Raw genomic sequence first — 72,089 nt, forward strand, 5'->3', positions numbered from 1 at the left:
AGCCCATTTTGACCCCACATACCAATTTTCATGCTTTTACCACAAAGTGCACGATTTTGGCCAAAAATGGACCTAAGCAGCTCCACTAGAAGGACAGATGTTGGATTAATCGGAATTTATTTGGTTCATGTTTGGGTACCAACCCAATGGGAGAACACTGCAAATTTGGAAAAGGGGGATCAGTAAATGGCCCTGCAATCCTGCCCAATTCAATTTCTGCTTTGAGTTTCTGTTGCAATATATAGGGGGGGTTATTGACTGCTGAGGACAAACAATCTGATTCAAGAGCTACTCTAGGACCTTCATAACACAAACTAAACCCTGAAGTAAAACCAGAGCGCAATACATTAACATCATCTGGCACAAAGTATTCAACCAACCATTTGTTTAAAACCAATGTATTAATTTGTGTTGGAAGGACGAAAAGAACTCATAGTGGTTCCCCCAAAGCTGATGAAGTTTGTTTGGAAGTAGACCGATTGGCTGCAGTGTCAGCCCTAACTGCTGCAGGTGGAGCACGCGCTGGTGCAGGGAGAGCTCGTTGCTGCCTGGCATGCATTGGTGTGTTTGTATTAGATGCATTGACCCATCGTGTTGGCCCTCCTACTCTACAGCGATAAGCCCCATGACCACTGCGCTGACATTTACTACAATTATGAGCATAGTGGCAGTCATAATAGTGACAACCATTTGGACCATTGAAGGCATAACATTGGCCTGTCCGGCTGCCAGCTGCTCTAGCACGAGGTGGAGCAAATGTGCCTCGCTGCTGTGTGTGTGTATGCCCCGTAACACCGGCTGCTGCAACAGTAAGCCACAACTCCAAATCAAGGTCTCCCCAATACCGCGCGGGATCAATTTCTTGTTTCAATCGGAATTGCTCATCATATGTCCGCAATGCGAACTCAGGGAACTGAACTGAGGCAAGCCAAATTATTTCAGCATATTTCAGCAACTCGGAGCAACGGGACGGATGTTTGCTCAAGTAAATGGACATAAACGTGTGAAACGCAGACTGCCACATATCCAGTGAATCAACTTTGCGCCGGGTTGGCCCTGGCTTGCGCACTACCAACTTTTCACCCTCCAAACTTAGAGTCAGGTTTGAGGAGACCACATCGGCTCTTGCAAGAACTGCAGAGGCCGAATCATGATACAACAAAGAAAAATCAACAAACACACCCTGCCAAATTCTCTCATTAATTGCCTGAGGAACATGTAAACCCAATGGAGTGCCCACATTAACACGAAAAATGGGTTGTGGACGACACTCCTCTCCTTGCCCGAACATATACTCACCACCGGCTCCAACTTGAGCTACACCAGAAATTTCTGGTGCTAATGAAGCCACCGGAGCAGATTGGCAAACTGTTAATAACTGGTTGTTGCGTAGCTTCAGAGATAGGCGAAGGGGTCGCGTTCAAGCCATCTTGATCCTCAGGGCCAGGATTAGCATGAATATCACCACCCAAGGTAATCCTCCATAATAACTGGCATGGTATAGTGCAATGGTCGACGTGTAAGGTACTTGTTGAATTTGAGTATCGACTTACTGGGCGGCCATGAAAACGGCGATTCGCATGGTTGGCGTAGTGCTCAATCCATCCAGGTAATACAGCTGAAAGTAGAGGGGTGATATCCGAGTCCTCATCACACATATCCCGAGAATAAGTGGGAAAAGATGGATGGACACCGTAATGAATTTCATAGGTGGCTTACTATCAGATCCAAATCCATTGACATCCAGGCAAAGACCGCAGATAAAACTTCCAAATGAAGTACAAACGATGTGGAAAAACTACAGAGCCCAAAACCTTGAAAATAATTGGGAAAAACTTGTTAGACTTGTTCGTCACACCAATTATTTATGCAAGTAGTACAGCAGTCCACAGAATGGTGGTCCTGTTACTTGTCACACACCAATGAGTTATGCAAGTAGTACAGCAATCCACAGAAAGATGGTCCTGTTACTTGTCACACACCAATGAGTTATGCATGTAGTACAGCAGTCCACAGAATGATGGTCCTGTTACTTGTCACACACCAGTGAGTTAAGCATGTAGTACAGCAGTCCAAAGAATGATGGTCCTGTTACTTGTCACACACCTTAAATCATGGCAAGTAGTACAGCAGTCCACAGAATGATGGTCATGTTTCTTGTCACACACCAATGAGTTATGCAAGTAGTACAGCAGTCCACAGAAAGATGGTCCTGTTACTTGTCACACACCAATGAGTTATGCATGTAGTACAGCAGTCCACAGAATGATGGTCCTGTTACTTGTCACACACCTTAAATTATGGCAAGTAGTACAGTAGTCCACAGAATAATGGTCCTGTGACTTGTCACACACCAATGAGTTATGCAAGTAGTACAGCAGTCCACAGAATGATGGTCCTGTTACTTGTCACACACCAATGAGTTATGCAAGTAGTACAGCAGTCCACAGAATGATGGTCCTGTTACTTGTCACACACCAATGAGTTATGCAAGTAGTACAGCAGTCCACAGAATGATAGTCCTGCTACTTGTCACACACCAATGAGTAATGCAAGTAGTACATCAGTCCACAGAATTGGTCATGTTACTTGTCACACACCAATGAGTTATGCAAGTAGTACAGCAGTCCACAGAATGATGGTTCTGTTACTTGTCACACACCAGTGAGTTAAGCATGTAGTACAGCAGTCCACAGAATGATGGTCCTGTTACTTGTCACACTCCTTTAATTATGGCAAGTAGTACAGTAGTCCACAGAATGATGGTCCTGTGACTTGTCACACACCAATGAGTTATGCAAGTAGTACAGCAGTCCACAGAATGATGGTCCTGTTACTTGTCACACACCAATGAGTTATGCAAGTAGTACAGCAGTCCACAGTAGCTTCAGAGATAGGCGAAGGGGTCGCGTTCAAGCCATCTTGATCCTCAGGGCCAGGATTAGCATGAATATCACCACCCAAGGTAATCCTCCATAATAACTGGCATGGTATAGTGCAATGGTCGACGTGTAAGGTATTTGTTGAATTTGAGTATCGACTTACTGGGCGGCCATGAAAACGGCGATTCGCATGGTTGGCGTAGTGCTCAATCCATCCAGGTAATACAGCTGAAAGTAGAGGGGTGATATCCGAGTCCTCATCACACATATCCCGAGAATAAGTGGGAAAAGATGGATGGACACCGTAATGAATTTCATAGGTGGCTTACTATCAGATCCAAATCCATTGACATCCAGGCAAAGACCGCAGATAAAACTTCCAAAATGAAGTACAAACGATGTGGAAAAACTACAGAGCCCAAAACCTTGAAAATAATTGGGAAAAACTTGTTAGACTTGTTCGTCACACCAATTATTTATGCTGGTAGTACAGCAGTCCACAGAATGGTGGTCCTGTTACTTGTCACACACCAATGATTTATGCATGTAGTACAGCAGTCCACAGAATGATGGTCCTGTGACTTGTCACACACCAATGAGTTATGCAAGTAGTACAGCAGTCCATAGAATGATGGTCCTGTTACGGGTCACACACCAATTATTTATGCAAGTAGTACAGCAGTCCACAGAATGATGGTCCTGTTACTTGTCACACACCAATGAGTTATGCAAGTAGTACAGCAGTCCATAGAATGATGGACCTGTTACTTGTCACACACCAATGAGTTATGCAAGTAGTACAGCAGTCCACAGAATGATAGTCCTGTTACTTGTTACACACCAATGAGTTATGCAAGTAGTACAGCAGTCCACAGAATGATGGTCCTGTTACTTGTCACACACCATTGTGTTATGCAAGTAGTACAGCAGTCCACAGAATGATGGTCCTGTTACTTGTCACACACCAGTGAGTAAAGCATGTAGTACAGCAGTCCACAGAATGATGGTCCTGTGACTTGTCACACACCTTAAATCATGGCAAGTAGAACAGCAGTCCACAGAAAGATGGTCCTGTTACTTGTCACACACCAATGAGTTATGCAAGTAGTACAGCAATCCACAGAAAGATGGTCCTGTTACTTGTCACACACCAATGAGTTATGCATGTAGTACAGCAGTCCACAGAATGATGGTCCTGTTACTTGTCACACACCAGTGAGTTAAGCATGTAGTACAGCAGTCCACAGAATGATGGTCCTGTTACTTGTCACACACCTTAAATCATGGCAAGTAGTACAGCAGTCCACAGAATGATGGTCCTGTTACTTGTCACAATCCAATGAGTTATGCAAGTAGTACAGCAGTCCACAGAATGATGGTCCTGTTACTTGTCACACACCTTAAATTATGGCAAGTAGTACAGTAGTCCACAGAATAATGGTCCTGTGACTTGTCACACACCAATGAGTTATGCAAGTAGTACAGCAGTCCACAGAATGATGGTCCTGTTACTTGTCACAATCCAATGAGTTATGCAAGTAGTACAGCAGTCCACAGAATGATGGTCCTGTTACTTGTCACACACCTTAAATTATTGCAAGTAGTACAGTAGTCCACAGAATAATGGTCCTGTGACTTGTCACACACCAATGAGTTATGCAAGTAGTACAGCAGTCCACAGAATGATGGTCCTGTTACTTGTCACACACCAGTGAGTAAAGCATGTAGTACAGCAGTCCACAGAATGATGGTCCTGTTACTTGTCACACACCTTAAATCATGGCAAGTAGTACAGCAGTCCACAGAATGATGGTCCTGTTACTTGTCACAATCCAATGAGTTATGCAAGTAGTACAGCAGTCCACAGAATGATGGTCCTGTTACTTGTCACACACCAGTGAGTTAAGCATGTAGTACAGCAGTCCACAGAATGATGGTCCTGTTACTTGTCACACACCAATGAGTTATGCATGTAGTACAGCAGTCCACAGAATGATGGTCCTGTTACTTGTCACACACCAATGAGTTATGCAAGTAGTACAGCAGTCCACAGAATGATAGTCCTGCTACTTGTCACACACCAATGAGTAATGCAAGTAGTACATCAGTCCACAGAATTGGTCATGTTACTTGTCACACACCAATGAGTTATGCAAGTAGTACAGCAGTCCACAGAATGATGGTTCTGTTACTTGTCACACACCAGTGAGTTAAGCATGTAGTACAGCAGTCCACAGAATGATGGTCCTGTTACTTGTCACACTCCTTAAATTATGGCAAGTAGTACAGTAGTCCACAGAATGATGGTCCTGTGACTTGTCACACACCAATGAGTTATGCAAGTAGTACAGCAGTCCACAGAATGATGGTCCTGTTACTTGTCACACACCAATGAGTTATGCAAGTAGTACAGCAGTCCACAGTAGCTTCAGAGATAGGCGAAGGGGTCGCGTTCAAGCCATCTTGATCCTCAGGGCCAGGATTAGCATGAATATCACCACCCAAGGTAATCCTCCATAATAACTGGCATGGTATAGTGCAATGGTCGACGTGTAAGGTATTTGTTGAATTTGAGTATCGACTTACTGGGCGGCCATGAAAACGGCGATTCGCATGGTTGGCGTAGTGCTCAATCCATCCAGGTAATACAGCTGAAAGTAGAGGGGTGATATCCGAGTCCTCATCACACATATCCCACGAATAAGTGGGAAAAGATGGATGGACACCGTAATGAATTTCATAGGTGGCTTACTATCAGATCCAAATCCATTGACATCCAGGCAAAGACCGCAGATAAAACTTCCAAAATGAAGTACAAACGATGTGGAAAAACTACAGAGCCCAAAACCTTGAAAATAATTGGGAAAAACTTGTTAGACTTGTTCGTCACACCAATTATTTATGCTGGTAGTACAGCAGTCCACAGAATGGTGGTCCTGTTACTTGTCACACACCAATGATTTATGCATGTAGTACAGCAGTCCACAGAATGATGGTCCTGTGACTTGTCACACACCAATGAGTTATGCAAGTAGTACAGCAGTCCATAGAATGATGGTCCTGTTACGGGTCACACACCAATTATTTATGCAAGTAGTACAGCAGTCCACAGAATGATGGTCCTGTTACTTGTCACACACCAATGAGTTATGCAAGTAGTACAGCAGTCCATAGAATGATGGACCTGTTACTTGTCACACACCAATGAGTTATGCAAGTAGTACAGCAGTCCACAGAATGATAGTCCTGTTACTTGTTACACACCAATGAGTTATGCAAGTAGTACAGCAGTCCACAGAATGATGGTCCTGTTACTTGTCACACACCATTGTGTTATGCAAGTAGTACAGCAGTCCACAGAATGATGGTCCTGTTACTTGTCACACACCAGTGAGTAAAGCATGTAGTACAGCAGTCCACAGAATGATGGTCCTGTGACTTGTCACACACCTTAAATCATGGCAAGTAGAACAGCAGTCCACAGAATGATGGTCCTGTTACTTGTCACACACCAATGAGTTATGCAAGTAGTACAGCAATCCACAGAAAGATGGTCCTGTTACTTGTCACACACCAATGAGTTATGCATGTAGTACAGCAGTCCACAGAATGATGGTCCTGTTACTTGTCACACACCAGTGAGTTAAGCATGTAGTACAGCAGTCCACAGAATGATGGTCCTGTTACTTGTCACACACCTTAAATCATGGCAAGTAGTACAGCAGTCCACAGAATGATGGTCATGTTTCTTGTCACACACCAATGAGTTATGCAAGTAGTACAGCAGTCCACAGAAAGATGGTCCTGTTACTTGTCACACACCAATGAGTTATGCATGTAGTACTGCAGTCCACAGAATGATGGTCCTGTTACTTGTCACAATCCAATGAGTTATGCAAGTAGTACAGCAGTCCACAGAATGATGGTCCTGTTACTTGTCACACACCTTAAATTATGGCAAGTAGTACAGTAGTCCACAGAATGATGGTCCTGTTACTTGTCACACACCTTAAATTATGGCAAGTAGTACAGCAGTCCACAGAATGATGGTCCTGTTACTTGTCACACACCAATGAGTTATGCAAGTAGTACAGCAGTCCACAGAATGATAGTCCTGCTACTTGTCACACACCAATGAGTAATGCAAGTAGTACATCAGTCCACAGAATTGGTCATGTTACTTGTCACACACCAATGAGTTATGCAAGTAGTACAGCAGTCCACAGAATGATGGTTCTGTTACTTGTCACACACCAGTGAGTTAAGCATGTAGTACAGCAGTCCACAGAATGATGGTCCTGTTACTTGTCACACTCCTTAAATTATGGCAAGTAGTACAGTAGTCCACAGAATGATGGTCCTGTGACTTGTCACACACCAATGAGTTATGCAAGTAGTACAGCAGTCCATAGAATGATGGACCTGTTACTTGTCACACACCAATGAGTTATGCAAGTAGTACAGCAGTCCACAGAATGATAGTCCTGTTACTTGTCACACACCAATGAGTTATGCAAGTAGTACAGCAATCCACAGAAAGATGGTCCTGTTACTTGTCACACACCAATGAGTTATGCATGTAGTACAGCAGTCCACAGAATGATGGTCCTGTTACTTGTCACACACCAGTGAGTTAAGCATGTAGTACAGCAGTCCACATAATGATGGTCCTGTTACTTGTCACACACCTTAAATCATGGCAAGTAGTACAGCAGTCCACAGAATGATGGTCCTGTTACTTGTCACAATCCAATGAGTTATGCAAGTAGTACAGCAGTCCACAGAATGATGGTCCTGTTACTTGTCACACACCTTAAATTATGGCAAGTAGTACAGTAGTCCACAGAATAATGGTCCTGTGACTTGTCACACACCAATGAGTTATGCAAGTAGTACAGCAGTCCACAGAATGATGGTCCTGTTACTTGTCACAATCCAATGAGTTATGCAAGTAGTACAGCAGTCCACAGAATGATGGTCCTGTTACTTGTCACACACCTTAAATTATGGCAAGTAGTACAGTTGTCCACAGAATAATGGTCCTGTGACTTGTCACACACCAATGAGTTATGCAAGTAGTACAGCAGTCCACAGAATGATGGTCCTGTTACTTGTCACAATCCAATGAGTTATGCAAGTAGTACAGCAGTCCACAGAATGATGGTCCTGTTACTTGTCACACACCTTAAATCATGGCAAGTAGTACAGCAGTCCACAGAATGATGGTCCTGTTACTTGTCACAATCCAATGAGTTATGCAAGTAGTACAGCAGTCCACAGAATGATGGTCCTGTTACTTGTCACACACCTTAAATTATGGCAAGTAGTACAGTAGTCCACAGAATAATGGTCCTGTGACTTGTCACACACCAATGAGTTATGCAAGTAGTACAGCAGTCCATAGAATGATGGACCTGTTACTTGTCACACACCAATGAGTTATGCAAGTAGTACAGCAGTCCACAGAATGATAGTCCTGTTACTTGTTACACACCAATGAGTTATGCAAGTAGTACAGCAGTCCACAGAATGATGGTCCTGTTACTTGTCACACACCTTAAATCATGGCAAGTAGTACAGCAGTCCACAGAATGATGGTCCTGTTACTTGTCACAATCCAATGAGTTATGCAAGTAGTACAGCAGTCCACAGAATGATGGTCCTGTTACTTGTCACACACCTTAAATTATGGCAAGTAGTACAGTAGTCCACAGAATAATGGTCCTGTGACTTGTCACACACCAATGAGTTATGCAAGTAGTACAGCAGTCCATAGAATGATGGACCTGTTACTTGTCACACACCAATGAGTTATGCAAGTAGTACAGCAGTCCACAGAATGATAGTCCTGTTACTTGTTACACACCAATGAGTTATGCAAGTAGTACAGCAGTCCACAGAATGATGGTCCTGTTACTTGTCACACACCATTGTGTTATGCAAGTAGTACAGCAGTCCACAGAATGATGGTCCTGTTACTTGTCACACACCAGTGAGTAAAGCATGTAGTACAGCAGTCCACAGAATGATTGTCCTGTTACTTGTCACACACCAGTGAGTTAAGCATGTAGTACAGCAGTCCACAGAATGATGGTCCTGTTACTTGTCACACACCTTAAATTATGGCAAGTAGTACAGCAGTCCACAGAATGATGGTCCTGTTACTTGTCACAATCCAATGAGTTATGCAAGTAGTACAGCAGTCCACAGAATGATGGTCCTGTTACTTGTCACACACCTTAAATTATGGCAAGTAGTACAGTAGTCCACAGAATAATGGTCCTGTGACTTGTCACACACCAATGAGTTATGCAAGTAGTACAGCAGTCCACAGAATGATGGTCCTGTTACTTGTCACACACCAATGAGTTATGCAAGTAGTACAGCAGTCCACAGAATGATGGTCCTGTTACTTGTCACACACCAATGAGTTATGCAAGTAGTACAGCAGTCCACAGAATGATAGTCCTGTTACTTGTCACAATCCAATGAGTTATGCAAGTAGTACAGCAGTCCACAGAATGATGGTCCTGTTACTTGTCACACACCTTAAATTATGGCAAGTAGTACAGTAGTCCACAGAATAATGGTCCTGTGACTTGTCACACACCAATGAGTTATGCAAGTAGTACAGCAGTCCACAGAATGATGGTCCTGTTACTTGTCACACACCAATGAGTTATGCAAGTAGTACAGCAGTCCACAGAATGATGGTCCTGTTACTTGTCACACACCAATGAGTTATGCAAGTAGTACAGCAGTCCACAGAATGATAGTCCTGTTACTTGTCACAATCCAATGAGTTATGCAAGTAGTACAGCAGTCCACAGAATGATGGTCCTGTTACTTGTCACACACCTTAAATTATGGCAAGTAGTACAGTAGTCCACAGAATAATGGTCCTGTTACTTGTCACACTCCTTAAATTATGGCAAGTAGTACAGTAGTCCACAGAATGATGGTCCTGTGACTTGTCACACACCAATGAGTTATGCAAGTAATACAGCAGTCCACAGAATGATGGTCCTGTTACTTGTCACACACCAATGAGTTATGCAAGTAGTACAGCAGTCCACAGAATGATAGTCCTGCTACTTGTCACACACCAATGAGTAATGCAAGTAGTACATCAGTCCACAGAATTGGTCATGTTACTTGTCACACACCAATGAGTTATGCAAGTAGTACAGCAGTCCACAGAATGATGGTTCTGTTACTTGTCACACACCAGTGAGTTAAGCATGTAGTACAGCAGTCCACAGAATGATGGTCCTGTTACTTGTCACACTCCTTTAATTATGGCAAGTAGTACAGTAGTCCACAGAATGATGGTCCTGTGACTTGTCACACACCAATGAGTTATGCAAGTAGTACAGCAGTCCACAGAATGATGGTCCTGTTACTTGTCACACACCAATGAGTTATGCAAGTAGTACAGCAGTCCACAGTAGCTTCAGAGATAGGCGAAGGGGTCGCGTTCAAGCCATCTTGATCCTCAGGGCCAGGATTAGCATGAATATCACCACCCAAGGTAATCCTCCATAATAACTGGCATGGTATAGTGCAATGGTCGACGTGTAAGGTATTTGTTGAATTTGAGTATCGACTTACTGGGCGGCCATGAAAACGGCGATTCGCATGGTTGGCGTAGTGCTCAATCCATCCAGGTAATACAGCTGAAAGTAGAGGGGTGATATCCGAGTCCTCATCACACATATCCCACGAATAAGTGGGAAAAGATGGATGGACACCGTAATGAATTTCATAGGTGGCTTACTATCAGATCCAAATCCATTGACATCCAGGCAAAGACCGCAGATAAAACTTCCAAAATGAAGTACAAACGATGTGGAAAAACTACAGAGCCCAAAACCTTGAAAATAATTGGGAAAAACTTGTTAGACTTGTTCGTCACACCAATTATTTATGCTGGTAGTACAGCAGTCCACAGAATGGTGGTCCTGTTACTTGTCACACACCAATGATTTATGCATGTAGTACAGCAGTCCACAGAATGATGGTCCTGTGACTTGTCACACACCAATGAGTTATGCAAGTAGTACAGCAGTCCATAGAATGATGGTCCTGTTACGGGTCACACACCAATTATTTATGCAAGTAGTACAGCAGTCCAGAGAATGATGGTCCTGTTACTTGTCACACACCAATGAGTTATGCAAGTAGTACAGCAGTCCATAGAATGATGGACCTGTTACTTGTCACACACCAATGAGTTATGCAAGTAGTACAGCAGTCCACAGAATGATAGTCCTGTTACTTGTTACACACCAATGAGTTATGCAAGTAGTACAGCAGTCCACAGAATGATGGTCCTGTTACTTGTCACACACCATTGTGTTATGCAAGTAGTACAGCAGTCCACAGAATGATGGTCCTGTTACTTGTCACACACCAGTGAGTAAAGCATGTAGTACAGCAGTCCACAGAATGATGGTCCTGTGACTTGTCACACACCTTAAATCATGGCAAGTAGAACAGCAGTCCACAGAATGATGGTCCTGTTACTTGTCACACACCAATGAGTTATGCAAGTAGTACAGCAATCCACAGAAAGATGGTCCTGTTACTTGTCACACACCAATGAGTTATGCATGTAGTACAGCAGTCCACAGAATGATGGTCCTGTTACTTGTCACACACCAGTGAGTTAAGCATGTAGTACAGCAGTCCACAGAATGATGGTCCTGTTACTTGTCACACACCTTAAATCATGGCAAGTAGTACAGCAGTCCACAGAATGATGGTCATGTTTCTTGTCACACACCAATGAGTTATGCAAGTAGTACAGCAGTCCACAGAAAGATGGTCCTGTTACTTGTCACACACCAATGAGTTATGCATGTAGTACTGCAGTCCACAGAATGATGGTCCTGTTACTTGTCACAATCCAATGAGTTATGCAAGTAGTACAGCAGTCCACAGAATGATGGTCCTGTTACTTGTCACACACCTTAAATTATGGCAAGTAGTACAGTAGTCCACAGAATGATGGTCCTGTTACTTGTCACACACCTTAAATCATGGCAAGTAGTACAGCAGTCCACAGAATGATGGTCCTGTTACTTGTCACACACCAATGAGTTATGCAAGTAGTACAGCAGTCCACAGAATGATAGTCCTGCTACTTGTCACACACCAATGAGTAATGCAAGTAGTACATCAGTCCACAGAATTGGTCATGTTACTTGTCACACACCAATGAGTTATGCAAGTAGTACAGCAGTCCACAGAATGATGGTTCTGTTACTTGTCACACACCAGTGAGTTAAGCATGTAGTACAGCAGTCCACAGAATGATGGTCCTGTTACTTGTCACACTCCTTAAATTATGGCAATTAGTACAGTAGTCCACAGAATGATGGTCCTGTGACTTGTCACACACCAATGAGTTATGCAAGTAGTACAGCAGTCCACAGAATGATGGTCCTGTTACTTGTCACACACCAATGAGTTATGCAAGTAGTACAGCAGTCCACAGTAGCTTCAGAGATAGGCGAAGGGGTCGCGTTCAAGCCATCTTGATCCTCAGGGCCAGGATTAGCATGAATGTCACCACCCAAGGTAATCCTCCATAATAACTGGCATGGTATAGTGCAATGGTCGACGTGTAAGGTATTTGTTGAATTTGAGTATCGACTTACTGGGCGGCCATGAAAACGGCGATTCGCATGGTTGGCGTAGTGCTCAATCCATCCAGGTAATACAGCTGAAAGTAGAGGGGTGATATCCGAGTCCTCATCACACATATCCCAAGAATAAGTGGGAAAAGATGGATGGACACCGTAATGAATTTCATAGGTGGCTTACTATCAGATCCAAATCCATTGACATCCAGGCAAAGACCGCAGATAAAACTTCCAAAATGAAGTACAAACGATGTGGAAAAACTACAGAGCCCAAAACCTTGAAAATAATTGGGAAAAACTTGTTAGACTTGTTCGTCACACCAATTATTTATGCTGGTAGTACAGCAGTCCACAGAATGGTGGTCCTGTTACTTGTCACACACCAATGATTTATGCATGTAGTACAGCAGTCCACAGAATGATGGTCCTGTGACTTGTCACACACCAATGAGTTATGCAAGTAGTACAGCAGTCCATAGAATGATGGTCCTGTTACGGGTCACACACCAATTATTTATGCAAGTAGTACAGCAGTCCAGAGAATGATGGTCCTGTTACTTGTCACACACCAATGAGTTATGCAAGTAGTACAGCAGTCCATAGAATGATGGACCTGTTACTTGTCACACACCAATGAGTTATGCAAGTAGTACAGCAGTCCACAGAATGATAGTCCTGTTACTTGTTACACACCAATGAGTTATGCAAGTAGTACAGCAGTCCACAGAATGATGGTCCTGTTACTTGTCACACACCATTGTGTTATGCAAGTAGTACAGCAGTCCACAGAATGATGGTCCTGTTACTTGTCACACACCTTAAATTATGGCAAGTAGTACAGCAGTCCACAGAATGATGGTCATGTTTCTTGTCACACACCAATGAGTTATGCAAGTAGTACAGCAGTCCACAGAAAGATGGTCCTGTTACTTGTCACACACCAATGAGTTATGCATGTAGTACTGCAGTCCACAGAATGATGGTCCTGTTACTTGTCACAATCCAATGAGTTATGCAAGTAGTACAGCAGTCCACAGAATGATGGTCCTGTTACTTGTCACACACCTTAAATTATGGCAAGTAGTACAGTAGTCCACAGAATGATGGTCCTGTGACTTGTCACACACCAATGAGTTATGCAAGTGGTACAGCAGTCCACAGAATGATGGTCCTGTTACTTGTCACACACCTTAAATCATGGCAAGTAGTACAGCAGTCCACAGAATGATGGTCCTGTTACTTGTCACACACCAATGAGTTATGCAAGTAGTACAGCAGTCCACAGAATGATAGTCCTGCTACTTGTCACACACCAATGAGTAATGCAAGTAGTACATCAGTCCACAGAATTGGTCATGTTACTTGTCACACACCAATGAGTTATGCAAGTAGTACAGCAGTCCACAGAATGATGGTTCTGTTACTTGTCACACACCAGTGAGTTATGCATGTAGTACAGCAGTCCACAGAATGATGGTCCTGTTACTTGTCACACTCCTTAAATTATGGCAAGTAGTACAGTAGTCCACAGAATGATGGTCCTGTGACTTGTCACACACCAATGAGTTATGCAAGTAATACAGCAGTCCACAGAATGATGGTCCTGTTACTTGTCACACACCAATGAGTTATGCAAGTAGTACAGCAGTCCACAGAATGATAGTCCTGCTACTTGTCACACACCAATGAGTAATGCAAGTAGTACATCAGTCCACAGAATTGGTCATGTTACTTGTCACACACCAATGAGTTATTGAAGTAGAACAGCAGTCCACAGAATGATGGTCCTGTTACTTGTCACACACCAATGAGTTATGCAAGTAGTACAGCAATCCACAGAAAGATGGTCCTGTTACTTGTCACACACCAATGAGTTATGCATGTAGTACAGCAGTCCACAGAATGATGGTCCTGTTACTTGTCACACACCAGTGAGTTAAGCATGTAGTACAGCAGTCCACAGAATGATGGTCCTGTTACTTGTCACACACCTTAAATCATGGCAAGTAGTACAGCAGTCCACAGAATGATGGTCATGTTTCTTGTCACACACCAATAAGTTATGCAAGTAGTACAGCAGTCCACAGAAAGATGGTCCTGTGACTTGTCACACACCAATGAGTTATGCATGTAGTACTGCAGTCCACAGAATGATGGTCCTGTTACTTGTCACAATCCAATGAGTTATGCAAGTAGTACAGCAGTCCACAGAATGATGGTCCTGTTACTTGTCACACACCTTAAATTATGGCAAGTAGTACAGTAGTCCACAGAATGATGGTCCTGTTACTTGTCACACACCAATGAGTTATGCAAGTAGTACAGCAGTCCACAGAATGATAGTCCTGCTACTTGTCACACACCAATGAGTAATGCAAGTAGTACATCAGTCCACAGAATTGGTCATGTTACTTGTCACACACCAATGAGTTATGCAAGTAGTACAGCAGTCCACAGAATGATGGTTCTGTTACTTGTCACACACCAGTGAGTTATGCATGTAGTACAGCAGTCCACAGAATGATGGTCCTGTTACTTGTCACACTCCTTAAATTATGGCAAGTAGTACAGTAGTCCACAGAATGATGGTCCTGTGACTTGTCACACACCAATGAGTTATGCAAGTAATACAGCAGTCCACAGAATGATGGTCCTGTTACTTGTCACACACCAATGAGTTATGCAAGTAGTACAGCAGTCCACAGAATGATAGTCCTGCTACTTGTCACACACCAATGAGTAATGCAAGTAGTACATCAGTCCACAGAATTGGTCATGTTACTTGTCACACACCAATGAGTTATTGAAGTAGTACAGCAGTCCACAGAATGATGGTGGAGTTACTTGTCACACACCAATGAGTTATGCATGTAGTACAGCAGTCCACAAAATGAGGGTGTGTTTACGTGTTACACACTTCATTCACAGTGCAACTTAAATCATGGCATACATGTAGCGCTGATTTTGGCTAGAATTGGTCGCTTTCTCTGATATACAGTAGTCTTAATAATTATCACCTCCGAACTGACCTGTTTTAATGATATCATCATGTGAAAAACAACTACGGAGGTAATAATTCAAGGGAATAAAGTTACCAAAGATATCATGCTCGGTTATACTCAGATTCCAAACAAAACAAACAAGGACAAATTCTTTGATTGAAGGCCACAGCCTTGAACTTTGTTTTTATTATTAATTGTGCCGGATACCAAAATGTTCTGGGCAAACCGGTCACACACCAAAAAGGGGCTACACCTGATCCCAACTGTATACTGGGGATACACCTGATCCCAACTACTGGGGATACACCTGATCACAACCACTGGGGTTACACCTGATCCCTACCAATTGGCACCATTGCCTTTAGCGGGGGTACACAAGACCCAAAGAACAACCTGTGAATCCCCCCGCCCCAAATTGAGATCTACAATTGTTCATTTTCGAATGTTGTTGCCACCGAACTTATTAGTTGCCTGCCACCAAACTGACTGTATGAATTTTAACTTTTTCTGGCCAAAGCAGGTATTTGTAAAGTATACCACATACCCTATTATAAACTGTTTATACACAAGTACGATTTTTTAACTCAAGCAAGTAATGAATTCTGACCATTGGTACTTAAAGTCAGAACTGGAATAGCCCTAGGGGTACATCAGGGCACTGTTATCACTGCTTGTTACACACATTGTAATTACGCCATAAAAATTCTCAGAAATTCCACAAAACCTGAATTCCATAACATTGTTAAAACCTCATTAAACATTGTGCACTCGAAATGCAAGGCTATTGGCTGTGTAAATCCCGTCAAAATTAAGCAAGACAGTACAACAACAGTTGCTCCTTAATCGGAGGAGCATTGGGGTGGTGGTGGGAATTTTTATTTCCAAACCACTGTTGTAAAAACAATTTACATGTACATGTATTCAGCTCAAGAAACTGTGACAAAGTGAGGCTATACACATTCAATCCCACAATCTTCCTAGAGTCCCCAGATACAGCCAACTCTTTCATTGGTTAAAAGTTTTGCCTACCTCTCCTCTGATTGGAGAGCACCTCCTAAAATTTTGCATCTAATTTGCATAACACTGCACTCCCTAATATGGTGTTGACCTAGATGTTCCAGAAGTGTCCAGGCTATCTATTTTTAGCTATCATGTAGACCAACTGTATAGACTTGATTTCCCTGTGTGCAGCCTCCAAAAACAGACTGGTAATCTAACGAGTACAATGCAACTGAGTATAAATAATTTCATCTTTGAGGGATAAAATGTGTTATACTCAGATTCCAAACAAAACAAACAAGGACAAATTCTTTGATTGAAGGCCACAGCCTTGAACTTTGTTTTTATTATTAATTGTGCCGGATACCAAAATGTTCTGGGCAAACCGGTCACACACCAAAAGGGGCTACACCTGATCCCAACTGTATACTGGGGATACACCTGATCCCAACTACTGGGGATACACCTGATCCCAACCACTGGGGATACACCTGATCCCTACCAATTGGCACCATTGCCTTTAGCGGGGGTACACAAGACCCAAAGAACAACCTGTGAATCCCCCCCGCCCCAAATTGAGATCTACAATTGTTCATTTTCGAATGTTGTTGCCACCGAACTTATTAGTCGCCTGCCACCAAACTGACTGTATGAATTTTAACTTTTCCTGGCCAAAGCAGGTATTTGTAATGTATACTACATACCCTATTATAAACTGTTTATACACAAGTACGATTTTTTAACTCAAGCAAGTAATGAATTCTGACCTTTGGTACTTAAAGTCAGAACTGGAATAGCCCTAGGGGTACATCAGGGCACTGTTATCACTGCTTGTTACACACATTGTAATTACGCCATAAAAATTCTCAGAAATTCCACAAAACCTGAATTCCATAACATTGTTAAAACCTCATTAAACATTGTGCACTTGAAATGCTGTGTAAATCCCGTCAAAATTAAGCCAAACGCATTTATGCGTCCCAAAGGGAAACACAGCCTATATGCCCCAATAAGCCAACATTAAGCCTGCAGCGCAGAGAAACTAACAAGGGGCCAGAACGGACTGAATGCCTTGGCGCAGGTTCCCCCGAAAGAGACTATTACCCTGGGGAGACAGATGGACCCCGTCATACCTATACAACGACGTCTCAGTCCACACAAACTGTGGATGGCACAGGTAATGCGCGCCTAATTTCACACATTGTTTCCTTGCTCAGCGGTTTAAGGCCTTGCGCTTTCTTTCGAGCAATGACTGCGATCGCGCACCAAAGTAAAAAACACGAGGCAAAATGGCAGACCAAATTAAAACTGTGTGCGGAAAACGCACTGTGCACGAGCTCAGCAGCAGCAATATTCGCTGACGCATACAGAACTCGTCCATATTCACAAGATCATTTGTACCTACATGAATCAGCAGCACTGAGGGGTCAGGCCCGTGTCGTGCTGCCAACATGGGCATCATGTCCCCTAAATGTGCCCCCCTTTTGCTGTGCCAAACAACATCGATGTCCAGGTCAAGATGGCCTGCTGCCCAATGCACAAGGGAGTCCCCCATGATGAGTGTGGAACCTATACAGGCATTGATGAAGCATACAAGCAACAATATCATTGTGTACATTTTGTATTGTTAACCAAAAATCAATCTGTGTGATTGGGTAATGAACACACCGGGACTGGGCGGATGTAAATGGAAACTGCGTTAAAACGCCAGCGACCCATAGCACGAATGTGCTCGACGGAAAAGCCCAAACTAGCCGCAGAACTTGCGGCCCCTATTCGGAATGAGTGCCCATGAATATGGTCATCTGGCACATTAGCAAAATTGAGAGCTTTTCGCATAACGGCATTGAACTGATAGCGCGTGAGCGGTGTGCCATCAAAATGACAGAATAGGGGGCCTGTAATCGATGGGCGGATCTGCAAAAATTCTTTGAGGGCAGAAACTGGGCAAAAGTATGCATTTCCGAATCGTACTATGCTAACGACTTGTGGGGGTCCATGTTGATTATTCTTACTGTGCCTAAAGCTAACAACGATGGATGTAGCGATTTTGTCAGTGTAGCAAATGGAAATATCAGAATCCAATAATACTGACTGTTGAATGCGGTACCGAGAAGTCGCAGCAAATTCACCTACCCGCATAAAACCAAAGTAAGCCATCAGAAGAACGGCTTCAAACAGGCTTGACTCAAAGCAGGACGAGCATACAGCAGGCAATGCCGCAACAATTTTGTGTAGTGTAGGTAATGATACCGGCTCGCGTGCGTCTATAGAGGGGTTGCTCCGTCTACACCCTTCAAGTAGCTTAGATACTAAAAAATCCTTAGTGGGATTACTGAAACCAAGCACATTATGATAATAACCAATGGCCGATACATACGTATTGATTGTGGACGAGGCATAATTCTGTAAGGATAACCAGGCAATAAAACGACGGACATCGTCGGCATTTGAGGATGTGCCAACCACATCCATATGTTGCTGCTGAAAAACGACAAAAAATTCTCCAACCCGCCGCGTATGTCTTGTGCGTGTTTGCCGCAAGTGCTGCTGTCAAAAGTCTATTCATTTCATCCTCTACCATACCAGCGGAACAGATGGTAGAGGTGTCATGGCCGCCTCGGCGTGTGGTGCTGCAGCACGGAACCGACTCATCTCAAAACGGGATAACGCATCAGCAATAACATTATATGTCCCAGGCACATGAACTGCCTTAAAATTAATATTAAACCGGAGACATTCAAGCACAAACATACGAACTAGATGCATTACTTTGGGACAATGAGAAGATTGCTTATTGATGATATGCATCACAGCAACATTGTCTGTGTGGAACTTAACCTTGCGATTGGCTAGTAGAGGCGCCCAACAAATCACAGCAATGACCAACGGAAACAGTTCAGAAATGCAATGGATGGGGGGTTTTGCAAAACATCTGCAGGCCAACGACCTTGGACCCATTTTCCGTTCAAATATGCACCGAATCCTATACTAGCAGCTGCATCAGTGTACAAATTAATAATTGAACTGGCTTCCCAACCTTGATCACAAAATGCCGAAACCCCATTGAAATGGGACAAGAAATCAAGCCAGAGCAATAAGTCAAGCCTGGCCCCTGTTGTTATACGAACCTTATGATGTGGCCTGGTTAAACCAGAGGCAAAGCGATTAGACGCCTCATGAATGCTCGCCCAGGGGACACCGCCCTACACACAAAGTTAAGGGAGCCGACCAATGACTGAATCCCAACCAAGGTGATTTTGCGCTTACTCAACACTGTATGAATTTGCGCAGATATGGCCTGTACTTTTTCCCGAGGTACCTTTACTTGCGCACGCAATGCATCTATTTCCAACCCCAAAAACTTGAGGACTTGTACTGGCCCTTCTGTTTTCTCAGTTGCCAGTGGAACCCCCAATTCTTCGCAGCTTGAGGAAAAATGTGAACATGATGAGGCTGAGGGAGCCACAAACAAAAAATCATCTAAGTAGTGGGTAATGAGTCGGCAACACCTTACTTGTTTAACATGGAACGCCAAAAATGTACTAAACTTTTCAAACATTGAACATGAAATAGAACAGCCCATGGGCATACATTTGTCATAATAAAAAACACCGTTAAATGAAAAGCCCAAAAGCTCATAATCTTGTGGAGAAACAGGAAGCAAACGGAACGCAGATTTTATGTCTGCCTTAGCTAACCACGCACCTCGGCCCGCGTGAACCGCGACACCAACTGCAGTATCAAATGATGCATAATTAATGCACCGCACATAGATTTTCATCAATAAAATCATTAATGGATTGACCCTCGGGAAAGGAAAGATGGTGTATGAGTCGAAAACTCCCCGGCTGACTTTTGGAACCAATCCAATAGGAGAACATTGCAAATTAGGTAGTGGGGGACTGGCAAATGGTCCCGCTATTCTGCCTAAACGAATCTCTTGATACAGCTTATCTCGCACTACATGCGGGCGTTGGGCAGCAGACGCCAAACAATCTGAATTACGGGGCATTCTTGGGCCACTATAACACAGGGAAAACCCATTAGTAAAACCTTTACGTTAAATATCAGCCGCATTTGCATCTGGGTACCCGACCAACCAATTGTTTAGAACTGATACTTTAATTGGCGTGGGAATTGCGAAAAGAAGAAACCTTTCCGCCAGCGTTAAGGGTTGTTGGCGCACTGGCTACAGCACTGGCTTGCGGGCCACCATATTGCCTGCTAGTCTGGGGACGCGGCATTGCATGTGTCTGATTACGGTCGGGACGGGAACCAAGCCCTTTGGAAAGATTGGAATTGAACCAGCGTGTTTGTCCCCCAATTCGGCAAGCTGCGGCATTGTGGCCAGAGCGGTAGCACTTGCTGCATGTATGCGCAAATTTGCACATCATAAAACGGCAACCCTGAATGCTATTGAAGGCAAAACACACACCCACACGAGGTTTAGGCGTAGACGACTGAATGAGGCTTGCTGCCCGGGCTGCATTAGGGGATGTGACAGACACGGCAACAACTGTGAGCCACAGTTTCATATCTAGATTTCCCCATGAGCGGGAGGGGTCAGTCGCTTGCTTTAAGCGGAACTGCTCGTCACACAACTTCCAACCAAAGCCTGGGTACTGAGTGCAAGCCATGTGAACAGTTTCTGAGTATTTCAGCAACTCCGCAGAGCGCCTTGGGTGTTTTGTGAGATAAATTGCCATGTATGTATGGAACGCGGAATGCCACATCTCAAAAGTATCTATTTTCTTTCGAGAACACCCTGCTTTTTTTCAGCACCAATTGATCCCCGTCAACCGCGAAATTAATATTATTGTTGTCAGACCTAGCAATATTAGCAATAGCTGCACTAGTAGGATCTGTATACAATATCGCAAGGTCAACATAAGCACTTTCCCAATTTTTTTCTTTGGTAGCCTGGGATTCATGAACACCTAAGGGAATATCAATTCCAACTTGAGTACTTTGTTCTGGTATTTCACATGGCATGGTCAAACTAGTAGGCATAACATTACTACTACTACCCAAACTATCATCAACAGTGCCATACTCACCCCGACCCCCTAGAGGGGAGGGACTGGCAATGACCGGAATGGCCACAGGAGGGACTATGGACGTCACCATGGACGTGCCATCTGCACCGGTCGAGAAGCAGGCGGCTGGGAGGTCCTGGCTTTCTTGTTAGCTGGCGGTTGTGTGACAGCAGAGGCAACACCATCATCCTGGCGGTCAATGAAACGGGCTGGCCGACCCACTGTGCGCTTGGGACGCGGCATGGCAGAGTGATGGGGATGTGTTCGAAACTTTCCAGTTGTCCGGAGGCTTACCACAAAAAACAAATGTTTACTGAGTCTGCATCCGATAGTGTACCGTAGAAATTCAAGCAGAAATGGAGTCGGCCTAGGCCTATATGCTCTGTCTCCAAAACCGTCAAATAAAAAGTTGAAAACTTGTGAGAAATGTCCGACTCCTCCCACGATCGAATCACCAAGGATGAAAAATTATGCACAGCACGAAGAAGCAAATATCTCCGAAAACAAATTGAAGTGTTGACCACACAATAATGCTTATCCAAAAAAGAGTAGGCCTAAATCCAGAGTATATCCAAATGGAATTGTTGACCACACAATATATATCCAAAAGTGAGTAAATCCAGAAGAAAGTATATATCCAAATGGAAGTGTTGACCATACCCAAACCACTGTTGTAAAAACAATGTACATGTACATGTATTATTTCCAAACCACTGTTGTAAAAACAATTTACATGTACATGTATTCAGCTCAAGAAACTGTGACAAAGTGAGGCTATACACCTTCAAACCCACAATCTTCCTAGAGTCCCCAGATACAGCCAACTCTTTCATTGGTTAAAAGTTTTGCCTACCTCTCCTCTGATTGAAGAGCACCTCCTAAAACTTTGCATCTAATTTGCATAACACTGCACTCCCTAATATGGTGTTGACCTAGATGTTCCAGAAGTGTCCAGGCTATCTATTTTTAGCTATCATGTAGGCCAACTGTATAGACTTGAATTCCCTGTGTGCAGCCTCCAAAAACAGACTGGTAATCTAACAAGTACAATGCAACTGAGTATAAATAATTTTATCTTTGAGGGATAAAATGTGTTCATCTTGCTATTTGATGCAAGCTTTTTAGGGAGAAGGCAAAACTCTTTGTGTTATGCATGCATATTTTTTGGATGTCCATCAGCTCGGTGCAACAAAAATTCTTGCATTTCATAATCCCATGCATTCTAAATTTGACAAGAATTATTGACTGATTTCTTTAACAGACTCTGCTCAGCCCGTGCCCATTGGCTCATCTGAAAAGCCAAAGGTTAGTGCTTGATTTTTACTGTCTTGGGGCTGCTTCATAACTATTCCTTTGTGAAGATTATTGTGTGAGTACTTCAAACACAGTCACCCAAACATCCTGAAGAAGGTGATGAGCTTTGGTGATACAAGCTAAAATACAGATTACATTGACGAGTGGTGGTTACCACAAGAGTTCTAGAAGATTTTCTCCAGAAGATGAAGTATAGTTGTGAACCTTACTGAATACCTCAAGCAGTTATTGGTTGTATGAATACATCCGTATATTCTCAATCTATTTTTCTAGGAGGACTCCTCTTTGTCAAGACCGTTTTCAGAGTACAACTTTGTGCAAGAATCAGAAGATGAAGGTGACAGTCTTTTGCTCTTCCAATTCACGAACAGATATACACTCTACCTATTCCTTGTATGTATGCCTGTACTTCTCACTGATTTGTTGAAGATGTTGGGCATGCAATGCTTTTTGGGGTTTGTTGTATTACTACTATTACTGTAATAGGGCGACAGGTTTTGCGAACTCCGTCAACAATAGGGCGATACACCTCATTGAGGCGACAAAATAACTGTCGCCCTTTTATGAAAACGACCCTCAGGACAAGAAATTTTGCTGTCGCTAACCATATAGATCGATTCCTCATGATCCAATTAGTATAAATACTAAATTTCGTGGCAAAAACATAAGGTGAAATTGGGTTAGGTGACAGTTTAGGTTTGTGCACAAGTCTATGGGAAAGTCACCCTATTGGGGCGAAAAGAGTTATTATTATTATTATTTTTATTACTATTTATTCGGCATTAAAAAAACAAACAACAAACATTCACATACAGAGAAAACCAAAAACCAAGAAAACAAAAACGAACATGACGAAATCCAGGGGCATATGCTCGGAATTAAAAAAGTTTACCCAAAAACTGTGGCCCGAAGGCCTTCAATTCAAATACCTCTGGCTACACAAAGAGTATATATAAATCTATAAAAATCTATAAAAATGTATTAACCATAAAAGCATATATTGAAAATGGCAGAGGTATAAATGCTAAAAAGTTATCGTCCCCTAAAATTAACATCAAAATACCACGTTGAGAAAAAACAAGAAAAAAAACAAAAAACAAAACAAACAAAAATAGTCCAACAAAAAGAACAGGTAAAAAAATGCCCCCCCCCCCCCATTATAGTTCAAAGACCCACTTATTGTGGATGTCCACATTAAATATTAAAAACGTTAAAAAGTTTCAATACACGCAATAAAAAAACGAATATTAGAAAAAATAAGGAAAATTATTCAACAAAACATGAGAAAAATGCCAACCCCCCAAGTGAAAAAGGTTTCGTTGCAAGTCAAAAGACGTAATATTACCCTGGAGAAAAAAAAACAGTTTAGCAAAAAATAAAACAAATTCTTTTCAGAACTAAACATCTGCTGAGCAGCAGTTATAACCACATGGTGTTACTGCAAACCGAAATAATACAACAAACCCTATTAAACAAACGATATACGCCTTGAAGCTGGTATTAAAGTGGACAGAATCACGGGCAATGCCATGTGGAAAGAAACCTCTTCCTGGAAGAAGTATGGTTCTGAAAAGAACCGGTTTTCAAGAAGAGATCTCCCTCCACACGGCGCCATCCGAAACCCTTTTCACTTTTAAGCAAGAGATGAGAAAAAATGTCAACTCCCCCCCCCCCCCTCCAGTTAAAAATACACAAGGAACTATGGAACAATGCGTGTGAGGTTTTGCATGTTGGTTGTATCAGGGTTAGCCCAGTTCACATTGAAGTCACCGGTAACAATGACTCCCTGATGGCTTGAGGTGGCCAGGTGTATATCATCTATAGCTGTCTGGAATTTATCCCAGTAGTCAGCGGTTGAATTAGGCGGTCTGTACAGAACACAGAGTAGCCACTTACTCCTTTTGAGTGTAATTTCCACGCAGGAAATTTCGAGATCAGCATGTTCAAGTTCAGGGACGTGGCAAGGACTCGGACAGGCTTTGACACCAATCAGAACTCCTCCACCTCTACGCCGGCCACAGTTACGATCACGTCTAAATGTGACATAGTCGTAAAAACATCTCTTTTGGTAAGATTTGTGGCTTTGCAAATGTCTTACTACATGGGTCCACACAGTGATGGTCCTGTAACTGGTCACACACCCATCTGTTATTGGCATATGTCCTACTACATGGGTCCACACAGTGATGGTCCTGTAACTGTTCATACACCTGTCTGTTATTGGCATAATGTCTTACTACATGGGTCCACACAATGATAGTCCTGTAACTGGTCACACACCTGTCTGTTATTGGCATATGTCTTTTTACATGGATCCACACAGTGAGGGTCCTGTAACTGGTCACTTGATCACCATTTGTTATTGACATACATGTTTCACTTTTACTACAATAAACTACAATAACGCCGAAGACTTCATGCTTTTCTGTTGTTGGTTGTTTGTATAGATGATGCACAACAAGGCATCGAAGGGCAGGCCAGAACATACGAGAAGCAGCAAGCATGCCCTTTTGTGGCAGTATGGTTTCCAAGGCAGCCAGGCACATGAAAAATATGCACGCTGAAGAGTCTGAGGTGAAACATGCCAAGGCCAAGGAGCCCAAGTCAACTAACAGGCGACCTACTGTTGAATTTGAGAGGCTCCGTTTGAAAGGGAATTTCTACCATAATATGGAGGTGCTGTCAACTGGTGTGGGTCAGATCATCGTGGCCAGAAATCCTCCCTTCGGTCAAGAGGTCCAATCTTCAAATTACCTGCAATGTCCGTTTTGCCCGGTTTTTTTTTACCATTCCTTCTTGTGGCGTCATAAGAATAATTGCTTGTTTAACAAGGAAGGGGAATCATCGCATCCAGATGATGAAAGCTACCATAATATTCAGAAGGACAGCAAGGTCTTGTTGCAGTCATATTTGGAAAATGGCCATGATGATCAGCGTTGTCTTTCGAAGTATGTTCTGTCGGCAATGGTCCATGATCAGATATCCATGGTGGTAAGGGGTGACAAGTTGATACTGGCCTTCGGAAGAAATCTGATTGCAATGGTTAGACCTGGGAAAGCTCAGTACGTATCACAGCGGCTTCGGGAGTTAGGAAGGCTAGTAATTACATTGAGATATCTAGGAGAGGAAGATGACGTCTTTCTCACAGATTTTCTGCAACCTGATCGATTTGATTTTGTAGTGAGAGCCGTGATGACAGTTTGTCAGGTGAAATAGGGTAATCAAGAAAGCGGTTCACCAGAGTTTGGGATTCCATCACTTTCTCTGAAGCTCGGGCATTCGTTGAAGATCGAAATGCGTCCTTCTGCTTCAAGGAATAGCTCTAAGGCAAAAGGACAGTGAGCTACTGGAGACTGCCCGAATGTATCTGCAGCTGCATGAATCCGAATGGGCAGACAAAATATCTTCCCATGCCCTCAGCACCTTGGCAAGTCAGACATTTGACAAGGCAGATGTTTTGCCAGTTACCTCAGATCTGGTGAAGTTAAGGCAGTTCCTTCTGGATGACATGAAGGTTCGAATGCGGAATCGGACAGCGCTAGTTGAAGTTTGCTTATCCCGACTTATTGTCTTTAACAGGCACCGTTGTGGCGAGGCTTCGCGAATGCTGTGTAGCAGTTATGAGAATAGGCCTGTCTGGCAAAACTTTGCTGTCGAGGAAATCAAAAACTCCCTCTCTCAACTTGAGCAAAGGCTTAGTAGCAGGTATGTAGTATAAATGCAAAAAAAAGCTCCAATGTTTCCAAGGTTTCTTGTGAAGTCACATGGTCTTTGTGAAGAGCCAGTAATTGGACAGTTGGCCTGTGATCATTTGGGCGAGCGGTAGCCATCCAAGTCCAGCTCTAAAATTGGGATTCACTGTGATTACGGGATGGTTATTGTGACTATCGGTAACAATGGTTTATTGGGTACAAGAAACAAAATTGTATTGGGCAGTTTGAAACATGGGAATGTTTCTTTTTTGGATAGGAGCTGAATTAAACCTAAATGTTCCAGGCATTTTGAGTTTAATTTGGCAATATTCATGTGAATGTTATCCTATTTTATTGAAGGGGATAAGAATTACTTTGGGTTTACCAGCATTTCGAATTATCATATGTTTAACGGATGTATTTCTTATTGTATCATATTTATTTAGTCATTCAACTAAGTCATTCTTTTTCTGGTGCCATTTGATTTGTTTCTGGTGCCATTTGATTTGTATACAGACTCGACCTGGTAAAGATAAAGGGAAAGAGAGGTCGCGCAGTGCCTGTGCTTCTGACCTGTGACGTGAAGCAAGCGGTGGAAGTCTTGATGGAAAACCGTGAAGCAGTTGGGGTGCATAATGCGAATCCCTATATATTTGCTCGCCCCCGAAACTCCTTGAAACCAGTGAGAGGATGGGATTGTCTAACTGCTGTTGCCAAGCAGGCTAATCTGCAAGAGCCTCGTGCAGTAACCAGCACAAAGCTGAGAAAGTATGTCGCAACGGTGTCTCATAGACTTAAACAGCAATGAGCTCGACTGGCTAGCACGGCACCTGGGCCACGACATAACCTTCCACAGGGACTTCTACCGCCAACACGAGTCGACACTAGAGCTTGCAAAAGTCAGCAAGCTACTTCTTGCTGTAGACAAAGGCAAGATAGCGAAACTGTCTGGCCGAAAACTTGATGATATTGAATTGGAAGGTAAGGAACCATTAGGTGCATTAATTAGGATTCCCATACTGTGACCTGGGACTTTTCTGGGAATATGGATGGAACTGAGATGTTTGCATATTGTTGCAAATATGTTAATTTTCTTTTAAATTGTGGTTTGATTTTGAAATATGACAAAAGTGTTCAAAAGCCAAAATTGACACTAAAGTTTGTAGTCTGGGTGACGATAAGATTCAACAATCTGAATAGGCAATAAAAGGTGATATTGTAGCGGAATTACCAAATTACCCCGGACGATTTGTTCCCCCCGGTGGTCACCCAGCAGGTGTGGTACCTCCTTCAAGAGACCCAAGACCGGTGGAGTAGACCCGTTGGGCGGAAATGTACCTCCTAATGCACAGGGCTAATGACTGGACCCTCAGTAAACCTCCTCGGGGACTGACAGGACACAGGACAAGAGTAAATGGGACAAGGAAATAATGATGATCTGACCTCCTTTATTTATCACTCGATTAACAGCTGCTTGAACCTCCTAGTTATCATCGATTAAACTGTACCCTCAATAATTAACTGATTACAAGTAAATAAATAATTAAATGAGTGCATCCGATCCGCCTAGCGCTAGCCGTGCCGCCTCCCAGTGATTGACGCGCCTCCTAGTTTGGATCATCCCGTTGGAGCCTCTCGAGGCTACGAGTGTCTCCCCCTAGGGTATCCAAAGGTAATTTAACTCCCTTTCCCTAGTACACGGACCAGAAACTTATCCCTAGTTTCCTTATCGGCATCCCACCGCAGTCCCACTCAAGTATTCCTAACAGTGGCCCACGCTCGAATCGAGGTAGCGCACACTGTAGCCTCCAATACCTGAGCTCAGCACTCAACACGTCTGTTCCCGACGATGTCTGAACACGCACTGCCGCTCGCGCGAATTGTGTGCAACTCCCCCAGTAGCGCTCTAGCGCCCTCTGTAGTTAGACTCCGATTTCTTGCTCGCGCCCGCATCGCATAGCAAATCTCGCTCATTTGCAATACAAATAGACCACGGGGCATGGCTGCAAAATGTGCTCAGAAAGTGATTTTCGTGGCGCACCTCTCAAATCTAAGTGAATTTTTGCAGGTTATTAGCTGAGACCATATGGATCACAAAAAACCAAAATCCACAATCCCAAAGTGACCAATCATTTAAATAATTGCATTTTAATCAGCAGTTCAAAAAAGGGCGCCCTCTATTGACCGGGAATGGAAAACTGTGCACATTTTCAATGGGAAAGATTGTTTTAATTGCTGTTGCTTGCTAAAAAGGGTCTCTACAGAGCCAAGACTCGATAAAAGGGGACTTAAGTGTGTTTTAATTTTCCAACAATTAATTTAATTATCAAATTTTCCATCCCATTGAAATTCATGGAAGATTCAAAAAGCCCTTTCCCAACATCAGTGAAAAAGTTTCCTCCTTTTGTTTAATATTTTCATTTAAAATACATATATTGTTCTTTACTGAACTTCTTAATAGGGTATTATTGATCATTAGAGTATAATTTTCTTTTTGGTTAAAACTACAGAGTATTTCTGACTTAGGATGTAATAAAAATAAACGGAGGGTCCGACACAATTACGATTGAATAGTCTGAATAAAAAAAAACATGACTACAGGGTTTATGATTTCAGCCTTTGATGCATTTTATTCGTACAAAAAACAATACGGTAAATGGTAATTAAAAATACTTGAGAAATAATAACTGTGATTGGCAAAAATTATAATACCAAAATAAATAAGTATCAATACATGTTTTAGGATGTTCACATCTGGCAAGTTTTTGGGCTGAACCAATCAACATGCTTTTGGACTTGGTAATATTCAATTCTAATCTCGTCATTGAGCCAGTTTGATATTTTCTGGATACAAGTTGATCTGATGAATATCTTTACTTGAGTAAAAAATAGAAGTGTCACCAGCACAAAGGACAATTTTAGTATGCTCAGTCACTGACCTTACATATCATTAATAAATATAGAAAATAATAGTGGGCCCAAGATAGTGGGCCTCCAAAATTGAAAGAATCGGATTTGTTCGATAGGAAATTCTTAATTTTAGTTACCTGTGTCCTTCCATGAAGGTAAGACCGAAACCAGTCAAGGTAAGACCAGAACTTCGTATCTCAATAAAGGTTAGTCATCGCAAAAATGGTAAACTTGAATCTTTCAATGGCGAATCTATTGGCATCTGGAAACTAAACATCCGTTATCTACAGTGAGTTCCGTTGTCTAAATTTCAAATCATTTCATAAACCTTCAAAGAAACCAGAACTGCCGTTGAGAACATGGTTCAATGTATAAGAGGATTGGTGAATACATCTAGAAGTATAAAATATGAAACAATTCTCTCTGCACAAAGGCATCAACCTAGAGAATGGGCCTTTTGCATAGCAGCTTGGAAGTCAATGCTTAGTAAACGACATCTTCAGCACGCACCCACCCCCCCCCCCCAACAAAAAAGGAATTACAGTAACAAAAGGCTCTCAAGGATGTCTTGATAGAGTCTATTTTATCAACAACAAATAAGACTGTAAGCATGAACATTACCGAAGAGGAATAACCTGTTTTAAGCCCTTTCAATTTACAAAATTAAGTTAGTTCTCAATATTGTTGGCAGTTAGTTAGACGTCTGAGAACAGTTGGAAGCCGGCTTGTCTGGTTCCCTGACTCGACAATTTCCCACTGTCTTTAAAATGTTTTGTTTGATCTGAAGTAGGTCCAAGGAACCAGTAGGTATATACAACACAGTTTTGTGTCAAGGTCTGTCCATTATCTATTAACACAAAGCTTTTAACATGAAAACTTTTGCAAAGCAAATGTTGTATACATATATTTATACCTTTAATGCCAATTTAGCTGGCGTTGTCTTTCCTTTTCCCCGGAATCCACGTGTGGAGTCGCAGCCAGTCAAGCAGTGCAGACCGATCAGTTTTTGTGTTGTCTCTGCTCCCAGAACATGGCTCACTTGTGAGATGTTGACTGTGCGCAAATTCTTTCCCCTGCCAGTGTGAAAAAGTAAGGGTGACTGTATAGAACTGCTGTGATGCAGAGCCACGATGAAAACATCAGTGTCGGGACTTTTGATGATGATGTTCTTCCTAGGGCTGTTGGGTGAGGCCTGAGAGGAGATGAAAGCACAGTGCAGAAACATCCGGGTGTCTGCCTCTTCATGACTACACTCTAACTCTGGTACATTTTCACTTTGGACCTTGCCATTGACATTATGCAACACATGACATTCTTGTCCATGGGCCAAGTACACCTTGACATCCTTTAAGATGGCTGATGATACTTTTTTCCACGTTTGGAACATGAAGTCAACCAAGTTTTCTTTGTTGCGACCGACTCCAAGGAATTTCTTCCACTGAACAGGTACTGGTTGTCCAGCATTGGATATTTTGATCACCTGTGTTCCACTCCCAGCTCTTCGGTTTCTCTCAGCATTCTTGATGCTTGTTACTGGATACTGGTCAGTGACAAAATGAATTTCTTTCGAACCGATTTGTGATGACAAACTAACCAGCTTCACCAAAAGGCTTTCTGCCAACAAACCCCAGCTTTTGGGTCGTTCACGCGGCCGAAGTGTTTGCAGCATTGCCATGCCATCCACTACCCAGATGGATTCCAATGGAATCGGGCTTACCGGTGCAACCCCAGCCAGTTCCTCGACATAGTGCATCAGGTCAGACTTGGAGTTCTTGTACAGATGGCCACTCTCTGTGGCTATAGGAAGAGGTACAGGCCCAAGACTGTAAGACAACACCTCTCTCATATCGGCATTCCTTACTTGGCTTATTACTAGCAGACGAGCAAAGAGATCACGGTTCGCCTTCAGTACCACTTGTTTGCTATTGACTCGCCGGGTCACTTCTTTGCCCTGATTTGAGAATGTTAGCAACTTGTTCTTCTTCAATGCGTCAAAGAACCCCACTTGGTCACTCTGCAACCGCTTTTTGATGAACTGTACACATTTGTCCTCTCCAAGGCCCTTGGCTTTCATCAAGTCCTCACACACTTTATCACTTGCCACAACACCAGATGAGATATGAATCAAGTCGCTGCCTTCACATTCAAAAGGATTCACCATGTTTGAGATGGTCTCCATGACCCCCTGTGTAGCCTTCTCATCTTGTTGATTGCGCGTCACATCAAGATCCTTGCGCATTCTTCCTTTACCAGGTATTTTCCCAGCCATTTCCCGACATTTGTGAGTTATACCCGAACGCTGATGCTGAGTCAAGTGCCATCGCTGAACTGCCCCCTTCTTTCTGGTAAACCCGGTCAGTCCTCCTGTTGCAAGTCTCCTCTATTAGTTGATCGCAGGGAATCTGAGAAAACCCATATTCATCTTGCATCTGAACTGCAAAGCGTCCCATCATCATTCCATTGTGGAGGTGAGGATGTGTCATCGGCAAGGCACACATTTCGAGCCAGTACACTGCCCCGTACCTGGAGTAGTTCACTCTGTCGTAGGCAAAATACCAAGGCAGCATACTCCTAATACTGGAAAGGTGTAACTGCCAGTCGCCTTCTCTGCTGGCACTTATCAGCATCAACAACAATTGCACCATAGACATATAGGACATCCAGAAGACAAACGTTTTGCTGTGTTTGCAGGCCTCTTCAATGTACCTCTTGTATGACTCTTCAAGTTGAATTAACTCACCATTCTCTTCACTGCTCAACTGATCAGCAAAATCTGAACCAAGGAAGACATATGACTGACGCATTTCATGAAGAAGATGATGTGCTGACTCTAGTTCCTCATCTTGCAGGGTACCAAGGTAAGCATCAAACATCAGCCGATGCAGGGCTTCACACACTACCTTGTGAGCTCTCATTGCCCTGTTATAATGGTGACCACTCATAACTCCATTTACGGCACCCTCCGCAATCAAACCTGATTCAATCATCACATCTCTCAAACCGCCATCTCCAAATCTTTTACCAAGACAGCTCAGAAAGGACAGGCAGGTGTGGAATACACCCAGTCGGACAACCGACCTGTTAGTGAAGATTTCGTCTTGCCACTTGATCTGCTGCGCCTTTGCATAGATGGCTTGATCGAACACTACGACAACCTCATTCAAGTCTAATTTATCTGCGTACTCTAAACTTCTGAGGAGTATGGTGTAGACAGTGTCATGGTCGGTAGGACTTGCATCAATCAGAGGCAGGTACCGGACCAATGCCTTTGGTGGATTCATGGCGCCTTGAAGTACAGTATTGAATCCTGTCCATCCATGAATAGTCGGACCTTCATTGCTGCACCGTAGCATGAAGAAGATGTGATCTAATCTGCTTGCATGTTTCTGAAACTTGGTGAATTCACTCTCCTCAATTTGAATTTCTGTGGCAAATGGTTGTGGGCCTTGTTGCTTTCCACCAAAATAAGACGCAATATGGGATGGTGCTGTCTGGAGTGTCCTTTCTCTGGTTTTTGGTTTGTGGTGCACGACTACCCGATGAAAATGGGGGATGTGATGGCAAATAAACACCCGGTTGAACAATGATTCCAGATGTGCTATGGGTTGTACCCTTACCAGACAGGGTTTCCTCCCCAAAATCAATGTTATCCCACACCAAGGTAGTAAATGCCCCTACTCTGACATCATCTGGAACTGGATTTTCACCCAACATCAACTGCCTCTTGGCCAAAGCTGTGTCATGCTCGAGCACAGATGTCACGGATGTGCAGTGGCCCAACCCATTTAACAAACCAAGAAGTTGTGCAGAGCCCGACAGGTGTCGAATGGCCATTGACAATGCAGTGTGCTTCGGTGTGGCCAACTTTCCTCTACTTGACAAGTACAGCACATCCTGGCACACTGACAGCAGCTTCCGGTGGTCTTGCTGCCCTACCTCAACCCGGGAAGTTGCTTCAGGTTCGTCAGAGAAGCCTGTCATCCATGCCATGGTATTGTACAGCTGATGGGGGACCAGCTGTTCTGAGTGATGCAAAGTCAAATCCTCTGCAGTTGGTGGCCAAGGTAATTTAACAGACGGAGGTTCCTTGATGATTTTATGCAGCTCTAAAGATGCAGTGAATAGGGTGTGCAGATTTGTTTGCTGGAGGTCCGACGGCTTGTGTTTGCTTGATGGACCTGGTCTTGCCTCAACATCACTGGTGTCAGCCTCACTTTCAGTCTCAGACGAGGTGTCTGTCTCTGAGCCCAGTGCATCCTCAACCAATTCTTCTCTGGCAAGCGTTTCACAGTAGACTATGTCACTCATACGTCTGTCAGCTGCAGTTTGAAATACAAGTTGAGGAAACGTGTTCTTCAGTCTCATCTTCAGATTGTGCGAGCGGTAGTTTGGACAATCCACACCTTCCAATTCCTTCACATACTTCACAAATTTCCGTCGCAGTGAAGTGAGGCATAGAATTTCCTTATCCTCAATCAGCCTTTTTCTGACAACATTTGAACAGAACTGGTCATAGGCATCGCTGTATTTCTGAGACATCAAATCAGGTGGTGCAGGGGCCCGATATATTAAGAACCTTGTGTACTCTTGGTAGCACAGGCGATGATAGCACACCTCAATTGCAACAAGATCCTTTCCCTCAATCTGTGAGAGCAGCTGCTGATCTTCTTTTATCCTTGCTGCTTCAAGAAGTTTTCCTGCAGTGAGCGTCTGGCATTGGGAAAGTTTGTCAAGCACAGTTTTTCTTGTCCTCTTGTTCGAACTCCACCTCTTCTTTTTGTTGCAGATGATGCATATACGTGGCAGTATGTGAGGTTTCTCGGGATTTCCTGGAAGGAAACCTGATGTTGAGCGAAGTTTCCTCCTTGGGGGCGCAGTGATGCATCCTCCTGTGTCTCTTTCCTCTGTGTCTGCCTCTGTGTCTGCATCTGTGAACATGGGGGGGGGGGGGAATGTAGGGATATTTATATACAGCGTGCCTGATGAATTGCAATCTGGGGAGAAATTAACTGGGAAGAGTACACACAAAGCAGAAAGTCTACATGTTGGATATGCTGCACTCCATTGTAGGACATGTGGAACTCGAGGAATAAACATTAGCAATGAATGGAAATTCTCAGAGAATGTCAATTCTAAAGTAGGGCTTGTATAAGTTTGCAAGTATTTGCAATTTGATTTTTAACTTAACAATTATGAAACCCTTACTCAAACTACAGTTGTGTAGAAGAAGGCTCTATCACCAACCAGCCCCTGTTCTGGGTATTTTATATTTTTTTATGGGAGTGTGATTATGTGACTCCACAGGAAAAAAGGAAAAAATACCTCGACTTCTATGTTGTCGTTTCTTTGCACGTCGTTCTGCGCGGTCTATCATAGAAATATCGCAGAAACGTTTGTAGCACGGTTGATGGTATCCAAACGCCTGCAATTAAAATTAAAAAAATATCACTCAATACTCTCATTTCAAAATTTCACAATGTAAATCACAAAGTATTATACACAGTAGATCCTTGTCAATTGATTGGAAGATTCAAGTCAAAGATGAACTGTTCCATTCAATTCAGCTTTAACTCGTAGAATGGAACATTCTATCTTTTAACTTAGGAAAATATTCACACCATGGCACCTACAGGTACAAACATTCATTATTTATACTATTCTTTATCAGGCGATCAGTGATCAGGCAAAATTTTAGAAAAATGGGGGGGAAAAGGCAAAATCAAAAACAAAAAATATTGACGGTAAGGGCTTGAAAATTAGACAAGCGGGCAGTGTCTTACTTTCTTTTGATTACATTATACCATCTAGAAAAAAATAGTAAGGAAATAAATGTACAGTTACATAAATGAGGACGCTATGAGCTACCATAGGTTTGTACACAGGTGTCATGGCGTACGTATATGGAATTTTTTCCTTCCGGCTCTTAAAATCCTACGTTTGAGGGGGAAAACAGGAAAAAATGTTGCAACCTGACGCCACTTCCGCAATTGTGTACAAAATACATTTGTAGGATATGGACAGTCAAGAAAATTGTCTAGTAATTAATGTAGGCCTACTTAATAATAGATAGTGGATATTTTGCCGGAGGTAATGCCGGCAAACTAACGTTTACTAAAGGTTTGCCGGCGGCAATCCATATCAACAGAGGCCGCTGTACTGTAAGATAGTGCTGAATTATAAGATGTATTAAATTCCCAACAAAAGTTGTATAAAACATTTGGTATAGTGGTTAAGCAACAGCACTTGTGAGCGGGATGACCCGGGTTCGATTCCGATCCCCGCCACATTTCTAAGGTCATGAAGGTTTTTTTTTCCGTTGTCTATCTGGAGGATTTTTTTTTTAAAGGGAAGTAAAGTCCGAAATTATAAAATGGTCTGATTCCCATCTTGTGAATACGAAGTTACAACAATAGAATTGGCATGGAGCCAGACTAAAATTTGTCACCGGAAAATGTTCAAGTAAAAAAAAACACTGTAACTGCACATGTCATGCATGTTCAGTGCATATCCGGCAAACTAACGTTTACTTAAGGTTTGCCGTCTCCGGCAAAATATCCACTGCCTTAATAATAGTAGGCTACATTTAATGTTTATGTAGACTTAGTATTTCCTAACAAACATGACAAAATTGGAAATATTTCTCAGTCCCAGACATATGCAGACATTGCCAGACTCATGTCTATTATTATTAATCATATTTTTTTGCAATGAATAATTCCCAGACATATGCAGACATGCCAGACTCATGTCTATTATTATTAATCATATTTTTTTGCAATGAATAACCTTCAATCAGATGACATACGAAGAAAAAAGTGGCGTCAGGTTGCAAAAGTTTTCCTGAATAATTAATACGAACTATCGTTTATAGGCCTAGTATAGTAAGGCCGCGTACGGTATGCCCTACAAATATGCCTACCTTTGACAATGATTCCGGTAGTACATCTCCTTCCACGAGTGCTATTGGCATGCCGATGTTTTCCTCCGCTTTTTTCACGATATCTTCGATTTCAGATTCCCCCGCATTCTTCCATCTACCTGCACATGCAATGAATTTTGTCCAGCTTTTCTCTGAAAACGATGAAACGGTTGTTCGGGCATTGGAAACATGCATTATGCACTTTTTTCTGTCCGATTCGCCGTCGTCTGAGGAGCTCATGGCGTCCGCCATCTTGCTGCCTAGTAGTGCCTACGCGCATGCGCACGCTCGTGCTTACGGCGCCCGCTATTGGACCATTCACCGCACCGCGACAGAAGGGCCTCGCTGATTGGTCGTTGGAAAATAATGACGTAATTCTTCACTCGTCATTTTTTGCGCCGAAACGGAGGAAATCTGAACTTTCAATCGCGATTTTGGTACGATTTTGGGCCACGGATCAACGGTGGATTTTATATGTGGGCATCCCAACAGCTTCCTGAGTAGTTTAAAGTACAATTTGCTTAGATTTGTGATATGCGTCGCGAACCTGCACGATAATCGGCCATGCATCTTGGTCTAAAAGCCTCCTTATTGCCTTGACCGTCCCGGTCAAAAAGCTAAATAACAAATTAAGCAAATGAGAAAATTACATTATCTGATGAGGTTCAAGGTACATACATAATGGCGCATCAAATAAATAACATAAGCGCCTCCAAATTTAAGACATCGGGTGGACAACACCTCAAGCGCCTCTTAACCGGACGCCTCTTCTTTAACTAAATCAAAATGAGGTGAAGTCCCATGATGAAAACCTAACAACCTTTAGATAAATACAAAACGTAAGAAACCTTTAGATAAATACAAAACGTAACAACTTTTAGATAAATACAAAACTTTAAGAAACTTTTGATGAATAGAAACCTTATAAAACGCTAGATAACTTTTAAGAAACTGAACAACTCAAATCAGAAACTTTAGAAGGTGCCGCTCTGGGAGTCATGCTCGAATTCCACGTGGTATACTCGATGCTGCCGGATCTCTTCGACCTTCTTCCCGTCTTTGTCGTAGCGGATAATTGTGGTGTTCTCTACGACCTTCTTGAATTTTCCCTTCATGGCTGGCAGCTGTATGGGTTTGGCCGGCACCACACCCGGTGGAGACGTCGCCTCTACTTATGGAGATTCTCCATCTGTAGCCTCGTTGACCTTCATCATGGCCAACATTTCTTGTGGCTTCCCGCCTCCAGCTCGTACGAATGGCAGTGGCGCTTCGTTAGCCTCCTTAAACACCGACATTAGAGATGGTGACAACGAGATCTCTGCTGGCATCTGGGCTGGAGCACGAACGGATAGCATTACCCTCGAACGGATAGCATTACCCTCAGCTTGGCTAGCCGAGGACACAGTCGCCGACGGGACCTGGCGATGCATTGCTCTGCCCCTGTCAACGGATGGCGTTTCCTTTGTCGTCTCCTCCTTCTTCTCGCGGGGTCGGCTGCTACTCCCTGCACTCCTGCACTCACTCCAGGATGCACAATCTCCAAGATCCCTCCGGGATAGCTGTAGTCTAAGCGTCTTCCTCGGCTGCGCCATCCGTTCCGCCTCTGTCTCAAGCGCAATCCCATCCACCTCATCCAGATGCTCAGGGTGTTCCTTACTGAAGTGGCGTCTAAGATTGTCCTTCCTGTTGGATCGGACTGAACAACGGCGGCACCAGGCAAACAGGGATTTCGCCGCGTGCTCTGTCCGAACGAGGCGAGCTAGACTTGGCCTCTGTTGGTAAGTGCGGTCACACTGTTTGCACTTAAACTCCTGCGGTGGCTCTTGTCCGTCCATTTTTGTCTTTGAGTTCAAAAAGAAAGAAAAGAACAAAACATCTAATTAGTTATTTGATCACTACATATTGAGGACGAACGGACAACACACTTTGTTCCCGCAGAGGTTTATCTATAGCGAGAGGGCAGTCGCCTCTGCCTCGGCGGATTCCTCCTCACGGGCTCCTGATTGGTCTGGGTTCCCCGGCCTACATCCTCGTTGTGCTCCAAGGCTTCGGTGTCCTCATCTTGTTGCAGTTGCTGGAGCCATTCCTCACCCAGCACGTCACTCCTCTCATATGGCGAGGGATCGATCTCACAGTTGGGTGGCACATCTGGTTCAGGCTCTATAACACCGCCAGGCGGCATCTCTGGTTCAAACTGAGCTTGTTGGTTCTGGTAAGGCGGGCGGGCTAAATACCCCCTGTACATTTACCGTGGGACGGTACTGTTATTGAGGAAGTGTGGGACCCTTCAAGCCAAAGCGGGAGACGGTCCACGCATGAACGCACACGGTACAGCCGTGCATGGTAACGGTTTGCAGTGGGGCTTGTATGTTTAGGGCAGACAAAATCAAGATCAGAGGATTAGCAATGAACCAGGTCTTTGCGGTCGGTGAGTAGAAGCCGCCACTGATGGGTATGAAACCGCAGGATTCATTGTTATAAAAATGGTTATTTGTAGCGGGAGCCGGGAGTGCCAACCGTGGGACGGTTTGTAGAAACAGGTCACCCGCTTTCTTTTCAAGCGGGAGCCGATAAAAGTGGGGCTCAATTGAAAGCGGCTCCCGGTAAGTGAACAGGGGGTATTTAGCCTGTCTGCCTAACGCCTCCCAGGTGAGGGTACTAGTTGTGGTGGCGGCACCTGCCACGCCTCCAATGCCTTACCCTGATACTCCTTCAGTCGGTCTGAATGCACTACCTGCATTCGCCCCCGTGGTTTCCTCTGTATCCTAAACTTCACATCCGAAAGTTTCTTGATCACTAGGAAAGGCCCTTTCCACCGGCTCACAAACTTGGTCGATACCCCTTTCTTTATAGAGGGGTCGTACAGCCAGACGAATGTTCCCTCCCTGTGCCTTGCATCCTCTGCTCGTCTATCATACGTACGCTTTTGATGCCTCGCACTCAACCTGAGTTCTTGCCTGGCTCAGTCATGAGCCACTTGCATGCGATGCCTCAATTCCTCTCCATAGTCTGTGTTAGGTTCATCTCCCCTCAAAGGTGGTGTCTCCGTCGTCAAGTCTATCGGTAACGCAACCTCCCGTCCGAGCATAAGCATATTCGGTGTCTCTGCCGTGGACTCCTGAGGAACTGACCTATAGGCGAATGTAGCAAATGGCAACTGTTCGTCCCAGGCCCTCTGGCCTCGGCTCGTTTCAAGCATCATTGACACTGTGGTTATCAGTGTACGGTTAAAACTCTCGATTAACCCATCGGATTTGGGATTATACGCCACTGTCCGGGTCTTTTTTTATCCCAATGATCTTGCACATTTCGGAATAGATAGCAGACTCAAAGTTACCTCCCTGGTCGGAGTGCAGCTCCCGAGGTACCCCATACCGGCATACAACGTTTGTCACAAAAGCTTTAGCCACGGTGGGAGCTTGGCCATCGGGAGGGCATAGGCCTCCATCCATTTGGAGAAATAAAATGTCCAACGACGAGCACCCACTTGTTACCCTCTGTTGACACTCTTTTTGGGAGGCGACTTCCGTTTGGCACAAATGGGCAGCTTTAGATTTTCACGTCGACTAGACTACGTCGACGTGAATGCGTCATACTGAGGCTTTGCGCATGCGTCAAGTCGTCACCAACGTTGTCTGAGCGGGAGTTGGACGCCGCGACTCGCGATTTGACGTTCACTCGAAAACCAGAACGACGTTCGCCTAAAATGACGTCAAACGAAGCTTTCCAACATGGACGCGACCAGTCACCAGGGTTGCTTAACTCATACTTAACTGTAGTAGGGCCAACTGAGTTTATAATTCTATCCGTTTGTACAAGTTTTTGCTAGTCAGAGCCGGATCCGGGGAACAAACTTTTGGGAAAAGAATTTCGTAACCAACCGCCATTCACCCAGCATATACTATAGCCTGTCATGCCTGTGTGTTCCCTGGCCCTAGAGCCTAGGCCTACGTGGCGTACTTCTACGTTTAAATAGGCCTGACTTTGTTGCCAAACCTACTCGTAGAACAATTTAAAATTCATTCAGTTAAATACTGGTACTCCTATTACCTAAATAATGCTTAATGTTGAACCTTGGTCTGTTGGTGAACAATTTAAGTGTCATGAAATTAAGTCCGAAATTAAAAATGGTGGCGTCCTGAAATTGGGCACAAATTCGGCCGAGTTTCCCAACGTACGTGGGCCCACTTGATTTAATCCCATAAAATTATAAATTAAAATTTTAAGAATTTCGGTAAAGTTGATAAATTCTGATAGATCATTATTATCTCCACACACACACGCAACTGCAAGTTTTTCAGCAAATTATTTTCCTTTTTTGGGGGGCGAATTTTAAAAGGGTCCATTTGTGCACTTTGAAAACAATAGCCAGTTTTGTGCTGTCTGCATGGCGCGCCATGTTGCATTGGGGGAGGAATGGAGGGGGGCAAATATAGACCCATGGTAATGAACTTGGATATATGCATGTAAATATATATAGCCATGCTGTAAACTCATAATAGAAACATGCAATGTATTTGACTGGTACCCCGACGTGCGTGTATATAATTTGGAGTACAATGACTTTAAGTCAGAAAATCAAATACGAAAATTTGACATCTGAAAAAGGCAGCTGCTTTCTGATTAACCTATACAGAGGGTGAGTATGCTTCTCAAGCAAAAATAAACTATAAACTAATCCTAAATGTGAAAATCAAAATTTGACAAAGTCCGACATGTTTTTGTATATGGTGGAAATGTGGCCTTTATTTACGGAGGTAGTCCAGTAAATTGGCCACATTTATGAGGCTAGGCTTGGAATTGCATGCCTGCCTGATAAATTGGCTCCTTTGGGAACAGCAATGGGCAAGATTACCATATGCAAAGTTCACTAATTTTCCTCCGTATTGACTAACCATCCCCCCGATAGCAATTTCATGTCATCAAAGTCAATTTGAGCCGTGAGAAAATATAAGCAATTTCTTAGAAAACACTTTCTGTTGAGTGAACTTCGTATATGGAAATCTTTCCACTGCATCAATTAAAATGGCTTGTTGAACACTTGATCTCATGATCAAATGTGCTCTTGTTAACCTTATAAATTAATTACTCAATTTCATTTTATTTTTTTCTTTCAACGCAGAAAACACAGGATGAAATCATGCCATTTTGAGTGCCTCAAGACTAGAGCCATCTGCATCATCTAGTCTAGTCAGTTAATTAAGCAGCTTTACATTTTCATGTTGTTTAGACTACGTCGATGTGATTGCGTCATGCTGAGGCTTTGCACATGCGTCAAGTCGTCACCAATGTTGTCTGAGCGAGAGAAGGACGCCGCGACTACAGGGATTTGATGTTCACTCGAAAACCAGAACGATATTCGCATAAAGTAACGTCAAACGAGGCTTTCCAACATGGACGCGACCAGTCGCCAGGGTTGCTCAACTGTAAGTAGGGCCAACTGTTGTTACTGTTGATGCAGATGAATCACTGTTAGATTGTCACAGTATTTAGTGGAGTACAGAATACCTCCCTCGAACAAACGAACAACGTCATGCTGTAGCAACCACATTTTTGCATGAAACTTGCGTCTATGCGACCTTTTTGGAAGATTAAACCTGCGAAATATCTACTTTTGCGAATCCTACAGTAGACTTTTAGGATGCAAGGAGGTACATGATATATTCTGTTTTGTGTATTGAGATTGCAGAATGTATTTTCGTGCATTTTAGAGACATTTTCACCAGATGTTTTGCTCCACTTCAGCTGTCTTGTTCCACGTCAGACAGCTGACGTGGAACAAGACAGCTGAAGTGGAACAACAGTTGAAGTTGAACACAGAACAAGACTGTTCGAAGTGGACCTGCGACTTCCTTCAAGGAACATTTGCGTGACCTGAGACCGCCCTCAGTGAACATTTGCCTGACTGAGAACATTTTGAGGCATTTATCAGAAACTGTGCATTTTGTTGCGTATTCTCATTTAGCAAGATTTAAGTTTGCTGCGATTGCCTGCAATCTTTGTGGAATTTGTAAAATTTGTTATAGTGCCCAGTGAATTGCACTTACATTAGACTTATTTTTGCATTATCAACAAGTGTGAATTTTTAGCAATTAAGTTTGTTGCCCGTAGTTACACATACATCTCGTAGTTACATAATATTCCGTAGTGACTTACGTAAGCCTAATTGTATTTTGCCAGTCCCATATGCATAGGCCCTAACCATATTTACTGCAACATGTTGACAACAGTATTGTTGCCCATTGTATTACATGTACATTCGTAACTTACCTTCTGTTGCAAGTAGTCTCTAGCTTAAAGGTACATGTACATGCGTCGTCATGTCTACTAGTGGCAAACCACAGGAACAGGAACATGAACCTGTGCCCTTCATGGTAGACACGCCTGACATTGACATGTTAAGTCAAGGTGCTAATCCCACTGCTCAATCCAGTGCCAGCGAACATGCATCGGGAATGGATCGCCGCCCATTGCAGCATAAACGCTTTGAAACCAGCTCAAGAGTGTCGCGTTCGTCCCGCCGTAGCAAGACTTCCCTCCGTACAAACTCTTCTCTAGCTTCGTTTGTATCTACCAAAGTCGCCCTTGTTGCTGAAGCAGCAGCTTTGAAGGCTCAACTAAAATTTGTCGACATTGAGGCAGCAAAGCGGGCTGAACTTGAGAAGAAGCAAGCAGAACTCGAGAAATTACAGACAATGCGAAATCTGCACGCTACAGAAGCGAAAATTCATGCCATCGATGGGGTTCTAAACGAAGAATTTGGCCGATCTGAGGTTGAAGAAATTTCAGAAGTTGGAAATCGAAACACGATGGTCAGCGAATACCTGCAATCACTGCCTGACTGTCATAACAATGCGAGCCCACCTGATGAGTCTCAACCGTTGAAAGTGTTTGAGCAACAGCCACTGAACTCAGACAAGATTCCAGAAAAGCCAAAGGAAGCAACACCTGCAGGGAACAAGAGAAATGATTTGAACGACCTGGCCAATATTTTCGCCAATCAGCTCATCTTGAGTCGTCTCCCCCTGCCTGAACCTGGTGTGTTTTCAGGCGACCCCTTGAAGCATCCCAGTTGGAAAAGCAGCTTTGAAACATTGATTGAAAAGAGAAGTGTGCCCCCCTCGGAAAGACTGCACTACCTGAAAAGATATCTGACTGGACCAGCTAAGAAAGCTGTCGACGGATTTCTCATCTTGTCAAGTGATGATGCATTCGACCAGGCCAAGGCCTTGCTGCATAAAAGATACGGAGATCCATTCATCATCGCCAGTGCGTTCAGAGACAAGTTAGACACATGGCCAAAGAAAGCCCCAAGAGACGGCAAGGGTTTGCGAAATCTAGCTGACTTTCTTCGACAATGCGAATCGGCGATGAAGTTGAGTGACAACCTGAACATATTGAATGATGACAGAGAAAACCGAAAGGTACTTGCTAAGCTACCGGACTGGCTAGTCCCAAGATGGGGTCGGAAGGTGCAAGGATGGAAGGAATCCCACAACAAATTTCCCCCTTGCACGGAATTCGTCAAGTTTGTTGTGAAAGAAGCTGACCTGGCCAGCGACCCAGTAACTTCGCTCCAGTCTCTCAAGACAGACAAACCTAGTGACGCTGCGAAGCTAGGTGCTCGAAGTTCCAGGAACGAACCCAAGAGATCGACCGGAGCTAGCACATTTTCAACTGGAGCTGAGACAAAACCAGAGGGAGTATCTTCAAACAAAGTTTGTCTACTCTGCGACAGAAGAAACCACCAGCTTGAATCCTTGATGACTGCCGATTTTTTCTCTCAAAATCACTTGAAGAGAGGAAACAATTCGTCATGAAAAGGGGACTTTGCTTTGCCTGCTTAACCCCAGGACACAGGTCAAAGCAGTGCCGCCAGAGAAAACTTGCCAGACATGCAACTGACGACACCCGACTTCACTTCACGGTGATGTCAAGGAAACTTCAGCCCCAAGACCAAAGTCAGAGAGCGAAGTACCTAAACCAGTGGTGGTATCAACAAGCTCCCACACACGAGTGAATAACTTCAGTGACATATGCGAACAAGGAAAGAGTTCGATGATCGTACCCGTATGGTTGTCACAATCTGACACACCCGAGCGAGAGAGACTCGTGTATGCACTCCTGGACACGCAATCAGACACCACATTTATCTTGGATGATACATGTAACGCACTCGGTCTTGACGGACCAAGAGTACAGCTGTTGCTTTCGACGATGCTTTCATCCAATCAACGAGTACAATCACGAAAGATTAGAGGACTACAAGTGCGGGGACATGACAGCACTGTGAGAATTCCCCTCCCTTCGGCATTCACCAGAGAGATCATGCCGGCCAATCGGACGCACATACCTACCGCAGACATGGCGAGACGATGGCCCCACTTGAACAAGATAGCAAACGAGCTGATGCCCCTAGGTGACTGCGAAGTTGGAATCCTTATTGGATACAACTGTCCACAGGCCCTAGCCCCTCGTGAGGTGATTGCACCAGTTGACAACGAACCGTATGGACAGAGGACAGACCTTGGTTGGGGAATCATAGGAATTGTTGACCCCAAGCTAAGAGAGGATGAATCTGACCCAATAGGAGTGAGTCATAGAGTCCTGGCGTGCGAGAATCCATTGTTTTCATCCGACGCTGACAGTCCAGTTGGCATGAGCCCCACTGCGCAATAGTCGTAGCCTTGTTGCCATTTTGTGATTGGACAATGAACCACGTTCATTTGATGGTGTCTTCGTATCTCCAGTGCAAGTAGCTGCAAGCGCGGTCGCAAGTAGTACTGCTTACGCACCTGGGATCCGTCCGCACTCAGTTTACAATACGTTCAGAATCATTTTAGTGACGGTCTGTTTTCATAAATGAACATCATGTAAAGAAAATAAATTTCCAATTTTCCAAATAATCTATGATTACATCGTGAGATCGTTTAGACACATCCCCATAAATGCATGAAAGTGAATACGGAATTGGAGTGTTAAGTAATTCTTCCGGTCGCATTATCAGTCCTTTTTAGATATTAGGGAGGTATTTTTTTTAAATTAAAACAATGATTGAAGAGAAAAGCAGGGATCATAAATTAATAAATTTACATTCATAAAATATTTTTTTAAAGAAAGCATGAATATAGATGAATAATATAAGTTTCTTTTTAAAGAGAGAAGTAATTCTTCCATTCCCAAAGTTTATGCACAAAATTAATGTCCAACGAATCATTGCAGATAGCTTGCAATGTTCATTTAAATATCGAGATATATACACAGTAGGGTTTTGTGAAATGATTTTTCTTTTCCCCCTTTCTGTATCATTATGTGAACGAAATGTGTCCGACAAAAAACCTGCAGAATCTGGTCTTGTACGATGAACATGTACATGTACATGCGGCGCCCGTACGTGTACATGTACATAGTACCGTACGTACTTGCGTACATGTACTTCAACGTCGTTAATTGACCAATCACAAAATGGCAACAAGGCTACGACTATTGCGCAGTTGAGCCCCTTGCGAGGCCATGTTCTACTTGCATTCAGAACACACATCAAGGAGGTGATCAAACCTTCAGAGATTGCGGAAATGATGGAACTTGACTTTTCAGAAAGAGCGTCAAGTGATGTTCCAGTTTCGTTTGATGACCGCAAGTTTATGAAGAAGATGCAAGAAGGCATCCGCCAGCAACCAGATGGTCACTACATCATGCCACTCCCATTCAAGGAGGGCAAACCTCCTGAACTGCCGAATAACAAGATTCAAGCGATCCGCCGCCTTGCCCAGCTAAAGAGTCGTTTCATAAAGGATCAGAGGTACCATCAGGACTACTGCTCCTTCATGCGAAATATCATCAAAAGTGGTTATGCAGAACGTGTTGCAGAATCCGAGCTTCTTGAATGCGAGGACAGTGGTCACGTGTGGTACATACCCCACCACGGAGTGTACCATAGCAAGAAACCTGAGAAGATCAGGGTGGTATTCGACTGTAGCGCGAGATACAACGGAGAGTGCCTCAACGATCACCTTCTCCAGGGTCCTGACCTTACGAATGCCCTTGCGGGTGTACTCTGCCGATTCAGAAGAGAACGTGTGGCACTCATTTGCGACGTAGAGCAGATGTTCTACCAGTTCAAAGTCAACGCAGAGCATCGCAATTTTCTTAGATTCCTATGGTGGGACAACGGAAGCTTTGAAGGAGATCCTCAGGTATTTCGCATGAAGGTGCACTTGTTTGGTGCCACTTCGTCCCCTGGATGCGCAAACTTTGGCCTGAGACGGATTGCTGACGACTTTGAATCGGAGCTTGGATCTGAGGCAGCTAATTTTGTGCGACGTAATTTCTACGTTGATGATGGCCTGATATCGGTTCCAACCAAAGAAGAAGCTATCAACATGATCCAGAAGACAAAGGATCTTTGCAATCGAGGTGGCCTGCGTCTGCATAAGTTCATCAGTAATTCCTTGGAGGTCATCAGTGCAGTGGCTCCTGGAGACCGTGCGAAGGGTATCAAGGATCTTGATCTCCGATCCGACTCCATACCTGTCGAGAGAGCTCTCAAAGACCAGCCACTGACGAGACGTGGAGTCTTATCTACAGTCTGCTCTGTTTATGATCCGTTGGGACTGGTAGCACCCGTCATACTCGTAGGAAAACAAATTCTACAGAGCCTCTGCAAAGACCAAGTTGACTGGGACGACCCACTCCCAGATCCGCTGAGATCGCGTTGGGAGCAATGGCGAAGCAGCCTAATTCACCTCCAGAGCCTCAAAGTCCCGAGATGTTTTCGGCCAGAAGAGTTTGGAGAATTGACATCCATCGAAGATCACCATTTTTCGGATGCTAGCAACAATGGATATGCACAGTGTTCCTACCTGCGTCTTCGAAATGGTGAAGGAAGAGTCCATTGCGTCTTGGTGATGGGCAAGTGTAGAGTCTGCCCACTGAAGGCTGTCACCATCCCTCGCTTAGAACTTAATGCAGCAGTTGTGTCAGTACGAGTGAGTGCTCTGGTTCAGAGAGAGCTTGACTACCAGGATTACAGCGAAGTGTTCTGGACAGACAGTCAAGTTGTCCTAGGATATATAGCCATTGATGCCTGTAGATTTCACGTCTTCGTGGCGAACAGGGTGCAGATAATCAGGGACCATACGGAGCCATCCCAGTGGAGGCATGTACACTCTTAAAAATACGTGGTTATTTTTTCCGTGGTCAAATTTATTTGACCACATCCGTGGTTGATTTGCCAACATTTTGACATCCACTTGGTCAATGTAGTAACCCCGAAATAACCACGGTAAACGGGGTTATATAACCGTGGTCAAAAAGCATACACTCACGCATGCGCACCGTGCGCGGCGCGAACATTTCCATTTCATTGTCCGCCATCTTTGTTGCTCGATGTGCCGATGTTTCGTGGATCAGAATCAGCTTTTTCAAACAACGTAAGTCAGTTTTTATATTTATTTCGAAGTAATACAATACTTTTCATTGAGTAAAAACGCCTGAGCCGTTAAGGTATTTAATGTACCGCCGAAAAAAGTGAAATATATTCGTTCAAAGTTCCGCTTCTGTGCTGCTGCGGGTAGGCTAGGCCTATGTTCGTGATCATGGTCAACCATGTCAACAGCGATTTCACATACATGACATAGGCCTACATGACATAGGCCTAGCTCGTCATTGATTAAACGAATGTTACCGTCATGCATAATGTGCCTCGGCATTGACAGTTGAACTTACGTTATCAGCGGGCAAATTATTCCATTTTGTGTGCCTCGTTTACCGAAATTTGTTGTAAATTCAAGTGTAAGAACTGTCATCGTAGCCTACTTGGCCACATACCTGACGTACGCGGGCCAGCTCGTACGCGGGCCAGCTCGTACGCGGGCCAGCTCGTACGCGGGCCAGCTCGTACGCGGGCCAGCTCGTACGCGGGCCAGCTCGTACGCGGGCCAGCTCGTACGCGGGCCAGCTCGTACGCGGGCCAGCTCGTACGCGGGCCAGCTCGTACGCGGGCCAGCTCGTACGCGGGCCAGCTCGTACGCGGGCCAGCTCGTACGCGGGCCAGCTCGTACGCGGGCCAGCTCGTACGCGGGCCAGCTCGTACGCGGGCCAGCTCGTACGCGGGCCAGCTCGTACGCGGGCCAGCTCGTACGCGGGCCAGCTCGTACGCGGGCCAGCTCGTACGCGGGCCGGGCACAAGTAATGGACATGCAGGCTAGGCTTATGTGTAATTTTAGTCATTGAAATGGTCTTCCAATGTCCCAAGAATAACATTTTTGACAAAAACAAACTGTGTTTGTTTTTATTTTCAGCCCTGAAAACAAACTGTGTTTGTTTTTATTTTCAGCCCTGGCTGACTGGTGACCATTCCTGCAATGATCTGGATGATTGACTGATAGATGCCTCCAACATCATGAAGATAACTTGTAGAGGGCCAGCTGTCATGCTGGTTATTGCATGCTGTTCAGCTTGTGTTAATGCTACTAAATTTAAGGTAATTATTCTTCATGTTTACAACAATGAGGTTTTCGAATTAGTCTTACGACTGTGGATACATTCTGAACATCAATTAAGTAATTTTGTATCACAAACATGAAAATTAAATGTACACACATGTTTACAATGCACATGTAATTTTTAGATTAAAAAAATGAATTACTGAGTGAAAGGATTTTGTCTATCAGTCATGCAACTCAAATTTCAAACTGATGCAACAAAATCATTAAATTTACTTCCAGAAGTATTTATTAAGTTCCCTTTTTTTTTTTTTCTTTAGGTGTCCAAACAGTGAGTGAATGTCATCGACAACCTTCAACACGAGGATGCCAACCAAAGATAGACGGGTCCTACAGTGTTCAGTCAGTTCAAACCAAACTCTCTACTGCAAATAGACCTCACAAATTTTGTTTATTTTTTTTCTAAAATCTAGCAGAAAATACTGAAAACCAATTTTTTGTTTAATCCTGACATTATCTTTGATTATGTGGATTAGGTGACACAAGTGGTAGCTTTTGCATACTTGACATTTTTAAAATGTACTGAAAATTGTACCACAATCATTAAATAATTGCAGCTACATGTACAACCTGACAGTTCATTTTCAATGATTACAATACATACATGTATATGTACCTGAATGCTGTATCCTGTGCAAGTTGATTAAAATAATCAGCTATATAATAGACTTGTGAAACAAACTGTTCACACATCAATTTATTAATGAAAAAATATGTGTGCTGTTAAATTGTACTTGTAACATTTGGTGCTCATATGTCTCTAAAAAAATGAAAGAATTGTTTGTACTAAGACTAGTAAGAGAGTCAACTGCATTCATTTAAAAAAAAGTTAACAAATGTATAAGGATATTCAGAATTTATTAAAGAAAAATGTGTATTGAAGATAAAGCACTCTAAAAGCATTCTTTCTTATGTCTAAGTTTCCCTTCGTTGAATTTTAGGTGTTTCATTTTAAGTGCACCATTTCAGGATTACTTGTAGAATTTTTTAGTCCATGAATTTAATTTTTTTTTTTTTATTTTGAATACGAAATCGGATTGTGAAAATTTAACCACGGGAATTGGTCAAAATGGCTGACCACGGCAATGGGGTTAAATTGACCACGGAATTGGGTTAAAAATATGACCACAATGGGGTCAAGTATCGACCAAAATACGTGGTTATTTATACTGACCACGTCAGGTGGGGTCGTTTTGACCACGGATGTCGTCGGTGCATATTTGACGACGGGAACGTTGTTAAAAATGACCACGACGTGGTTACTTTTTAACCACGTATTTTTAAGAGTGTACGCTCGGATGCCAACCCAGCTGACGACGGCTCCAGAGGTCTTTGCGTGGACGAATTACTGAATCAGTCAAGATGGCTGCATGGTCCCGAATTTCTTTGGGAAAGGGACATCCCGATTGAGATTGAAGCCACCGGTCCAACTATCTTTCCAGACGACCCTGAAGACAAGAAAATCCAGGCATTTTCCACACACTCAACCCAGACACAGTCCATGTTGGCACGCTTGAAAAGGTTCTCCCAGTGGCATAGAGCTAAACGAGCAGTAGCAGCCTACCTCAAGCTGAAATTCCGTCTGAAAGCCCACTCGGTGAAGAAGGCACAGAGGATTGATCCAATTAAAACACTACGAGAGAATGCGATCCCTCTCTTCGAACCAGCCACAGTTCAGCAGCTCTGTCAGTCAGAAGTTGAGACCATTCGACTCCTTCAGAGACATGCCTTTGCAAGTGAAATAAAGATTCTGGCTTCACTTGATGTCTGCAGCAACTCTGTTGATCAACAAACCAGAGTACGGAACAAGACTATGAGAAAGACGAGCTGCCTGTATAGACTGGACCCTTTCATCGATGCAGATGGTGTAATGCGTGTTGGTGGACGAATCAGGAGAGCCGACCTTCCTCCCAACTTCAAACACCCTGCAATACTCCCTAGAAACCATCATATCACTGAACTGATAATCCGACACTTCCACGAAGTAGCCGGTCATCAGGGACGAAGTATGACTACCAATCAGATCCGAGCAAGCGGCTATTGGATTATTGGCTGCAGCTCTGCCGTCTCGCACTTCATCTCCAAATGCGTCAAGTGTAGGAAGCTATACAAACCGGTTGAAGAACAGAAGATGGCAAACCTACCAGTAGACAGACTTGAACCTGCGCCACCCTTTACATATTGTGGAGTTGATCTGTTCGGGCCATGGTATGTAAGGGAAGGCCGGAAAGAACTCAAGAGATATGGTGTCCTCTTCACCTGTATGGTGTCCCGAGCTATCCACATTGAGACTACGACTGCGCTCAGTACTGATGCCTTTATCAGTGCATTGCGTAGATTCATCGCCATTCGAGGACCAATAAGACAACTGAGATGCGACCAAGGTACCAATTTTGTTGGGACACAATCAGAGTTTGAAGAAGCCCTTAAAGGAAATGGATACTGGTCAAGTTGAGAAATTCCTACTCAAGGAAGATTGCGACTTTGTCGACTTCAAGATGAATGTGCCCACTGCTAGTCATTCAGGCGGAGTATGGGAAAGGCACATCCGCTCAGTGCGAAGAGTGCTCCTGTCTCTGATGGAACAGATGTGTTCGCACCTTGACGATGATTCTCTGAGAACCCTCATGATGGAAGCGGCCGCTATTGTCAACAGCAGACCCCTGACGATTGATAACCTGAATGACCCGACCTCTTTAGCGCCACTCACCCCGAATCACTTGCTGACTATGAAGTCGAAGTTGGTTTTTCCACCCCCTGGATGCTTCCAACGAACCGACCTCTACTCAAAGAAGAGATGGCGTCGTGTCCAGTTCCTCGCTAACGAATATTGGACCCGCTGGAGAAAAGAATACATCCAGACCTTGCAGTTGAGGCGGAAGTGGATTCGTCCACATTCTAACCTTGACACCGGTGACATCGTGATCCTCAAAGATGACACCGTCCCTCGAAACAAGTGGCGACTCGGCCGTGTTGAGGATGTCTTTCCAGGAAAAGATGACCTTGTGTGTAGTGTTCGCCTTCTCATAGGTGACCCTCTCCTTGATGCAGAAGGCAAGCAGGTGCCTCCTAAAAGATACTTGGAACACCCTGTGCATAAGTTAGTCTTGCTTGTCACAGACAAGGACATCGGAGAGATCCCCGTCGAGGAGCCTGAATAAGTTGACTCGAGACAACAAGAAATGAAACTAGAGTATCTTTATTACTTACCCATATGTCTTGACCTTATGCTAAGGACTTAGTGTTCAGTTAAAGGAGTAGTTAAGTGTAGTTAATCAGTTTTACCCCCTTTGGTATATTTAAGGGTCCTCCGACCTACAAGTTTGTTGTGCAAATGTTAGTAGTTTTTTTTTTTAAATTAGAGTTAAAGGTCTAATTTTGGGGAGCCATGTTGATGCAGATGAATCACTGTTAGATTGTCACAGCACCTTTAAGCAGTATTTAGTGGAGTACAGAATACCTCCCTCGAACAAACGAACAACGTCATGCTGTAGCAACCACATTTTTGCATGAAACTTGCGTCTATGCGACCTTTTTGGAGATTAAACCTGAGAAAAATCTACTATTGCGAATCCTACAGTAGACTTATAGGATGCAAGGAGGTACATGATATATTCTGTATTGTGTATTGAGATTGCAGAATGTATTTTCGTGCATTTCAGAGACATTTTCACCAGATGTTTTGCTACACTTTGGATTTGGATATTTGTATTCATGTACATGCATGACATGTATTCACCTCGTGACCTAATTTCAAGTACTTATGTGAATCTATGTGCATTTTATTTGTTTGTACCAGTTTTCACGGAGCCAAGAGTGATGATAATGGATTAAAGGCTTCTGTCGAGACCCCTTGCAAAATCTAGCAGGTGTACTTCAACGAAGTCTACTTATTGCGTCACCTTGCGTTTATAACCCTGAAATTGCGAGTACAGCCTGTTATAGTTACTATGTAGGCCTATACAGAGTCAGAGCCGGATCCAGGTAACAAACTATTGGGAAAGAATTCCGTAACCAACCGCCACCCAGCATAGCCTGTGTGGTGTTCCCTGGCCTTCCTTGGGGTGGAGGTGGCGAGGGCAAAGGACCAAACAATTTAAAACGTAGACACATCTTTTTCTCTGGACACTTCTCCTGTGTAAAATCAAAATGTTGGGGGGGGGCTCTATTTCCAAAAATGCCCTCCATTTCCAATAGAGGGCGCTTTTCAAAACCCAGCATTTTCTGCAATATATATGTAAATGTATTGCATGATAGACATGACAATAATCATTGATTTGAGGCAAGTGTCACTCTCTATAATAAAAATAAATAATCTTATACGCGATAATGTAATCTTTTCCTTGACCTGATAATATACTTGGCTCCTAATACATGTGATATTATCATGTCAAGGAACCAAACGGTTGACTCGCATAACAATAGCCAGTACTGCATCAATTAAAACGGCTTGTTGAACACTTGATCTCGTGACTTGTTTACCTGATAAATTAATAACTCAATTTTATTTTCATTTTTTTTCTTTCAACGCAGAATACACAGGATGACATTCCGCCATTTCGAGGGCCTCAAGAGCCATCTGCATCATCTAGTCTAGTCAGTCCAGTGCCACTGAAAACGTGAGTTCCATAAAATGTGCATGATGGGCCTATTTGAGGTTCATGTACATTGTAGGTGGGATGAATGTCAAACCTGTCTTACAGAAAAAGAGGATTTTTGTTTTCATTGTTGAGGTTAGAGTTGGGGTTAGTATTAATGATGTACAAACACGACCCGAAACAAACTTCGGGTCGGGTCTGGCGGTTTGTCCATATTTTCAGTCGGGTCGGGTCGGGTCGGGTTGGTTTTGGTTTTGCATTTACATTAAAAAATATGTTATAAACCCAGGCAATAAAAAAACACATTATCCTATGAATTAAGAAAGGCCTGCTTAAAAAGATGAGTTTTCAAACCCGACTTTATACTCTGTACACTGGAAGACTCCTAAGGTTAATTTCAAGCTGGTTCCACAGGCGGGGACCAGCCACAGAAAACATTCTCTCACCTATGGAAACCAGCCTGGTATTCGGGCAATATACATGTAATCGAGACGTGTCTAGAAAAGAACGCGTACATATAGTTGGAACTCGAGTTAATGAAATTTACAAATTCATTAACAATGTCAATTTTTTTTTTTTTTCTCACTTTCAACAGGCCAATTACCTGGACTGAGAAAATGAACGTCATGTTGTGCCGGGAAGTGGATTACATCAATCCATTTCAATACAAAGAGCGAACAAAGGAAAGGGGGAAATGCTGCGAAGAGGTGGCGGCCAATCTACGTAAGCATGGTAATGATGTGACGAAGAGAAGCGTAAGGGACAAGTTTAAGGCCTTGAGAGATCAGGTAGTAAAACGGAATAACAAAGAAGTGAGGGAAAGTGGTATCGCCCCAGATCCTAGCGACATTAACAAGGAGCTAACTTAGCTTATGGAGGACCTGGTGGAATTGGAAAGTGAGCAATAGTTTGAGACAACAGACAAACAGAAGGAGGCGAAGAAGAAACTGGATGGGGTAGAGATGAGGAAACGTGCAATGGAGTCATTCAGTGAGACAGACAAAAGGTAAGTTTGTAAACATTTCCAAGATTCATGCTTTTTGTCAAATCATATTTCAAGTCTTTAGTGGTTAAAAAATGAAAGGATACGAGTTATACAAGAACTATGTACTCATCAGATTCAGAATTAGCATGATTTCCTGTCTAATTCTTTTCTGACGTTGGAAAGTTTTACCCTCATGAAAAATTTGTGACTGATTAAACTGTTACTTGCGGGTAGCTATGGGCACAAAGCTCACCTTGCAGATTGACCCACATGGCTGCAAATTAGCTGCACGGTCTTGTGGCACGGCATGCCAACAGCTGACAACCGCATTCCATGGGGATTAAGGGGGTAAACTTTGCGTAGTGTATCACCCGAGAATAATAAGTTAAGTTTTGTGTTTCAGGTTGAAGTCCGAGGAAGAAGACAAACAAATGAGGAAGAGAAACACAGGAAGTGACGCTAGCCTGTTCTTGCTAAAGAAATTGGAAATGGACAGAGAAATGAAAGAGCGGAAGTTGGAGCTGAAAAGGGAGGAGGCCCAGAGAAGGCAAGAGAAAGAAGAAAGAGAAGAGGAAAGAAGGAGACAAGATGAAGAAAGAAGACGGGAGAAGGAAGAACGAGAGGAAGACAGAAGGAGGCGGGATGAAGAAATGAGGCGAGACAGGGAAGAAAGGGAGGAGACCAGAAGAAGAAGGGATGAGGCAGACAGAGAGAAGAGGATGGAGCTTTTACAGCAGCAGCTGATGCAACAGAACCAAATGATTGTAATGCTGCTAAAGAACAAACATGAGAAGTAATATAAAGCCATCAGATGCATATTTCCAGTGTTGCTACGTACAGTTTTTCTCCTATAGTGTCATTCCGTGTCTGTTCAACATGATTTTGGACCCGACCCTCACAGATGGTAAAGATATTTGGTGTGATGATTGGCCTATTTGAAAACTCCCCCACAACTGATTTTTTTCTTAGTTTGGCTTGTTAGTTTTTGAGATACGGGTCAGTGAACCTTTGACTAATTAGCATGACCTCCGAACTTTAAATAGTTGTATCTCCAAAACTATAACACGTACAAAAGCCAAATTTTAACATGTACATCATATTAAAGCTCTTTAAATTCCCTCCATTTCATAAATATAACCAAAATCATAGCATGGAGCGCAGAGAAAATGCGTAACAAAATGACCTTTGACCTTGAATTATGAAAATCTATATGCTTCAAATTTCAAATTTTTTTCCAGATGTTAGTTTATGATGTAAGCAACAATCTTGGACAATTTCGGGATGGGCGCTCGTAACATTTTCAAGTTAAGATTTGTTAAAGATGGCATGTCCAGGGGAAAAAACTGTTATTGTGTTGAATCGACACGGAATGACCCTATAAAAATATAGTAATATATTGTTACTATAATAAGGTAATATAAAACCATCAGATGCATATATTCAGTGTTGCTACTAAAGCCCAAATCATATTAGTAGCTACAACCGTGAATGTGTGACTGGGGCTTTACACTTTATTCCTTCCAAACAATTTAGCTGCTTGTTTTTCAAATTTATAGTTAGCAGTTATAGTTCGGTTATTCTGCAGTTTTCAGCTTCGGAAAAGTGTTCTGCTCCCCCTGTTTCTTTATGAACCAAAATAATGCCAACCTAATGATTGTCAATAATGGTGTCACTGCTATCTTAACCATCGCTTCCCCCTTCTGTATCGCATAGCTGCTGTTGGAATCAGTACAGTAGTGGTCAATGAGTGACTGCATCGAGAATCATCATGCTGGCATTCCATTTTATCACAGACATGTACATTTACTGTGAAATTCATAAGATGGAGTTTTCGTTGGGGGGGGGGGATGTACATTAATATGAGGTTTTTGCCTTTCACCGAACCAGCCGATCCCGTAAGCTCGGTGGTCGAGTGGGAAGCCTTGGTGTCGGCACTAGAAAGCAAAAAAGTTGTGGGTTGGAGTCCCACCCGTTTTTTTTCCCTTGGGTGGTAACACACCAAGTATTCAGAGTTAATACATCGGCAAAAAGCTAATATTAACCCCAACTCCCTAGCCTAATTTACTAGGAACCATACCCATCCAGGCCAATTCGAACACCCACATGGCAAATCGTACGCACACACTGTTGGACTTAGTTTCTGGAGATATGCCAAACCCAATGTAAAAGACCATCAGTTTAGGGGTACTGTACCCATTCTAACAGATTTTAACAACACCTGCTGATGGGTTTAGTTCGGTTAGGGTTAATACACATGTACTTGTGAAATTGTAATTGAAATACCTTGCTGGACTGTTAGTGAATGACAGTGTAAAGCATCCTGTAAAATCATGGCACCTGGTATACTGTCATTTTCAAGAAAAGTGGTATTTTTGTATCAATTTCAAACGCTGGTCGGCCGACCAGCGTTGGAAAAAAACTGGCTTTTTTCCAAAAACTGGCCCCAATTGACCATCGCACTTGTTTGCAATCGATTACACAACTATGAACGGGTACAAGCCAGCTGGACTGGTTGCCTGACCTCACAATTCCCCAATGTAGGTAAACTGCTCTGTTTCTTCTTATATGGAGTCAGGGAGCCAGACTACAGGGAAATGATTGCTTTTTTTGGTTTTTATAGCATTTTCGAACCCAAAACCTCAAAAAAGTCAGTGTAACTATATTTGCTATATATTTCAAACCCCCAACTCCATCCATTTCTGAAAATTACAGCAAAAGCAAATGATGTATATTCCCTTTAACTCAAAATCACTTCGAGTTCCTTTTGGCTGTTCCGGGAGTGCCCCTGTTTTTACTTCATACAGGAATGTTTCTGACCTTGTTACATACTGATGTTTTTATTAAAGCAGACTTGCTGTTAACTTTTAGATTGAATCTTCCAGTAACTTTATCCACCTGTTATGCCGTTTCAAGATTGTTAAAAGCCCATCCTTGCCGTTTATTTATAAGATGCTTCAGGCTTATTGTTTGCCAGGATCGAATGGATCAAAATAAATCATAAGTTGAGGCTTAAAACATACAAGTCTTGATTAATCATTTCTATGAGTAAATATAGAAAACGAAAATAACAAAATAGTTGACTCTCGTTAATACAAACACTGTTAATACCAATTCTGGCTATAACAAACATAAAGCCTTGTTGCTGACTGTGCAAATTATTAAAACAATGAATGGGACGGGCACTCCGCTTTTACAAACATTTTGGCTAGCTCCACCTGAGTTTGTATTAATGAGAGTTGACTGCAAATGAAATCACAGATTGACTAGGAGTTCAACTTTCCCTGAACCTTGCCTTGAAAGTATTCCTCCATGATGGGTGGGTCTTGCCCAAAGAAACGCGAACACACATTGCCATATAGGCAAGTATGAGCATTTGTTAGTAGCCCCGAAACAACATACATTTTGCCGCATGCTGATAGACAGACTTTTTGATTCTTCTTGAAATCTACAAACTTGAAGAAGTTGATTATGTCGCCAAACAGCCACTCAACACTGACTCTAACACTGCTCATTGACTTGTTGTATGCCTCCTGTTCTGCGGTCACATCGTTCCCTTTGAAGGGACCCTGGAGATGGGCCCGTAGTGGGTAAGCTGTATCTCCATAAATGCACATCACATGGCCCTCTGGATCATATCATCGCTGAGCTGACAAACCGACGAATAAGCGAAAACCTTGTTTGGAGTAATTTGCGTTTGAAGTTTGACACTTCTCCGGGCGCCGTATTTTACCCTTAATGTTTCGATAAAAAAACTGTTAGTATATATTCTGAATAAAATATGAAACTAAGTATCCACCAGGTCACTTATTTATTCAGAGAAGTTGTGCGATATGATTTTATTTGATCGTTAACGCATTCGTCAGTTTGTCAAATTACATTAATCTGCAATATCCGGTTGTTCTTCACACTGTTTGTATGCTATTCGTCAGTTTGTCGGATCGCGCGTGCACGCACGCGCAATCCAACAAACTGACGAATAACATTCGTTGGTACTTGGAACGCACACCTTACAAAAGCTGGTTACCAGCGCAATTTCGCATTCGTCACTATGTCAAATTATGGGTTTGTTTTTTTGAGTGATTCGCCACCAGGGGGGCTCTGAATCTCAAAATCCAGACAAATATTAAGAATTTTGGCATAAATACTTGAAAGAGCAACCTTCATAAAGCCTAAAAATAACAAAAAATCGAAATCGCCAAAATGGTCGATTCGCCGGTTTGTCAGCTCTGCGACGATATGATCTAAGTTCCAATTCAGCAAATAGTCCTGTCTCTCGCAACAAAAAGGAGTCCTGCCTTCTTCCTTCTAAGGGCCCAAATAGCTTACAATCATCCCATTTGCAGCAATAACAGATCGATACTTCAGCGCATGAACACGTTTGTGCCCATTGTACATGACTTGTTGGTTTGCATTAGGACGGCATATTGGGCGCACTGTTCCATCGACGAAACCCCAGCAGTTCCTCAGTGCTGCCACCTTCTCATGTACAGCTGTGGCATACGTCAGGAGGTGTGCAGGTGACAGCAATGGTTTATCTAGAGTCCCAAAGAGGTGATTGTAGTTTGAGTACAAACAATTCATCATATGAGTTGTGACCAAACACAACTGTGGCACGTCTCGAACAAACATCTTCACCATGTCGCCATATCTACATGGGTATGAAAATCGTGATAGCATGATGCACATAGCCTCCAGCCCATCAACTCTGTATCAATGTATGCACTTGATTTTGTCTGGAACATGGAGTACATCCCTTAGCAGGTACAAGTATCCTGAAATCTGGCAAGAAAAACATAGAAAAATGTGTACATTTTAAAACAGGCTTATAGTTATACTCTTAAAACAGATTGGTTGAAACATTATTACCAATGAGAATCCTCCTTAAATGTAGGATCAACACGTTGGGTTGGGTCACCATGCAAGCTTACATTTTATTAATAAGGGCATAAATGTGTGTTTGGGGGGTATTGCAACACTAAATTGTACTTGTCGAACTTAATCAACACATGATTAAGATTAGAAATCAAGATTAGAATTACACAAATACCAAGACTTGAATTTTTCCAAAATTTGTCTTGACTCTCCATTACTTTGAAAACAACCGCTGTGGCGTCAGGTTGCAGCATTTTTCCCGCCATTCCATGTAAAAATGTGGCTTGTTGTACTAAACACCAATGCCAGTAACATTGCTTTTGAGTGACCAAAATCCCCACCCTCGGGCACTAAAACGTGACTAAATCCCGACATCGGACTTGGGGCAGCACGGGGGGCCGGGGGAGGGCTTATTAGCATCATATAAAAGCACGAACTCTTCATCATCTAGCAAGTCGGTGTAATATCCAAGAGGTATTGCTTCCCGCATTCGATGTAGTTTCGCCATTATGTTTGTTTATACCGTACCGACGAGGTCACATCAATTAGGTCGCAGGACAAGAGAGGGCGCCCGCACAGTCGTCGCGACGCGTCGTCGACTCATAGAATCTAAAATGGTTTTATCCACAGTCGACACTGTTGTCCACTTGATATACGCGCGCGCGCGGTCGACGTGAACGCCATCCGCGTTTACACGAATCTAAAGCTGTCTATTGTCACACTTACAACAACAGGCTCTCACGTCTGCTGCCATACCACACCAGTAAAACAAGGTCTTTAGCCTAGCTAGTGTACTGCTTACACCGAAATTGCCTCCGCTTTTTGAAATTCCATGTAATTCCTCTAGTATCGCCTCACGAAATTCGAAGGGTAGGATCACTTGCCATTGAATTTCCTGACCATCATTGGATTCCCAACGCTTACTCAGTACCGAGTGACGCATCTCCAGTTGGTCCCATTGTGACCAGTAGACCTTAGCTGTTCCTGCTCTTGAGGAAACCTCGCTCCAATCCGGGCGACATCCAGACTCCTCTTTTGCCTCTATTACCCAACTGATCGTCGGATCCCTCAATTGGCCCTCACGCAATTCTCCCATGGTAATTTGAGGCTCCAATTCGGTTTTTCTTGTTGTCACATACTCAGATGCCTCAACCTCCTTGTGCGGGAGGCATTCTCTAGTCCACTGTCAGTTATTGAACCCTCGGTTCTCACTCCCTCGGTCGTATCTTTTTCGTTCAATAGGGGGTTCTGAGGTTCCTCATCCGAGCGTCCGAATTGTTTGCACGGCTGGCGGGAGAGAGCGTCGGCATTGCCGTGTCTCTTTCCGGGTCGGTGAACAATCTCGTAGTTATACTCCCCCAAGACCTTTAGCCAGCGAGCTACTTGGCCCTCAGGATTCTTAAAGGTAACTAGCCAGCGGAGCGCCGCATGATCCGTCCGAATCAATATCCGCCGCCCATATAGGTACTGCTTGTAGTGTTTCAGGTACACAATGATCGCCAGTAGCTCTCTCCTAGTTACGCAATAGTTCCTCTCGGCTCTATTGAGCGTCCGGCTGCCGTACGCGATAACACGCTCTTGTCCTTCCTGTACTTGTAAAAGTACAGCTCCTATTCCGATGCCACTCGCATCGGTGTCCAATACGAATTGCCCCTCTGGCTCAGGGTTCGCCAGAATGGGTGCCTCTTGTAGGTGTTGCTTTAACGTCTCAAAAGCATTTGGCACTCATCACACCAGACGAATGGCTGCGCCTTCTCCGTAAGCTTGTGCAGTGGACGGGCTATATCCGCGAATCCTTTGATGAACCTCCTATAGTATAAGGCTAACCCCTCAAAACTCCTCGCACCTCTGACATCCGTCGGAGTCTTCCATGATTTGACTGCCTCCACCTTCTCAGGGTCCGTGGATATCCCATTGGACGAAAAGACATGTCCCAGATATTTTGCTTCCCGCCTGAAGAGATGGCATTTCTAAAGCTTCAGTTTGAGCCTCGCCGCACGGAATCTTTGCAGAAGCTCCCGCAACCGACTAATTTCCTCCTGTACTGTTTTACCGTAGACAATTACATCGTCCAGAAACACCAGTAATGTTTCCCACTGTAGGCCTGATATTACCCTCTCCATTAGCCTCTCAAATGTGGCGGGGGCATTGCACAGACCGAAGGGCATAACCCCCCCCCCCCCTGCTGTACAATCCCCAGCGCTTAACGAAGGCAGACTTGCGTTTTGCGTCCTCATCTAGCTCCACCTGCCAGTACCCAGCGGCCAAATCAAGCGTGGAGAACCATCTGGCCCCGGCAAGGGCGTCCAACGTGTCATCGATCCTGGGTACTGGATAGGCATATTTCACGGTCTCAGCATTTAGCCTCCTATGGTCCACGCAAAAGCGTTGGGTACCGTCTTTCTTTCGCACTAGGACCACATTCGATGCCCAGGGGCTATTTAATGGCTGAATGATGCCTCTTGCAAGCAATTCGCTTACTTGTTTGTCAATTTCTTTTTGATGGCAGGCCGGCTGACGCCTCGGCCTCTCCCTAATTGGGTGGGCGTTGCCTGTTTCGATATTGTGTTTAACCCATCCTGTCTTCCCGATATCATCGTCACCTGTAGAAAATACGTCAGCATAATCGATAAGTAGCTGAGCAATGGCGGCGTGATGACTCGGCTCCATCTCTTTAGTCGCCCGAATAAAAAAAATCCTGGAGGTGGGCCGGAACTTGAACGTCTTTCTGAGTGCCTCCATAAGTTTGGTGTGAATCTTCGATATCCTCATCGTCTACAGGTGTTAAATGACCCGCCGTCAACCCACATCAGAGGACACACTTCTGCCGTCCTGGGTTAAGTACCCTCAAGGCGACTGTGTCCTCTTCAGTGTTAACCAGAGTTCTTCCTAGAATTAGTCCCTTCTTCTCTAACTCTCCACCGCCCCTTACTGGCTCTACAATGCCAGCACTGTAAGCCTCCAATGGCGTAGACATCCTTCTGGGAACTAAAGTATCGTGTCCGGGTGGTATAGTAGTGGTCTGCGAGACAACAATCCTAGCGCAGAACGAGTCTCCAAATCGACTGGTACATTTCAGATGCTCTCCGTTGAGTACCAACTCACGCCTCTTGAAATCCAACTTCCCTCCCGTCGGAAGCAAAACGTCCATCCCAAGTATTCCTTGAACCCCTACTTTGGCAAACACAACTCGAACGGGATAAGTTGTCCTCCCAACCTGTACTTCAACCTGCGCTACGCCTAGAGTATCCAGAGGCTTCCCGACTGCTTGGAGTACCCTCACACCCTGGTCCTCCAGATTTGGTCTCCTCTCAGGTGGTATCTTGTAGTAAATCTCCGCAGAAATGATTGTGTCTGTTGTTCCAGTGTCAACCAGCATCCGAAATTTTAGTGATCGAACTTCTCCTTCAACAAATAATCCATCTTAGGCTGACACTAGAGGCGAGGAAACCCTCCTCCCTGTAGTTATTATGGGAGTACCTAGTTCTGTTTTGTGGTTACTTGTTGACCCTGTGGCACATCCAGCCCCTCCTTGGGTCCCGGGACGGGCTGTGACTCGTTTCCCTGCTGTATTTTGTTCCTTTTTGTTGGGCAGTCCCGTGCAAAATGCCCTCGCCCTTTGCAGCTGAAACATGTGTCGTTCATCGTTGCTTGACGCTTTGGCCATGGATGGTAAATCCTCGGGTCAGGCTTCCTCTTTGTTGATGTAGCCTCGGGCTGCGATGGAGGACAGACGCTTGTCAACTAGGTTTTCTACCGTGTCACGAACCTGAGTAGTGCTGCACGGCGGTATAGGTAGTGCCCCGCCCCCTTTTTGTACACGTTCTATGGGGAATTGTGGGGGGAGGTTTGAGGAGCAATGAGGATTCATTGTAAAGAGTATTCAATGGGTAAGAGGATTACCGGATGTAATGTGTAGGGATTATGTATGAATTTGTATTTGTTTGTCATTTGGATGAATGGTATAGGTTTAATTACAATTACTTAATGACTTGAGGAGCTCGCTCACAACATGCTTTCAATATGTATCCATGGAGTCAATGTTTTTCGGTTCACGGTTACAATGTCCTCCTATTATAACAGTGTAACAAGTTATTTCGCGTTTGCATCACATTGGGACCGGGAGTTGCGCAACAGTAGTGAACACAGACTCCCTTCATCGGACAATGGGACTTAATTAGCAGCGCACGGCATGTGTGGGAGCTTCATTATCCGTACGTGAAGAAGTCAATGAAGTTTACTGACTAAACATGATTTCAAGCCTTAATCTCCTTTACCGTTGGCTGTACAGGAATGCACCGAACCCTAGTTGTACCACCGTGCCGGACCTGTTTACAAAATCAAGGATATATATAACTAGGTCTTTTGTGTTAAAGCAATGGTATCTACTTTTATTTTATATTGAAGATTTAGAGTGTCATAAGGCAACTTACTTTTTTACCATTTGTTGGCCTTTTCCGTGGCCTGATCTTCACTCATGCCCTCGTTGATGTACTTTTCATGTTTGTCTCTCCACTTCTCATCAATCGCTTCTTTTGCCTCTTCCAACCAGTCTAAATAGGCTGCATTGTCTTCCAAATCAGAACTAGACTCATCTTCATCAGATGATATCGTCATCTTCCACCTTCGTGACGGATTCGGAATCATTTTCCTGAATATCTTCGTGTTCATCATACGTAGATTCAGTTTAATAGTTTTCCATATCCGGATCTTCAAATTTAGTGCTTTTAAATTCAGGTTCAGAATTATCCACCCCAACTTCGTCTATGTCGGATTCATCTTCAGCATGTGCATTTTCGGTATGTCTCAAGAGGTTATATCTCCGTCCAAAGAGTTTGTCACACTGGTGACAAGCATATGGTTTGACTGCAGACAAAAATAGTATTCATGTTGAAGCTTTGCAGGTTAATCTCCGAATGGTAAGGAACGGATGAAATCATTTAATATATATATACTCATGTGGTTACTCATTCACTCATTTGCTACTCATTTACTCATTTTGTTACTCATTTACTCATTTGGTTACTCATTTACTCATTTGGCTACTCATTTACGCATTCGGTTACTCATTAACTCATTTGGTTACTCATTTAGTTACTCATTCACTCATTTGTTTACTCATTCACTCATTTGCTAAATGAGTAACGAAATGAGTGAATGAGTAAACAAATGAGTAAATGAGTAACGAAATGAGTAAATGAGTAACGTAAACAGGTCCGGCACGGTGGTACAACTAGGGTTCGGTGCATTCCTGTACAGCCAACGGTAAAGGGGTATTTAGGCTTGAAATCATGTTTAGTCAGTAAACTTCATTGACTTCTTTCACGTACAGATAATGAAGCTCCCACACATGCCGTGCGCTGCTAATTAAGTCCCATTGTCCGATAAAGGGAGTCTGTGTTCACTACTGTTGCGCAACTCCCGGTCCCAATGTGATGCAAACGCGAAATAACTTGTTACACTGTTATAATAGGAGGACATTGTAACCGTGAACCGAAAAACATTGACTCCATGGATACATATCGAATGCATGTTGTGAGCGAGCTCCTCAAGTCAGTGCAATGTATGCATTGTAAGCGCCCTCTATAAACTACGGATCGCGGTTCCAACTACATGCGTATTCACAAAACTCCTCGAAAACAATTGTCCACAGTGACCACATGAAAATTAAACTGGGTACCGTTACAAAAATGTCATCCTTCAACCCATCAATGAATTACGTTTAAACGTATAGTATACACTTTATACAGTGATATATTTTATGCTTTGCCTAATTAATGTTGTTTTGCTGAGCATAATGCAATTAACCTATTGTTCTAACAGCCGTCTTGTAATTAAACCTATACCATTTATCCAAATGACAAACAAATACAAATTCATATATAATCCCTACACATTACATCCGGTAATCCTCTTACCCATTGAATACTCTTTACAATGGATCCTCATTGCTCCTCAAACCTCCCCCCACAATTCCCCATAGAACGTGTACAAAAAAGGGGGCGGGGCACTACCTATACCGCCGTGCAGCACTACTCAGGTTCGTGACACAGTAGAAAACCTAGTTGACAAGCGTCTGTCCTCCATCGCAGCCCGAGGCTACATCAACAAAGAGGAAGCCTGACCCAACAGAGACGAGGTTAACAGTGGTTGACGGGTGTAGTGAGGTTTAACACGTACACGGAAAAAAAAAATTGAGACGTCAGTATGAGCGACAGTTTAAATGGTAGTGTTGTCACTTGGTTGAGGTTGATTACTCGGATGTTAACGCTGACAAGTTCCTGGAGGCAAAGAATCAATTGCTGCAATGGGAGGTTCAACATCCGTTTTGTAGGGGTTGTTGCGAGAGATGCTCGTAAGCTGCATGCGGACTTAATGAGTTTTGCGACACGACCGCCAACGAGGTGTACTAGCAACCTCACAGAGAGTTGTAGTGACAATGAAGCAGTTCCTTGGAAACTCACGTGGGAGCCGCGGGTAGTTGCTGAGGTTAATTGTCCTGGGTCTGTGAGTGGGACGTCACGTCGCCCTCACATTGTGCCAGACAGGTATAACGGGAAGGTTGTTTGGAATGAGTATTTCAGGCATTTTGAATCCTGTCGGGAAGTGAATGGTTGGACCAATTTGCAGGCTGTCAAGTACTTGTCCGCAAGTTTACAGGGTAGTGCACTGCGGTTGATTGGTGAGGGTGCAACGTCTGGTCGTGTGCACACCTATGGTGAGCTTGTGAAGTTGTTAGAGCAGAAGTTTGGGCATAGTCAACAAGCTGAGAATTTTTTGATGGATTTACGGCATCGTCGACAGAAACCAAAGGAGACTCTTCGTGAGTTGGGTCAGGCTATTAGAGAGTTGACGATGAAGGCTTATCCTGAGATTAAGGAAGAAGCCAGGGATAGGTTTGCCAAGAATCATTTCATGGATGCGGTAGAGAGTCAGTCAGTGCGGGAGGGCATTCACCGAGCCCGTCCCAGGGGTCTTGATGAAGCTGTTAGGGCGGCACTGGAAACTGAGAATTTTGAAAGAGTTGAGCAGCAGCGGAGGCAAGATAACAAGCCGACCAAATTTCGAGAGCACTCGACAGTAGTCCGGAGGATAGGCTTGAGGAGATGGGGCATGCCTTCGAAAAGAGGATGTGTTCCATGGTCCAGTCATTGTTTTCTGAGTTGTCGAAGCAGAAGCAAAGTGGGGAAACTGAGATAGTAGTGTCTCCGTCGAGATCACCTAAAACTCCTAAGATATGAGGTGTTTTAACTGAGGTGTACCAGGTCATTTCCGGCAAGTATGTAAGGGGCCGCGGCCGAAGCAAGGTTCCAAGCAGGGAAACGCCATCCAGCCGACCGGCGGGCTCGCAGGCATGCTGGAAAGCTCACAGAGCCCACACAAAGGAGGTTGTAGTCAGGTTGTAGCCTTAGGTGGGGCAAGCGACCAAGTAGTGGTCGCAGGCCCCATGGGTGGGGAAAAGGCAAAATATGGTTTGTTGAGCAGCATAGTGTATCACAAATTTCACGGCAACAGAGACCCATTTTGGAGAAAGAACTGAAGGTGGAGCAAGTTGATGGTAGTCCGTTGGCAGTGGTTGGGGCTGCCTGGGTGGAGGTACAGATAGGGAAGACAGTAGCCACTGCGAAGGTGATCTTTGCCGATGTCCCGTATTCAGGAATTCTGGAGATGAATTTCCTGTTGCCCAATGGTGCGAGTTTGGATCTGCGATCTCTTCAACTGAGGCTAAATGGTGAGCACATTAAATGCACTAATAGTGCTGTTGAGTCGTTTGTGGGGAGGGTAGTTGTCACTGAGACTACGGAGATTCCCTCTGGCCATAAGGCTGTGGTGCCCGGCACCATCTCAAGGTTGTGTGAGGTTGTTGAGGGTCCAATTCTTGTTGAGCCTGTGGAGAGAGGTGGTGAGTTAGCACAGCGAGGTTTAGTTCTTGCTAGGTCACTGGTTGAGGGTGACTTGGACGTGTTGCCGCTACGGTTGCTTAACCCTTGTAGGGAGATGCGCTTCGTGCGGCGGGGTACCACCGTAGGGATGGTCTGTCAGGCTGAGGTTGACCGTGGTCATGATATTCCCTGTAGAAGAGACGAGGTTGAGGGTAACCTCCCTGAACATCTACGGGACCTGTACAGTAGAAGCGAGAGGTTTCTGAGGGATGAGGATCATTATCAGGTGATGAAGTGTCCGTCGGAGTATAATGATGTGTTTTCTCGGGGTGAGCACGATATTGGTGGGACCGAGGTTGTGGAGCATCGCATTAACACGGGCGGTGCGGGGCCAATCAAAGAGAGGCCTAGGCGTCACCAGAGTTGTAATCAACAGGAGGTCATGAGGCAAGTCCGTGACCTGGAGGAGAGGGGTGTCATCGAGCCGTCGGACGGTCCTTGGGCTGCCAACGTTGTCTTGGTCAAGAATAAAGATGGTACGAAGCGGATAGGCATCAAGGATGCCTATCCTGTTCCCAGGATAGACAAGACGTCGGATGCGTTAGGGGGAGCTCAATGGTTTTCCACACTCGATTTGGCCTCGGGCTATTTTGCAGGTTGCCCTTGACAAGGACACCAGCCAGAATTCGAGTTTTGTTGTTCGCAACGGCTTGTATAGGTGGAAATGCATGCCTTTCGGCCTTTGGAATGCTCCGGCGACATTTGAAAGACTAATGGAGAAGGTCACGGCTGGTCTTTAGTGGGACATCCTCTTGATTTATCTTGATGATGTGATTGTCTTTGGGAAGACTGTGGAGGAAGAGGTACAGCGTCTCAGGGTTGTGTTCGAGAGACTGCGGGAGGCTAGGCTTAAGCTGAAGCCCAGCAAGTGTAGTCTGTTTCAGTGGTCAGTAGGTTACCTTGGCCACATTGTGCCGGCCGAAGGTGTGGCAACTGATCCTGGAAAGATGTCAGCTGTGGCCGATTGGCCGGTCCCGAAATGTGTCACGGAAGTAGGGAGTTTTGTAGGACTTGCTTCCTACTACCGGAAGTTCATCCGGGGTTTTGTGGAAGTTGCATCTCCGCTGCATGTGTTGACGGGGAAGTCTAGGGAGTTTCGTTGGACAGCGGCGTGTCAACAGGCATTTGAGGAATTGAAACAAAGACTGCAGGAGGCTCCTGTTCTGGCTTATCCCTTGTCTGTTGGTGACTGCATGTTGGATACAGATGCGAGTGGAGTTGGGATAGGGCGGTCCTGTCCCAAGTCCAACAGGGGAAGGAGAAGGTAGTGGCCTATGCAAACCGTAAGCTGAGCAAGGCTGAGAGAAACTATTGCGTCACGAGGCAAGAGCTGCCGGCTGTAGTGGTTAATCTCAAACACTTCAAGCAATATCTGTATGTTCGAAAGATTACCGTGAGAACGGATCATGCTGCGTTGAGGTGGTTGCTCAACTTCAAGAACACTGAGGGCCAGCTTGCGAGGTGGCTAGAGGTGGTTTCTGAGTATGACGTTTCAATTCAGCACAGGCCTGGACTGAAACATGCAAACGCAGATGCTCTGTCCCGCAGGCAGTGCAAGCAGTGTGGCCGTAGTGAAGACCCTGGTGAGGTGTCTACAGAGTCTGTCTCAGAAGTCTCAGAGGTTGCCGAGTCAGCAGTGAGGGAAATTCTTGCTGAGCCTCATCTATCGCAAGAGGTAGTGAGGGAGGCACAGATGGCAGATCCCAACATGAGGTGGTTGATCGAGGCGAAGGAAGGTGCGAGGGGTCAGCCGGACTGGAGTAGTGTCTCACACAATTCCAAGGCCCATAAGACGCTTTGGTCTATGTGGGCTCAAATGGAGGTGCGGCAACAAATGCTGAGCCGTAGGTGGGAATCCAATGATGGTCGGTCAATCCGCTGGCAGTTGTTGCTGCCGGAAAAGCTCAGAAGTGATGTTCTGCAAGCACTTCATGGTGGACGGACGGGTGGTCATCTTGGCATGAGAAAAAACATTGGCTAAGGTGAGGTTACGTTACTATTGGCCAAACATGACGGCTGATGTGAGGTCCTTCCTTCGATGTTGTGAATTGTGTCAGAGGCGGAAGTCGCCATCGAAAAGGAGAGTTTCTCCTTTGCAGCAGTACAGAGTGGGTGCTCCCGTTGAGAGGGTAGCTCTGGACCTGCTGAGTCCACTGCCCCAGAGTGACGGTGGAAATGTGTGGATTCTTGTTGTGGGTGACTATTGCTCCAAATGGATGGAGGCTTATCCACTTCCCGATGCAAGGGCGAAGACAGTGGCATCGAAGTTTGTCACTGAGTTTGTATGCCGTTTTGGAGTCCCGCGGGAGCTTCATTCTGATCAGGGGAGCAATTTTGAGTCTGCAGTTTTTGCAGAGATGTGTAGAGTCCTAGGAATCAAGAAAACGAGGACGACGGCTTACAACCCGAAATCTGACAGAATGGTAGAGCGTTTCAACAAAACTTTGGTTAACATTGTTTCCATGCTGATTTAGCCTAAGAGGAAGCAGAGAGACTGGGACGAGTGTCTACCTTACGCGACCTTTGCTTACCGTTGCAGTCCACAAGAATCCACCGGTGAGTCACCTAACATGATGATGTTGGGACGTGAGGTGACGTTGCCTGTTGTTTTGATGGTTGAATGTCCTTAAGCTGAGAAGGTGGTCGAGACTGATTTTCCTTGGGAGTTGCGACGTAGGTTGCAGGAGGCCCATTGCCGGGCCAGTGAGTGTCTGAAGCAGAGTGCCCGCGACAGAAGCGAAACTACGACCGCAAGGTTGCTGGGGAAGGCCTGAAAGAAGGACAGTTTGTTTGGTTGTTTAGCCATTCAAGGAAGAAATGTGTCACTCCTAAATTACAGTTACGTTGGGAGGGGCCATATTTGGTCGTGAAGAAGTTGTCCTATGTGATTTACAGGGTTCAGTTGAGGAAAGGAAGTAAGCTGCGGATGACCCTACTATAAGTGGTGATATGGGACAAGATGGGATGGAGTCCGCTGCGATGCCTGGGACTCGCCCGATAGAATAGAGTAGATAGGTTTCGTGGTGTTGTGTTTATAGATCGGCAGTTTCACGCATAAAAAAGTACGCCCTCTGTTGGCGAGATGGAGTTAGTGGTAATACCACGTGACAACCTAGCGCGATGTGAATAAAACATATACGCGCAGCGATCCCTTTGTTCCGTTGGTGGATTTAAATACCCCGCGAAAGATATAAAAATTGATTGGTTTATTAAAATGAATATGCAACAGATTACCAAATAAGGCTTAACAAACCATCGATGAAGCTATGTACGGTCGACAGTTGCCATCTAGCGTGCACAAATTCTGATACTGTGTGTTTTTTATGCAGCGTACGACTTGTGACCTGGTACGATTTAGCGTATTCGTGCCGTCATTTCCACTTGGAGAAAACATCATTTTTAAAGTAAAATGCAGTTTTACGGCGCATACCTGGTCAATCTATCAATAAATGGGTTATCTAGGTTCACGTTGATACGGACGAAAGGTCTGGGTCGACATGCTTTCGTGAGATTTTAGCCAATATTGAGGGTGAATAAAACAGGAATTCGTCAAGTTGCAACGTACGAAGTGTACATGCAGTGTCAAGGCGTGACGGGTGGGGACCTTCGTGGCCATGTTTTGGCATGATTTCAGAGATTCAGACGGAAATCTCAAAGGTAAGCCTACAGATTATGTATTTACTTGGCTCAGAAGATGCAGTTTTTGTAGTTTCTCCTTGTGTTTAGCCTGCGACACAAGGATTTTGTGTACGTACGCCGCGCCATGACAGGAAGTCATTACAGTAATGTCGTACATGAAGCAGTCGTAGCGTAGGCGCCTTGAGCTATCCCACAGCACGCAATTTTGGACGACGAAACGACTCATGTGTGTGGAAGACTTTCATCTAATAAATATTTTTTGCCCAGTGTGCCTTGCTAGTAGTTGCAATTACCCAGAAAATCTTATTCGTAATAAATAATCACAATGCATTCCTTAATCCTAACAGTCTTAAATCCTCCAATTTCAATATGATTTTTAAATTTCATGTTAATTAAAGTCAGCGTAATCAGGATTAATTGCTGGCATGCATCATGCAGGAACATGATGATAGAGGAATGGAGGTCATTCTTTGCAGGCAGGAGCCTGACATTGCTCATTTAATTAATGTTCTTGAAAACGTCTCAAGGAAACTGTGCACTGTATGTTCTAAATGCGTAAACAAAGGATTTGACATGTACATGATGTAGGCCATACATGTAGGTTACATTGCCAGGGCCGTCATTAGGCTATTTCTTTTTGCCCTCAGTCAAATATTTGTACTGTTGAGTATTTTTTCCATTTATTTCAAATTTAATTGACCTTGGACTAAAATGACTTGAGACTTAGTTGACATTGGACCGACTTTATACCTTTGTACCTGGGACCAAGTTGACCTGGAACTGAGTTGGCCATGCTGTCTCAGACGGTCAGACCCGTCTGTTACTGCTAGGGACCGAGTCGGTAACAGTCTTATGGTTGTTGGGTACGGAGTTTACTCGAAACCCATGAAATGCATGCTCTTGTTCTTGTTGTGTACAAACACAAAAGTCATGTTACTGTACATGAACTTGAATGTGTACTTTAATTTGCCATCTAGACCTATTGGTTGTCTCTCGGACGCTGTGGAGGAGGTTGGCCTACATTTCTTCTTATGCGGAGTGTACGGCATTCCACCATGACACGCAAATGACGTACCCTGCCCTGACGAAGGATACCTTCAGAAAATTTGACAACTTTCGTGAGTGAGCATTTTGATATTATT

At 43.9% G+C, this 72,089-nt stretch overlaps 3 protein-coding genes across 3 annotated transcripts; all 3 read left to right on the forward strand.

The window, feature by feature from the left end:
- Positions 1 to 45,982: 45,982 nt before the first annotated feature.
- LOC119733815 lies at positions 45,983 to 47,578 on the forward strand. Its single transcript, XM_038207184.1, has one exon. It carries the CDS (start codon positions 45,983 to 45,985, stop codon positions 47,576 to 47,578), a length of 1,596 nt encoding a protein of 531 aa, XP_038063112.1.
- Positions 47,579 to 50,411: 2,833 nt separating this feature from the next.
- On the forward strand, positions 50,412 to 51,365 carry LOC119733816. Its single transcript, XM_038207186.1, has one exon. It carries the CDS (start codon positions 50,412 to 50,414, stop codon positions 51,363 to 51,365), a length of 954 nt encoding a protein of 317 aa, XP_038063114.1.
- Positions 51,366 to 53,072: 1,707 nt separating this feature from the next.
- Positions 53,073 to 55,442, forward strand: LOC119734133 (GRB10-interacting GYF protein 2-like). Its single transcript, XM_038207489.1, has 3 exons — positions 53,073 to 53,529; positions 54,104 to 54,514; positions 54,897 to 55,442. The coding sequence occupies exons 2-3, from the start codon at positions 54,471 to 54,473 to the stop codon at positions 55,288 to 55,290; spliced, it is 438 nt and encodes a 145-aa protein (XP_038063417.1). The 5' UTR covers positions 53,073 to 53,529; positions 54,104 to 54,470; the 3' UTR covers positions 55,291 to 55,442.
- The last annotated feature ends 16,647 nt before the right edge of the window (positions 55,443 to 72,089 follow it).

The sequence above is a fragment of the Patiria miniata genome, unplaced genomic scaffold, assembly GCF_015706575.1.
Source record: "Patiria miniata isolate m_02_andy unplaced genomic scaffold, ASM1570657v1 HiC_scaffold_26, whole genome shotgun sequence".
Lineage (NCBI taxonomy): Eukaryota > Metazoa > Echinodermata > Asteroidea > Valvatida > Asterinidae > Patiria > Patiria miniata.

Bases quoted from the DNA above. Each gene is read 5' to 3' on its own strand.
- LOC119733815 (XM_038207184.1), top strand. From the start codon at position 45,983: ATGGAACTTGACTTTTCAGAAAGAGCGTCAAGTGATGTTCCAGTTTCG.
- LOC119733816 (XM_038207186.1), top strand. From the start codon at position 50,412: ATGTTGGCACGCTTGAAAAGGTTCTCCCAGTGGCATAGAGCTAAACGA.
- LOC119734133 (XM_038207489.1), top strand. From the start codon at position 54,471: ATGAGGAAACGTGCAATGGAGTCATTCAGTGAGACAGACAAAAG. The intron at 54,515-54,896 runs GTAAGTTTGTAA...TTTGTGTTTCAG, and splicing joins TTCAGTGAGACAGACAAAAG to GTTGAAGTCCGAGGAAGAAG.